Genomic DNA, 72,089 nt, shown 5'->3' with positions numbered 1-72,089 from the left:
AGCCAGCCAAAAAAGTTAGGCTGAGGAATGCATCAATAGATTCTTTAATATATAAACTGTAACCCCCCCACTATATGGGAAACAGTACAGTTTAGTGGATTTTTAATATCAACGGTGCATTGTGAAAGCATCATTCAGGCTGAGATACTAAGCTGGGAAGCTGGTCATATATATGTAATGCTTCCAATAGTTTGTACAAGTAAAAAGGTTTTTTTGTGAAAAAGTTACAGATCAAAGTTTTAAGTTTCAAGTTTATGCCCCCTTCCTTAAATAAACTCTAAAAGAATTGAATGGAAATGGGATGGGGATAATTAAGGGGGTACACCAAAACAATAAAATTCCCTTTTTGCAGGGAATAAAATTCATCTGATATGGTTCCTCAAGTGGCCGATTCAGTGCCCTCACTCCTGTAACAGGCTGGGAAGTCCTAAATATATCTTATAACCAGGAATTGTATTGGCACGGCAAGAACTCCCATAAGGCTTCAAATTAGGTCTCATAAGTCCACCACTCAGTACAACAGTCCGGTTGTTATAATTCCGAGCGGGAGCGTGTTATCCGAGGGCCCTTTCGGATCTCCTTCCTTTTCTCTTCCTTTCTTCTTCTTTTTTCCTCTTCTCTTAATGCTTTTTGGAAAGCATCTGTATTGGGCAAAAACTGAAACAAACATTACAGCTCCACACATTATTATAAGGTTCTTATACAGGGTGAAAATAGTGTGATGCCTTTTCATCCCCTTTTCATTTTGGCTACAAGTAAGGTTTCATCTTACAGCGATGACTAAAAACTGCCAATTACCATGAATGTGAAAAAGAAAATGGCAGCAGGTTTTTTGCTACAGAATAGCCTGTGCGAGAGTCTTTTTCACTCGGTTTCAAAACTTCTGATTTAAACCCCCTTATTGTGAGTATGAGCTGAACTATCAGATCCTTTTGCTCAGATGCAAGCCAAAGCATTCTGGTTTACAAGACTTAAAACCGTGATCCACCTTATGGGATCAAACTTTCCTATCAAGGTATATTACAGATTTTTTAACATAGATTCTGCAAACATTCCAAACCAAAATATGCTTTATCCATGAGGATACTACCAATTTTTTAGAGAAAATATGCTTATATTGAGCCTGAATAATGCGGCTGCATCCTCAAACAAAAACTCAGTTTAGTTTCCTATTAACAAAAGTTATAACCGACTAAAACCCTATTGCACCATCTGGTGTCCATTAGAGGAAATGTATGCATAAAAATGAAGAAGAAACGAGGTAGAAAAGTGAGCAATCAGAAATTAATGCTGAGAGAAGAGAGCAATAAAAGGGGCAAAAGGAATATAAAGAGGCAGCCAGAAGAAGAAAAAAAGTTTAACAGGTCATCAGTGATGGCTAACTATCCACCACTGCCCTAGGCAGTATATTTGGGACATACTCAAAACTATGTGTCTATGGCACATTTAGCAGGAATGTACAAAATGTAATATTACCTCATGTATGTGTCCTGAGAGTAAGAAAAAAAAAAAAAAAAAAAACCCCCACTATTTTTTGTCTTGATATTAAGCTTGGGGGCCAGACTAAATGTTAAGCATCAAAGGGGGCTTGAACCAAATTTATTAAAAAACTCTGACCTTAAATACACTGAAGCATAATACTTAGCTGTTCTTCTCTTTAATAGTGACAGTGTGCCATACATAAGCTTAAACTTAGTCAATAAAAGTAAGGGAGAACATTAGAGCTTTAGTACACATCTGAAGGAAAAAAAAATGTATATACCTGTACCATTATTATTTATATAGCACCACAGCATCCTTATTTATGAGGATACAATGACAAAACAATTACACCTTACTAAAGCAGATATACACTGTAGCATTTGCATCAGTAAGGTCATGGGGGCTGCATAGTGAGTGATGGAAATCTGTATTACAGCCAAATGCAACAAATCATATATTACTGAGGAATATATTTTATAATCACAAGAATAATAAGGCAAATAAAAAAAAAACAGAAAAAAAAACAAACAAAAAATGTGTATTTTTGTGGGCCTTTTTCTCCAACCTTCATAACTATCTTGCTATGGTATCTGACAGGAAAAAATGTATTTGTTAAGAGGTTTTGGAACTTAAAAGACTGAAATTTGCATATGTACTAACATAGCCAGGAACCCAACATGCAGCATAATAATATTTACATAAATGAAATGAGATGAACCAGTATAATCTTACCTCCATGTTATCCATCTTAAAAGGGTTCTTGTAATCTGGGGATTTCTCACTGATTCCTAGTTCCTGAGACATCTGTAGAAAGAAATATAAAAGAGAAATTCATTCAGTATAAAATACGTAATAAGACAATGTACATAAACCATCATTATGTGTGATGGTAAAGAATATTATACAAAGAATTAGGTTCTACAATAATTTGATAACATAGACCCTAAATTGTAAGCTCTCCCCAATAATTCCTGAACAATTAGCACCAACATGAAGGTCTGTGCAAGATGCCTATATGTTGTGCTATATATATATATATTTTTTTATAGAATCTTACCAAAGCTTGCACTATTATTTATCTTTCTATTCAGGCCCTCTCCTATTCATCTTTCAGTCCCTGGTTCACACCACTGCCTGACTAAAGGGCTTGGACCCTAGCAAGCAGATAAATGAGGAAGATCCACAATGGAGAGCTGCTAAACAAAATTTCTAGGAGGTGACTAATAAAGGCTGTGATAAGTTACTTGGTAGTCCAATGCGAACTGGCAGACTACAGGAGGCTTTGTATGGCAGACACATGGTCTTTATGCCTCCAAGTCAGAAATTCAAAAATGGGCACCTGCTTTGAGGCCACTGGGAGCAACATCCAAGGGGTTGGGGAGCAACATGCTGCTCGTGAACCACTGCTCTACATCATACTAAAAGTTAATTTAAAGGTAAAATATACATTTAGTGTAAATGCACAAGTACAAACTGGGGGTCTCTCTCCCAAAACATAATATGCTGCAAGTCTTTTGCTACAGAGCTTCTTAATTTATCCTGTCTTACACATAGGACTAAAAGAAATTTAACATCAAACAGCAAAAACGTGCTCAGAATAGCAAAATAAAACATAAATAATAATGAAAGAATGTTGTCCCCTTTAAGAAAGCATACAATAGACAAGACATTTATTAGTACCAGGCCAAGGAGCTGGGTGTGAGGTCCATCATCAAAGATTCCACTTAGGTTGCAAAATCCAATACCCCAACGAATCAGGTTGTTCCAGTTGGAGTTGCGGTCAAAATAATGATGAACAATCTTGGGAAAACGGAGAACTACATCTCCAAAGAATGCAGAGTTCTCCACTGTGTGTGAATAGGCTGGTAAGGGGAAAAGCGGATCACTTAAGGGCCACAAATAAAATAAAAATATCATGGAAGTCCTAATATGTAGCAGATTTTATAGTGATATAATAAGTTTTCACATTTTTTTTTCCAAATGTGGAGTTTATTGTACGATAAGCTATAAAGCTGTGATGTAATGGGAAATGCTTCCAGTATGACCACTGGGTTTGACCAATTGGCCCCAAACCTACAGATCAAGAAGGCAATACACAAATATAAAGAAAGTGGTAGGCAAACTAAAGCCGGTCATACATTTAAAGATCTGCTCAATTTTCCCACATGCAGGGAAATGTGTGTTTGCAATGTGTGCTAAAACAAAATCTCTGTCCCCCACCAGCTGGAACATGTCATTATGACCTTAATATCTGGATATGACCTGAGTGACTGGGCTGGAATGCAGTGTACTGCCTGCTTCCCCCCATGTATTCATCAGTTGGCCAAAAATTATTGGGTAAGCTTGATTCAGCCCTCTATTTTTATTTTGTCTGATTTAAATCAGGCAAAGATCTACTTATCTGGCCAAATGAGCAGATCTTACAGTGTGTGGCCAGGTTTTTAAGGTAGGAGAGGATGTTGCATGTTTTATACCAGCAGAAAAGCCTAAGTTAGTTGACTTAAAGAGGATGCCAAATGTCAGGTTAAATTTCACCGTTTGATAACGACTTTGACTTCCCTTAGCAACCAACATGCCCAAGCTAGTTATATGTAGATTGTGTCCTAAAAGACAGAATTCAGGAGGGGGTGATCTTTCAATATAAAAATTAGTATTCAATGGCAGGGTTGGGGAATCGGATATCATTTCATTAATATTTTTCTTACCTGAACTAGCTAATCACCTCATCACACTGGTTATACCCTGCAAAACTACTGTTTCCACAGCCAGCCTAACTACAGGCTGGTATTAACTTGACAGATATTTTCAGCTTATTTTGTTTTTACTCTGCTGGTTACAACTGGAAAACCAGTATATTCTTACCATCTTTTATCTTCTCATCTTCTGGGAAGGGACCATCTGGCTGAACTCCGGCTGCAATTAATATTGCTCGAGAGTCTTCTAGTACCTGTAGCACCAGAGGGGATAGAATTTTCAGCTGACCTCACAGAAACAATGTGGAGAGAACTACAGCAGGGCTAAGACAACCAGAGGTAAAGAATGACCTGCCTTGTGTGTAATTCTAAGTAAGATGTAGTGAAAGTGTTGGTTCTATAACAACCTACTGAACACAATATAACATCCCACAGTACCCATGCGGTAGGAGCTCCCACATCAAGGCCCTTACACAGATACTATTAAGCAGCGTGGTAACCTGCAGTTCAAACACAGAGCCACAAACCTGGTAACCTAAAATCAGAGCTAAAGCATTAGCAGGCTCACAAAGGGGCATATTTATATGGCTGTATAAAAATCTTAATGATAAAAAAAAAATGTGGACATAGATTTCTTACAGCGTTATAAGTACCCCACTTACTCACTGTGGCTAGGTTAGGTTTGTATTTTCACCTCTGACTAAGCTCTATATAATTATCAGGAAAACATCTATAGGCAAACATACATTTTATTTTTAAAGGGCAACTAAAAACCCAGGGAAAAGTACATTTCTATGGCTTTGCAGAAGGGAAGAGACCACAGTCAGTAGCCTTGAGTTGATTAAGTTACAACCTCTTATTCTAACAGAGTTTAAATTCTGATTTCCAATATCAAGACCCTCTTTGTCCATCCCTGGATGCATCCCAGTGAAGCACATTGTGTATAAACATCACCCCCAGGAGAAGGAGAGCTGCACTAATTGACCTGGATAAAACGAGGGGCTGTAAGTTACTAGCATAAAGGCACAGGTCTGACAGTGGCCCTATGCCCTACTATTCAACTTCTCCTGGCTTTAGTTGTGCAATTCAAATTGTTGTTTTCATGAAATGGTAAGACGGCAGATATATTAATACATCAACAAAAGAAAGTATATATAAACAAGAGAAAAAGAAGATGCATGTTATTACCTTAAACAGGCCTTTGAGCATTATATCGATTATCTTATACTGTTGGTTGACATCATTCAGCTCAATCAGGTTATTGAGGGCATTAATCTGATCCTTCCTCTTCACTTCAAACAGTTTTTTGTCTGTTGTTTGTCAAGGTCTTAATAAAAAGCAATGCATTGCATTAAAGTTGCCAGTCTTGAAGGCTTAGGCTGATGCCACACAGGGCTGAATCTCGGCCTGCAGAAAAATGCAGACTGAGAATCGGCCCCTCAGTTGGCACCAGCAGCCTCCTACCTTGCATGTACCCAGAATTACTGTGTCCGCCCGGTCGCAGGCACAATGCAGAAATATGAAATCTTGCAGGGTTTTTTTTTGCCGATATCCACTGTGTGTGCCTCCACCCAAGTGGACACAATGCTTTTGGGTGCAGGAAAGGTAGCAGCCTGATGCCAGCGTAAGGGCTGATTCTCAGCCTACATTTTTCAAAGGCCAAGAACCAGCCCCGTGTGGAATCAGTCTATGGCCATGGACACACAGAGCATTTGCACTGCTTCTCTCAGCCTGGGGTTTTTCTGCAGGCTGAGAGAAGCGGCTTTGCTCCCTGCTGCGGCTCAATCTATCTGAACTGAAAGTACAGCTTCCGCCTGAGTGCAGTTACATGAAGTGGAGTGAAAATCAGCTCAAAAAATGTGAAAGCAGGCATTTTCAGCCCAACCTCCACTATGCTACCTGTACCTGCACTCAGATGGCAGCTGCACTTTTCAGTGCAGATAAACGGAGCTCCAGAAAAAATGCAGCCTGAGAGCAGCAGAGCCAATGCAACCCTAAAGTAAATGAGAAGATCCTCGTCAGTCTTAGTGTGTCTTTAGGCTTTCAGCATAAGCAGGTGTCCTACTATGTGTCAGTGACAAAAATGAGCAAACAGGATGCAGAGCTGGAGGTGCCCAGATGGCATGCAAATGGATGTGCACTTACAGACAGGGCAAACCTTGTTTTTACATAACACAGCTTACTATGACACATCATACATTTCAATAGAAAAAAGTATCATCTGATCCACTGAGTGACATGGTGAGCCATTTGATCCACTGAGTGACATGGTGAGCCATTTGATCCACTGAGTGACATGGTGAGCCATTTGATCCACTGAGTGACATGGTGAGCCATTTGATCCACTGAGTGACATGGTGAGCCATTTGATCCACTGAGTGACATGGTGAGCCATGGTAAAGTTTGGTTCAGATGTATGCCAGGAATACTCTTTCATTTGTTTGGCTAAAATGTGTAGATTTTAATTAGTACTGTGTATGTGCAAAGTACTATATGTGTTCCAGGATACAACGAAGCTGAGTTAGGCAGGACATAGGGCTGCTGAACATGAAAGAAAAGCACAGTGGTGCTTTGCACTTTGCATGACAAGAAAGTTAAAATTTAGTTATTCAATGGTGCCTACAGCCTCTTTTAAAAATATTCTTACCTTTGAATATGATTTATTATTGTTTTTTTTCAGTTTAGCAATACATGTACAGTATAACTAAATTACGTTACACATATATATTACCACACACACATTTGTTGATGAGACTGCCTAAGCTCTGGCAAACCATTAGCCAGTGTTTACAAGGTATTATGGACTCAAGTCTCTCTAAATCACTCCAAAAAGGATACATATCTCAAAGGCAGTGTCCCGCTTCTGTTTGCTGGCGTCCAAGGCAGTCCCCAGGGGTAGCAGTAATGCCAGAAGAAAACTCAAGAGTTGAACAGGATCCATAACAGGGCCTTGAAATGGAAGGGCAAATAATATTATTATCTGAAATTCCCCTAACAGGCATGCTATTCAATAAAGCAATAGTATATATAGTTGTGATTGCATTTTGTCAGTGTATACACAGCACTGCTTTGCAATAAAAGGTAAGTTACAGACAAGCAAAAATGGTCTTTACATGCAGGGCTGCCTTCAGTAATCATGGAGCTCATATAGTACTAAGTGAGCAGGGCTCCACTGGTAACATGGACCCCTGGGGTGGTGTGCACTACCAACAAGTAGAATAGGTCCCCAATTTAAAAAAACTGCCCTGCCTGGAGTATTTCCATCATGGCAGCCCTGTGTATGTGGTTCTCACATAAGCAGGTCAAGGACAAAGCCTCATGTATCTGCAAGGAAAACAAACAGAACATACAGGCCTTTAGAAAAGCTTTTGTTGTCTTCCTTTAGCTTTATGCATCTATTCTATAGACATCCATATAGGGGCAAATACTCGCAAGTATCTGACTGATCAGCCCGGGGGTGGAATGGGTACTGTACAAAGGACCATACACGCTATGTCTGGAGAATAGATTTCTGCTAAATTCAGTCCAGAACTAACTGCTAAAACCATAAAAGCATACACAAACACTGCAATTACATGTCAAATAACATTAAAACCACTGACAATTTTAAATTAATATAGATTGGAAAGGTGCTTAGACCTACATTTTCTTTGATTACGTAAAATTGGGTGGTGTTCTCCTTTAACGTGGGTTTTGAGGAAATTTACAGGGTAGATGAACGGCCACACAAAACAAGTGGATTATACCAACACTGCAGTGACAAATCAGTATAGAGGACACCTAAGATGTCCCTATTGTTGTCCTAGAGGAGTCTCTCAGCTGAGCCATAGAGGTCTGCTGGCTACAGCTCAGTCTGTACAGATCCAACTATTTGGGGACAAGATTTCATGTTATGTGTGAATAGTAGGAGAGCTACATGTTTCTCTCAACAATTGGCATAAAAAATCCATTACACGTTGCCAGGTCCAAGCTACTGAGATCATATGAAACCCCACTGCACACTGCTATATACTTACCTCATCCCAGTTCAGTTTATTACTATGTGTATCTTCTGCTCTGTGTACACTGTGGGTAAAAATGGATTTACAGCCTGAGGCCCTGCCTCAGCTGCATAACTAGAACTCTCAGCTAAAGGCTGGCAGTGATGCTGGGAGGTGTCACTAAGCCACAGATGGAAGGTGCCGGGTTGGGGGTCCCTGCTTACCTCATTCAGATACACTGAACCACTTACCTGCATTCAGATATACTGATGGCTGGTAATAGAGACTATGCCTTTATTCCCACCGGTCTCTCATGCTACTGTTCTCGCTGTCTCTATGGTAGATGGAAGAAGGGCTTTGAGGAAGTAATGATGTCACAGCCATGTGACCGAGATGTGGGCGGGGGAGCTGGGTGATGAGAGGCTTCCTCCAATCCGCGCTAAGGGGCCGTCACGTCACATGAAGGTTGTAGTGTGTATGCGCTCAGTTACAGCTCGGAGAGGAGGGGGGAGGTTAGCGCTGGAGCCTGGTTTAAGTGGTGAATGGGCGCAGCAATACCAGGGATCGCATGAGAGGAGCGCAGTGATACATACAAGGCTTCCGTGGGGAGGCGCAGTGATACATACAAGGCTTCCGTGGGGAGGCGCAGTGATACATACAAGGCTTCCGTGGGGAGGAGCTTAGAGTAAGCTGCATGGATATGCTCACAGTGGTTGTGTGGGAAAAGTCGCATGATATCTACGTAAAAAGCAAAAAAGAATCTTATTTGTAATAAAGTTGTGCTACTCTCAGCAATGCCTGTAAGTCCCGACTTCTCTCTCTGAAGCTAAACTACTGATTGGGGACCGCCTCAGAATGTTACAGACAGTGGCCCTGGCCAGAAGCAGTTTTTACACTGCTAATATAATGAATTCAAAACTGCAGCGCCTTCTGCTGAGAAGAATTGGTTTTGTTTCTCTGCTCTGTTTAAAGCAGCAAAGCTTGAGAGACGGCTCTACCCAGTAACTTCATTTTCAGTGGGTTGTTCTGCCGCGCACTGAGCAGCAGGTGGCGCTGCTGTTTCAAATTCATTATATTGGCAGTGGTAAAACTAACTGAAAATGAAAACCGGTCTGACCAGTCCTACACCCAATTTTATCTGATTCATTAAAAAATCTACTTCATTATACATTTTACAAAGGGACTGCGTTTTACCTGCAACTTACTTGCTTTCAAGGTTAAAACTCCCGAATGGTTGCCCTTTTATCACCTGACTGTAGCTGGTAGCTTAATGCACAGAATGCCTTAATGCCCTATATATTCTGATAATGGGTGAGTGCAGAGGGGCTCTGTTTCTGCCCAGCTTTAAAGGCACATAGGTTGTCATAATAGAGGCAGCAGTAAACAGTTTTGTGCAAGGCATGTTAGGGCCCATGGTGCGAGTTAGCTGCCTGTGATCGATCTTCAGACTGCTCAGAAATGCCTTTCCACTGGCAGCAATAGGAGTTGCTGGTGGAAAGCCCTTTGCATTCCTTTGGTATTCCCAAGTCGCAAGTATTTTCCTCCTGCAGGCAACTTTGCCTGACTTTGGAAAGCCGAAGTGATGCTTAGGCCTTGTCACTGGTGACTCCTGTTGTGGCCAGTGGAAAGGCATTTTGGAGCAGTTAGTCGCCCACAGTGAAAACAATAAAGAGCTTGCCAGGTTTGGGTTCTATAACTGATTGCTCCAGTAACAGTAAATCTGGCCCTAACTATGTGAGGCAGTGTGAGTTTTTGGATTTGGATAGCACTGGCTTTTGCCATTTGTTAAGACAAACCCGTAATCAATACTTTGACTTTAAGGGACACACATAGGTAACCCAACATTGCACCATACAGCAGGAGGTGCATCTATTTTTGTAGATGGGCATAAACTTTAGTTTCAAAGAAATGGCATTTTGAACCTTTCCCAGAGTTGCCAATGTGGAGCAAGCTTTCTGGGAAAAAGGCATGGCCTAATTGGTGTGAGGGTGTGGCCTAGCATGACCTCAGAAACGAATCACAGCACATCGCACGTCAGCCTATTGGAATGTAGAAAATTGGTGCATTTGTGCGTCTGATACGTGGGAATGGCCCATTATGATAGGAGTGGGGGGGAGAGCTACAAAATCGGCTAACATTGGGATATCAGGAAGAGTGCACATGTATGATTTCAGTGAGCTCACAATTAACTTGTACTATGATGCTGACAGCAGTAATTAAAGGCATATTTTACTTACTCTTCATTCATAAATATTCATATTTTTATTCTGAAACTATCTGCTATCTGGTAAAGCATCATTTCCAGTGCAACCATAAAGTCAAAGATTAACGATTAGAAATAAGAACAGCGATAAAAATGAACACTGGGAGTTCAAATCTGGGAATCAGAGTTTTTTTCCAGTTCAAATAAACTCAAAATGTTACGAAACTCGACTGCTAATTTATTAAACAATTTAAATTTAAAAAACTGGAATCAAATAAAACTGAAAAACCCTTAGATTCATCTAATTCGGATTCTACTCATCATTTCTCATTTTCGTATTAAAATAAAGTTTTGGAAACCCTAATTCTGTGACTTTTAATACAAAATAAATAATGAAGACTGACAGTCTAACCTCTGTGCTCTTTGGGACCAGTTTTCAAACCCCAGTCAGGCTCACAATGTAATCCAGCTCCTCCCACATTGGAAAGCAATGGATTCTGGGACTTGAAGTCCCTCTGCTTTCCAGAGTTGCATTACACTGTGAGCCTAAAGGGGTTGGAGAACTGGTCTCTGTGAGTACAGAGATAAACAATAATGGATTCCTTTCAATCTGTGAATTCAGGTATATCTGTGTTAAAAGAAATACCTTTATATTAATTTCTGGAAGTTCAGATAGTATTTTTGCATCTTTTCTACATAAGCCCAGCTGAATGAGGTGAATCAGTAAACTGGTGGATTCCAGGGCATGATGTTGTGGATGCTCTGTCTGGACACTGGCTAGAATCTCAGCTATAAAGTATGAAAAACTGCTCTACTGAACCATCTCCATGTCAGCACAGAGCATTTCCCCCAAAGATACAAACTTTATTATTAGAGGACAGTGACAGTTGCTTATAAAATGTGTAACTTTTACTGTACCACATTCTTCTCTTCCGGGACATAATGACACAGGGTTGGCCCCTCCACAAAAATATCTTTGGAGTTGCCTGGCACCCACAACAACTTACCCGGCCCCTCCCACATAAAATAGATGAACATTTCCAGACAGTGGAGTTGCTATAAAGAAAGCAGACCCTGCAGCCCAGCCCTCTGTACAACTGCAGGGTCTGCTTCCCCTATAGTTGCACCCCTGCTTCTCCCGCTGCATGTATATTTCCCGAGCATGGCTTGTGCTATTGCAGAGACACAGAACCAAAGAATCCCACCTAAAGTTCAACAATCTTGTTTATTGAATTCTGGCTTTTAACAAAGGGCTTGGTACAAAAATATTCCGATCATTACCAAGATGTGCACAGAAAAGGTTTGCCGGCTATTGATAAAGTCAGACAGAAAAGAAAACATGAAGCAATACTGGATGTGTCCTGTATACACGTATACAATCAATACAGCAAGGGTCAGGCTTGCTGGCAAATGAAGCCTTTGTTGGAGCAGATCTTTCTCTTTTCTATAGAGTTTTTACGGCTGGTGCGGAGTCCTAAGAAACATCATTGATCTGTCCATACAAAGATGTGCTACAGCATAGCCCTTCACCTGTTTGTAAGGCATTTTAGATCCAATTCCTAGACTTTCACTGGTGCTTACACAGAGAATTAGATACACCAGAATAGTAAGTCTAGCCTTAGACCTTTGCCACTAAACCAACTTATACCTTGCTACTTTCATGAGACTAAATATAGATTGTATTACTTTATATGGGACATGCCACATTATGGAAGAAAAATGAATCTATATTTAGCCTGTTAAAGGTAGCCAGCTTAAGCTGCTCACGTGGCCCCGTCCTTTTATTAAACTCTGTATATTAGATGCAAACACATATTTAAGGGAGATTTTCTTCAGACAAAATGCAGTCTAAAGGGTTATTTCACAATTAGGGTTATTTTCTGTGTGGTTTAGGGTTGCCATCTGGCCATTATTTCACTGGCTTAGACACTAAATCAACAGCTTGGCCACAGATCATATTACAAATTTACCCTCAATGTACTTGCCAGTAAATTTGTAATTCCCTGTCCTAACTGTTCTGCCACTCAACTCGTCTCCATCCCACTTATTTAACAGCAGCTCCTAACCACCTCACGTTCCCCTCCAGCTCTTGGTCCGGCCATTCCCGGCCCAACAACTCACCTTCCTAGAGCAGGCCGGTAACTTTTATCAATAGATATCAATCCTACCCTGCTGGACATACACCTGTAACTACGTACTGCTAGGGTTGCCACCTTTTTTCCCCAAAACTTAGAGGGAGGCCAGAAGTAGTGACACAGAGGGAGGCCAATGACTTCACGGGGTGGGAAGTGGGTGCATCAGGGTCTGGGTGGAGAGATGCATGAGCTTTTTTAGGGATGGCAAGCACCAATACCTGCACTTCTATGTGTCTCCCACTAAAATTACTAGGAAAGGCAGTCAGGGGTATTTCTCCACTGGTGAAAACCCCCAGCACAGAATACACTGTGAGTGACATTAGCCAATGGAACATCAGGAATAGACAGTTTATTGGTACCTGACAGCAGTCAGATATAGAGCTTGGTCAGTTAAAAAAGGGAGCATAAAATATATATTAGGCTATCTGAAAAATATTATGCTCCATGTACGGATGCCTGGTTACGACTATTTTTTGTCTGAAGGTCAACTTCCCCTTTATGAACAAGCAGCAGTAAAAAGAAAGTGTACTATACTTTAACTAGAAATATACACTAATTTGCTAAAAATATATATATATATCTTCTAAAGATCACCTCATTTTTATTATGGTAAAAAAACAAACTGCAAACTCAATATACATTTGCCATATATATATATATGTATGTACACAATTTACACAGATATAGAACGTGAATATACATTATAAATCACAGAAGACAACTGCTTGCAGTTACACAGGTAGAGAGGTAAAATGAGTTATGGAGGAGTACATAGACGGGGGAAATATGTTCCTTATTCAATGAGTTACCTCTCGTTTCTATCCCATACAGAGATAGTACTATGTGGGTTATTGTGTGCACAGAATCCCCTGAAAGAAGAGTCATTTAGAGAAAGGGAGGCTGCTCTGAGACAGGAGCACTGTGTGTTTATGAGACCTGCATGATACTGTGGCACATAGCTGTAGAAAGGCAAATATGGGGAGCATGGATGTTGTGTGCACACAATAAGCTATGCCAAAATGACAGCCAGAATAGTTTATTTTTTCATGAAATGATGTTTTTTTTACCTATGACAGCTGCGTGGGAGAGTCATACTGGTTCTCTAACATACCATAGGTATGCCTATTCTGTTTCTAGCAGATCGGCTTCTTCTCTCTTACCCTACAGACTTTTACAATCATTAGAATTTAATTGGCAGCACACTAACGGCACTTCCCCTATATAACTGCTTGCAACATATCATTGCGAGTAGCTCACATTTAAGTTACATTCTTTTTTTATCACTTTTTTTACATTATACTAAATATTTTACCCCTATTTTAAAATGACGTCAGTTGAGCTTATGTAGAAAAGCATAAACATGATCTGAACCACCAAATATAAATGTATTTCTTTTCATACAGACCTGATTCAGCAGATTGAAAGGAAACCATGATATTCACACAACCCCCTCCTTAGGCTCATAGTGTAACTCATCCCCTCCCCTCACATTGTTTAGTTGGGAAGTGATGGATTCTAGGACCTGTGCTTTCCATAACGGGTGGTGCCCAGATTCTCTGGATCCAAAAATTGTATTATGTCAACACACTCACCATTTCTTGTTTTGCAATTTGTTAATTTAGTTACACAACAAGAACAACAATTGGGGCGTCTGCACCTTCTTTTGTCAGGCTAGGTGGTGCAGACTCCCCTGAAATGTTGTTCTTGCGGTAAAACTGGCTAAATAAAATTACAAATTGCAAAGCAAGAAATGCAGAGTGCTTCAACTTCATACAATATTGGTGTCTAATGGTGATGTAGCGGTGTGTCCAGGAGCAGCACCACCAAGAACCATTTGCACAGTTAAAGTGTGACTTGTGCTCCCCATTTATCTACATGTCCAGATTCTCTGGAAAGCAAGGGGGACTTCAAGTGCCAGAATCCATCATTTCACAACAAAACAAGGTGATAAACAGGTATAAACAGGTATGTCTGTGCAATCATACATTTATATTTATTTCTGGCAGTCCACATAGGGTTTATACACATTTTTATCATAAGCCCAACTGAATGAGCTTATGTCAAAAGGGGAGGTGTCATTTCCCTTTAAAAGTGAACTACTAATTTTGTCAATGAAAGCCCTTAGGAAAGAGGGGATTCTTATTTCTACAGTTTATAAACCGGTCCATAAATTCTTGTATATACTGGGCACGTCTCAAGATGAAACCCTTGAAAGTGAAAACCCCAACTCATGTATATGAATTGAATAACTGCCCGAGGCACTTCAGAACTTGGGGGATAATGGTGGGATACTCAGCAACATGATGTAAGCAAATGGGACACAAAACAGAGATTGAGCGTGCACCCACTGTTATACTGAATAAATACGGCATGATAATGTGAGGGGAAGCTGCACCAGTATCTTGATGTATATGTGAACGCACACACTTTACTTTGTGAACGCATGCCATGAGCAGCCCTTTGCCAGAATACAATCCCTTATCCCTTCATTCCCTGACTTGAGTTAAATGGGTCTTTCTCACAGTGGGGGGAGCGAATGGAGCAAGAGGCAGACAGCAATATTCCATCTGTGCATAACATAAATAGCCAGTGTACGTGGGAAAAAAAAAAATATTAGGTCACTGCTGTTGTTCGACAGTCAACATACTTCCATAGACAAGACCAGAAAGTCTATCAGGAGAAATAAAAGCTAAGCTCAGTGTATGTACTCACCCAGTATGACAGCAGCACTGATGTATATATGCTGATGGGCTACAGGCAACAACACATTTATGCATTCACACAACTCCCTCGCTTCAGACTAGTTAGGCAGGAGCTACAATATGGGGGCCCACCAGCTGCTCTGGACCTACAGTTCGTGTAGTCTCCAGAGAGCACAACATATTCTCATAGAAGTCAATGGGGATTTCTTCCATCCGACCAGTAGGAGCAACAAATATAAACTGGACACAACCAAAGCCTTCAGTGTGAATGTAAAAAGGATCAAGAAAAGAAAATTACAAGTTTTCACCTGAGAACACTGCACATTGTTTATGACAGGCGTTTAGTTAGAGCCAGTTTTCTGCTGTTACATTTGCTGGGATACACCGGGCATTTTCACACAGTTCTGCCACTCATTACTAGTGACTTATATTAAGACCACTGATCATGCCTAATATTCTGCTTTAGGGTAATGCCACACAGGGTGATCTGCAGTGTTTTGTAGCACTGCAGGTGGGGGACTACATGCTTTAAATTGCACCCATTCACTTTATGTAGATGCTGCCTGTTCCGATGGGCGATTGTCGCTCAAACATGGCTCCCGCATTTGCTCACGTCTGGCAGGTACTTTTGGAAACAGACTGAAACGTTATCCAAACATTAGCATTTTATGTTCTAATGAATAATTGTCTGCATGGAGCACAGTTACATAGAGAACTTGTACATACAATCACAGCAGCCTGCACTGTAGCTTCTACCCAGAAGCACCTCTGCCTCATGTCACAAAAGCAAAATGTGCATACAGCCATAATGATAACTAATTACCCACACTTAGGCACATATATGTAATGCATGTGGTTAAAATGCCAGAACAATGTCTGCAAAACCCCCAAAACATAAAAAAAAAAAAAAACATAAACTCACTAACATTTATTTTAGTAGAAAAAAATGTGGGAGATTCATATGATTTGCAGACTGTGGTATGTGCAATTAGAACAAACGACATCTCAAATCCCTCCACTACCGGTTGGAACATCTTTTCCTGAAACACAGCAGGAGGAAGAAACAGGAAGCAGTCCGTGATACGGAGATCATCAATATTAGTTCCTTTTTGGCCAAGTTAAACCCTCACTCCACTGGTGCTTTTAGGCCAAGGAATACATTGATTGGCTCCTCCGGTTGTGAAATAGTTATATCCAAATCGGAAGCAATAAAATCTCCTACCAAACCCATCGAGCTTCTTAGTAGAAGACAGTGTGCCGCAATAAAAGATGCGATAGAAACAATTGCAGAGAGACAATGTTCTAGGTTCGCAGCAAAACGATAGGAGTCCACAGCGGCATTTTGCTGTAGCATTTAGGGAGATACATTGCCAGAGCCCCACTCGGTGTGTTAAGATATTTACACATATTTTGAATTGAAGCTATGTTATATCCTCCTCTTCTGAGCAGTAATCTTGTCCCTTTAAAGAAAAATAATGAAAATAATAATTAAAAAATAACAGAAATAATAAATAATAATAAAATATTAAACATTTATCTTGGTCATGTATGACTTTGGCGCTTTCCACACTGCCCCTTAAAAAACTAGACACACAAAAGCTGCATGGCTAATTTGGCAGTTAAAGGGCCATTAAGCTCTTGAATTTTATAGCCAAGCTAAATTTAATATATATATTCTATCTCCCCGAAAAGGCTAAGAGAAAACTTAAAGGGGAACTCCAACCAAACACCACTACCACATAGTTTCCATAGTTTCTATGATGGTTATTAAAACACAATATGACAGCTAATACAGGATTTTTAATTGGCTATACCTGTATTAAGAAAGTTCCTTTCCATAAGATATTACATTTTCATGTTAGTTCCCCTTTAAGCTTATGGAAACACAGATGTCTGCATGAAGCAAAGTTGTTTCCCTGGAAAGCTGTGAAGGTAATTTTCTTTGGCACAATACCCTTGTGTCTCAGAAACAGATTCTTTAAGGTGCTCTATTATTTACCACTTTATTAACTGTGATGCATCAGATACAATCATAGTGACAAACAATAGTAGTAAAGCTTAAAAGGGGTTGTTTACCAAAATGTTTTTCACAAATTACATGATTTATATTGTATAATGTACTGTATTTTTTATATCTCAGTGTATTGTTCCTGAGTCTGAGCTACACATTAGAACTGCTTTCAGGTAACCTATTGTTTCTCCTACTCCCATGTAACTGGAGGAGTCCCAAGCCAGACTTGGATTTCTTACTATTGAGTGGGGGGTGGACTGAAATGAGAAAGATGTTATGCAAAAAAGAATAAGGGGCTGATTTTCTAAATACTACAGTCAATCGCTACTGTGATTTTGCAGGATATTATGCCTTTCTGCAATTATGTACAATTGATTTTTTTTTTTACAAATTGCGGAAAGATTCAGTAGGTGTCAATGGTACTGTAACAGTCAAGCAACTTGAGATTTACATTTTTTTGAAGCTTTGTGCATTTGCATTTGTCAACTTGAAAATGCATTGAAAAATGCAATTGTGAATTGTGAATAACCAATTCACAAGTTTTCATGAATGTGTGCTAAAATGTGGTAAAAGTCGCAACTAGTTCTGTTTTCTTTGTGTTAAGCTAATTATTCAAAAAACATACAAAATACATAACCAACTAAAGACCAACTGCAAAGTTGCTTAAAACAGGCCCATCTAAAAAATACTAAATGTGAATGTAAAACTGAATTTTCCCTTTAACCTACTTCCCCAAAATGGAATCACAACCCACAGACTGGTATCCACTGTCACTTTACATTAAGTCATATATAGATACCAGGCATTCACATCTTTGGTTTTTTTAGAGAAAACTCCATGACAAAATGTTGGATTTACATTGTAATTACTGTTAATCATCTCTAAGCATATCAGAGGCTCAAATATTGCCAAATTGTATTTTGGAACAATCTGGCCAGTAATTAAGCCTGGGTGCCTGATGTTATTGGAAAGAGACATGCAATCATTTTCTGCATTATTTAGCCTTTATTTTTTCCTTTCAAAGCCACGGAGACAGCATGTTTGATGTTCAGAAAGTCGGCAGATATATAAGGTTGGATCATCATTTTGTTCTTAACTTACCTTTTCAATTTTTTCATCCAGCATCCTGAAGAACTCCTGCTGGCTCTCAGAGATGTGGATACTGAAAATAAAACACGGGAAATTAGTTGCCAATATTCACTACTAAACCAAAGAATTAATGGAAGCAAGAGAGCAAACATCAGCATTGATACAAAGTTGGCCATAGAGTTTGCTACAGTGTTGGCCATAGCAGGCAGTGGTGCAAGCATTCTATTGTATTAGTATATCAAGATAAAGGCTTAAGCAATAACATTTTTTATGTTTATTCTGATAAAACACTACATTTTTAAGCTGGATTTCTTGAACCAGTTTTTTGTTGGTGCTGGGGGCACAGGCAGAAGAGTTGTACAAGGTTACAATAAGTTGACAAAAGTATCTAACCCAGACCTGCCTGAGTTTATGGTGCTCCCTTCACATAGTTGAGAATGATTTTAAAGGTAGCAAATTTAAGGATTCTAGAAATGGAAAATCACCTGGAGCCAATCTATAGCTGAAGGTGAGCAAATCTGTCCCATACACAACAGAGGAACTAACTAATGAAGGTTTCCTTGGTAATAGACCCAATTCTAATAATTAAAACAATTAATGGCTGGTTGACTCAGGGAGTAGCTCAAACAAGACATGCAGGAATACATTGCAAATTGCAATACTATAAGTTTGTATCAGCATGGTTTGCAGCACAACAGATCTTGCCAAATACATTTAACTTAATAAACCTAAACCCTGGGGTGACAATAGATGTTCTTGGACTTTGCTAAAGCATTTAATACAGTAACACACAAAAGGTTATGGATTACATAAAAGGAGAACTAAACCCTAAAAATGAATATGGCTAGAAATGACACATCTTACATACTGATCTTATTGATCCAGTCTAAAGTTACAGCATTTCTATAGTAGTAATAATCCAGACCTTCAAAGTTGTCACAGGAGCTCCCTATCTTGGATTTTATCAGAAGTGTCTGTGACACTCACGTGCCCAGTGCTCCCTGGGCAGCTGTTGAGAAGCTGAGCTTAGGGGTTGTCACAAATTATCAAGCAGAAAATTAGGTTTGTCAGATAAGCTGATGCTTATCATTAGAAAAGAAGATCTACTGGAGCATCTTATGGGACAAAGATCTTTCCTGCTAAAGGGCTGCGGTTGCCTTGGGCTAGTACAGGAGCACAAAACACAATGTACAACATTTCTACCCTACTTCTTTAATAAAGTTTTAGTTCTCCTTTACAAAATATTGGGTTGAAGTATAAATTACAAAGAATGGAACATTACCTAATTGGACCAGTGTTGTTAGTGGAGTACTGCAGAAGTCGGTCATTTGTCCTTTTTAAATTTGTTTATGAATGACCTTGAGATTGGTTTTGTAAGTACTGTCTCTATTTTTGTTAAACTATTTTGTGGATAACAAACTGTGTAAGTAAAGCAAACAAAGTACTGGCTTGCATGAAAAGGACATTATCTCAAGGAATGGAAACAATTTTGCCTCTTTAGACCCCTGGTAGGGCCTCACCTTGAGCATGCAGTGCTTTTTTTGGGTACCAATCCTTGACAGGGATATTAATGAGGAAAGACTGTCAAAATTGGGGTTGTAATCTCTGGAGAAAAGATGCTTGCAAAGGGACATGATTACTCTTTACAAGCACATTAGACAACAATATAGACAGATAGCGAGGGTCTTTTTTTACACATAAAAGAATAAAGAACTGAAATCCACACCTTTAGAATATAGAAACTGAATCTTTCATTTAAAACTGCAAAATAGTTCTTTATAGTGATGGCAGTGAGGTTGTGTAATGGCAGATTCTCTTAATGCCTATAAGAGGGGCCTGGATGAGTTCTTGAACAAGCATAATATCCAAAGCTATTGTGATACTAAAAATCCATTAATTTTGTATGGGTATGTGTATACACAGTTTTATATATGTGAGTGTACTGATTGTGTATACAGTATATGCACTGGGGGTCATTTAGAGGGGTTGAACTTGATGGACTTTTGTCTTTTTATCACTACTGCAACATGTATATATATTTACCCCAGTAATTTCTCCCTTGGGCATACTCATCTAAAAAAGATTGAATCCATCTATCCAAAAAATTGGTCTCAAAACAAACATGAAAAACAAACATGAAATTGGCAGGCCCTACTGAAGTTATTCTGTTATCTTCTGTATCACTCATGCTGAATCTCAGCCATCTCTAGCGTCATCTACACAACTTGTGTGACACATTAGATGGCACTTGTAAAACTTGATATTGTGACAGTTTTAGTGCTCGATTGTTTTCCGTTTTAACAAAGAAAAAAGTTATAAAAGATGCCTCATTAATTAATATGAAGGATGGTGATTCTCATCTAGACCTAATGTGGTTTTGTGTTGTTGCTACAGGTGGGATTTGTGTATGGAGCACTACACTATATTTTCTATGTTTATATCAGGCAAGTTGTTTAGCATTATATACACACACTTATTTAACTGGTTAGTCACTAATAAGCATGCTTCTTTAAATCCACTTACTTTATTCGATAGGGATGTCCTGCGCCTGCAGCTTCAACGTTACTTCTGGATCGGGCAGCATGGGTGACACTTTTCTCCTAAAATATCAAGAAAGACAGTTTAATCTAATGGTCTGCTTAAACATCTGAAATGTGAAGAGTACAAGGCAAAATAAACACGTGCTGTGTATTCTACAAAAAGCCAAGGAGCTCTGTAACCATGTCAATGCACAAGGACACATGTCTCTATATCTAGGTCATGTTTTGATTGCCGCTGAATAGTACTGGCAATATTAAAACAAGCTTGTTTCTGCTGATAGTAATGGGAACCAATACGAGAAGTTCCCACAGTGGCAAAACACCTTGAAAACCACAACCTAACAATTGTGGACTTTTCTTAATTAGAACTAATGTCTAACAATGAAGTAGTTGGAAATGCTATTTGTGCTTCTTTATTAGCCCAAGGAATAGTCCTTTAGCTGTGAAGATCTGTGCCTCCAGGGATGCCCCCGTAAGACCCCCATCTTCTTTTCTGCTGCCTAAACTCAAGGTAGCCAAACACTTTAAGATCCACTCATTTGGCAGATCTTTCTCCCAATATGCCCACCTAAGGTGCCCTAGGGCCAAATGACTGAATTATAATAGGTATAGAAGCTTCTGAGGACCACATAAATGAGCCTGATTTTCACCCAGATATCAGTCAATGAGGACCATCCGAGGGGCCCCATACATGGGCAGATAAGCTGGCGAATTGGTTTGTAGGACTTGAATTAGTAGCTTAAATCTGCCACTGTATGGCCACCTTTAGTTACTCACAACATACTGTGTATATATATGTATATTACATAAAAGCTTCATTAAGAGTATATTTTTATATCAAATCATCAAACATAACCTAATGCTCTGTATAAATGTAATAAGTGAAGAAGAGGGTGTTGAATTCATGTCACAGGCCACCCTATCCCATAATAAGGCTGCATGTTAACATCTTTTATAATCTTAAGAATATCCTAAGTTTTATTCAGGTGAGGTTCCCTGATCTACTACTTTGGACCCCTTTATAGAACATGAGCCCACAGTTCTGGGAATTATGAGTTAAGGACACCTGAAACACTGTTTTTTATTGTCAAAAGGCCTTTTGAAGATTAAATTAGTAGCAATGGACAGAATACATTGAAAGCAAATGCTTCGCAGATATTATCTGTGCAGGCACAGAAAGCAATATGTACTCTCACCCAAGGCTACTGTAATTGTCAGTGAAAGTGGCAAAGCTAAGTAACATAATTAAAACTGTTTCAAACACAAAGCAGCTGCAATATACTAGAAAAACAGATATTTGTTGTCTCTTAAAGCAATCACTATGCATATGCATTTCCAAGTGGGATTAATGTTAATTTAAGAACAACACAAAAGGATAAAAGTGACAATAATCACTGGCAGTCATACCATTGCCACCTTGGCTACTTGGTAGGCAACACACCAAGATAAATCACATTTCTTATTGATCCAAAGCAATAAACTGGCCATACAGCTTTCTCTAACACAGTATGTATGTATATGTATGAATATCTTTATTTATGAAGAGCTACTTATGTACGCAGCGCTGTACAGTAGAATAGATTAATACAAACAGGGAGTTATTAAAAACATTAAACACAAAATATAACAATAAATACAAGGTACAGTTGCAATAAGTTAATAATCAAAGAGACAAGAGAATGGAGGTCCCTGCCCCCTAGAGCTTACAATCTAGATGGAACAACTCATCATGCCACTAAGGGGTTAAGAATATTTCTTCTGAGCCCCTGTGAATCATACTACAGTGGGAGGCTATAACATGCCAATGACGTCAGCTAATGAAGTGCTAAGTACTAAGTAAAACAATAAATACAAAACAGGAACAGTCCTCAATACAAATCTGCACCTGAACAGCAATGGCTGCTGAATCATTCCTCTTCACAAATAGCTTTTATCACTTTTTCCTGAAAGTTGTAACTGGGGAACTACAGGTATGGATGGAATCCATTATTTGAATTTTTAAAAATGATTTCCTTTTTCTCTGAATTAATAAAACAGTACCTTGTACTTGATCCAAGCTTTTATTAGACTTAAGGTGCGAAGATCCAAATTACGGAAAGATTCCCTTATCCGGAAAGCCCCAGGTCCTAAACATCTGTATAATTTTATGAGGTTATTATGGCCATAAAACTATATTTACTTTTACCAGCCCCATCAGGACAAATCCCTGCTAAATCCTTACCACCTACTATATGAAGTTATACAAGTCTGTGCTTCTGTCTGCATGCTAAAACGAATATTTCTGAATGATAAAGTGAGTGAATGACTGCGGTGTTTGGAGCTGAAAAGAATGTTAATGGAAAGAATACCATTAAATCTATAAACAACTGTAAGAGTAAAAAAAATTCTCATTGTAAACAGATTTATTAAACATCCACTACCATTTCGTACACTATTTACAATAGGAATAGTTCGACACCAATCAATCTTTCATATTGCATTATAATTAAATTTTTGTGTCTGGGGCAGTGGCTGCTACTCACACTGAGATGTACTCTCTTTATCTCAGTTCTCATAAGAAACAATCAGTCTTGGAACACACAGATCAGATCAGTTGCCTAGTATGGGCCTATGTAATGTAGCTTGCTTTAGGTAGCAGAAAGCTGTAGCTTGCATCAATGTTGGGATTGCAACAATGACTAATGGCTACGCAACCACTCTGCAGAGCTTATTTATGGTCTAAACTGGTCTTGAGAGTTGGATGTAGCCTTTGACAAAAGTAAGCACCCAGGCCTGTACATTGTACTCACCTGGAACTGAAAACACTGCTAGATACAATATGGGCCACTGTGTGCACTGCCTGAATTGATTTCTATAGAAAGAAGCAGCCCAGGCAATTCCTGATACTTTGGGGCTGATTTACTTACCCACGAACGGGTCGAAATGAGTCCGATTGAGTTTTTTTCGTAATGATCGGTATTTTGCGATTTTTTCGTATGTTTTGCGCATTTTTCGTAGCGTTAAAACTTACGCGAAAAATGCGCAACTTTTCGCGTAAGTTTTAACGCTACGAAAAATGCGCAACTTTTTACGCAACTTTCGTAATGGATACGAAAAACTCGCGTTTTTACGCAAAAATCGTATTGGTAACGAAAAATTCGTAAAGAATCCGAAAAAATCGCAAAACATACGAAAAAGTCGCAAAATGTTCGTTTTCAAGTCGGAACTTTTCCAATTCGGGTCGGATTCGTGGGTTAGTAAATCAGCCCCTTTGTCTCCAAGACTTTTTTCTGAAAACATCTGCAATAAGATCAGGCCACAAATCACTGCTGCTCACTACCCAAACAGGCCGCATTTGAACAGATAAACTAGATTCTAGTTGCCCATTAGATTGAGTGCTCCTAAAAAACATTCCTGGAGCTAATCCACAGCTGCTTAAACTGGTGATGGCAAATGAGACATATTGTTTCCTGCACTAAATCTCCTACAGTGGGGGATACAAAATGTCTGAAAATACATTTGTGTTGAGGTCAACCTGAATCTCCACCAGTAAAACATCTGAATCACGTAATCACATGAAATGCCTTGTCTGGGTTAGGGCCACTTTCTACGCCACATTATTCTTTATTTTTTACTTTTTCACACAGACTTAAGGCCAATAAAACAACACAAATCACTGAAACCCTTGTTCCAAGACTGCAAAAACCTCATATAGCAGGGAGCACAAGCCTGGCCCAGTTGAGGATTTAGTTACCTTTAAATAACTTACCAAGTTCTCCTGGTTCCTTGAAACAACCTTCTGCTCCTCTTCTTCCCCATTTTTCATGTATTTGACTTCTTCAACTGGCTTAATCCTGTATTCATCTGTGGAGATATTTTTTTTAAATATATGTTCATATACACAAATCAGAATTTCTGTTAACTGTTGATTTTCCTGCTGTAAATGTGACCTAGCTAAACACTTATTCTAAAGATATCGTCCTCCACGGTACTGCTGTTATCTTATGTTATGACAAGTCCCGTGTTTGACAACATTCCTGGTATTATCAGAGAGGCCTGGCACTTGTACACATGCTCCTGCCCATCATAAACACTTAATCCAACAAAGTGAGGAGCTCAGCCAAGAATGGGAAGCACAGGCGAGATTAAGAGAAGGTTTTGGAGAGGACAAATTAAAACTCATGGAATACTGCATCCTATCTCAATGACTAATGGCTAATTAATAAGCTATGGATCACCAAGTTTCTTTTGGGATTGCCCTTTAATTGTTTCCTGTGGCACAGGCTATAAGGAATCAACATTCTGCTAATGACTGCCCCCATAAAAACTTAGTTTAAAAAAATCTTGAAAATAGTGTATACTTTTGTGGGTACTGTACATACTGAAAAATATGGCTTCTTCAAATATTTGTGTCTGTAGTGTTTGAGAAGAATTACAACCTGATCATTTCTCTTTAAACAAAATACAAATGTTATCTATCATTTAATGCGGTTTTCCTATATCTTTACTGGGAAGGGTAGTGGCTATTTTGCTTTTAACAATGACATAACTACTGCCAGTCATAATGTTGGAAACGCCCACAATAAAGGTCTACCCATCTGGGTATCTATACAGAATACTTATTATCTCAATTATCGTATATTGCATCAGGTTACGGTGTCCTTTTTATATATGACAGATTATCTTTTAAGAAAGAATGTTGAATTTGGATGACAGTAAAACATGTGACCAATCCCTACATCTTGAAATATGTGCATCAATAAGACTTTAAGATTTTAAAGAAATATAGAAATTAACTCACCACAAAAGGCATCTCCATTTTGGTAATTTTTGCCGTTCTGTGCATCGTCCTCATTTTGTACTGTAGATACATGCTTTGCCGAAGCACATCCCATATTTATCAGTCAGCTCCAGACTGACTGATTGGAAAAAACATTTCTAGTGAGACGCTGACAAGTGGTGCCAAAAACCCAAGAATGTGTCCATCATTGCTGAACCTGTAGGTGAGCGCGAAATATGTCAGAATAATATATAGAAGCCTCTTATTCTCTATAAATGACAGGAGATTTTTTTCTAACATTCTAAATATTCTTCTGATACAGCAGGTCTTCACATTCTGTGTGCAGCAAGATGTCAGAATGTCAGTGCCTGGAAAAACAGAATTCACTATCTAGAAAACTACTTATTAATAAGATCCGGCATGTAGCCCAGAGAGAAAGACTGCAGCCTGTGCTTCAGGCACAAAGATGAAAGCACAGGATCCCACACTGTATCTGCCATTTTTTTGTTTGCTTCTTTGTAAAATTTCTTCTTGCATCTGATCTGCCTCCTGACATAGCCTCTGTTTCCACACTGGGGGGAGCAGAAATGCTAAAATACAATTTCTGTGATGTCAGTTATGCAACATCCCACGAAACATCCCAGTGCACAAGTGGGTCTTTTTTTTCTTTACTTTTTTACTATAGCATGTGCTGACCAGCAGGCTAAATTACTCATCTTTTATAATCAGACATTGCTAAATTATTATTATTATGCCTTCTAAATGGGCATCTGGCCCATCATTTAAAATTAGAAGAAACCCCCCGCCTAGAGCTGCAATTAAAACACCTTTATACATAAATATTTTCAGATACCTCCCAACATTTGAGTTGACATTTATGCAATTCGAGCCACGCCAAGTTAACAAACACTTATCCCAATAGTACCTCCACCTACATTAGAACTATGTTAACAGTCACTGCTCATTACGGCTGTAATCACAGTCACATTTACCATTTATATAAGGATATATTGATCTTATTTTAGCTGAATTAGCAATTGGTAGCATGACGTAAAAAAGGAGAGGTTAGTGAATTACTGACAGAGAAGATTAGTAGAGAACAAATGAGTTGCAGATAGAAGAGAAAAATCAGTAGGGAAGGAGTAAATTGCTGAGGAAATAGAAGATTAATAGGGAAGAAGTTACTGGGAGAAGTAGAGATTAGTAGGGTAGAAGTGAGTTGCTGAGAGAAGATAACATAAAAATCATTATGTGGGTAAAACAAATAATAGAATTCAGGCTCAGACTGGGGTTTTTTCCATGTATGCAAATACTAGTGATGCTGGTATGTTCTTGTTACTTCTCCTGTTGTTACAGCAAAATGAATTGAGCTGCTACCAGAAAAAAATATTGCCCTACATAAAGTGTACAGCTTATAAATCATTAAAGGAAAAAGAAAGGTAAAGTCACTTGGGGGTGCCAAAATGTTAGGCACCCCCAAATGACTTTAACCGCCTACCTTTTACCCCGGGCTGGTGCCGCTGTCAGGAGAAAACAGCACCAGCCTGGGGTAGCTGTCGGCACTTCCTCCTTCCGGCTTCGCTGCGCGCGCATGCGCAGTAGAGTGAAAAGCCGAACTTAAACATTTAAGTCGGCTTTTTCGCTCTACTGTGCATGCCCGGCCACCGGCAGTTTAGGAAGCTGAAGGCGGAAGGAGGAAGTGCTGCGCTCCAGGTACCCCGAGCTGGTGCTATTTTCTCCGAACAGGGGCACCAGCCCGGGGTACAAGGTAAGCGGTTAAAGTCACTTGGGGGTGCTTAACATTTTGGCACCCCCAAGTGACTTTGCCTTTCCTTCTCCTTTAAATACACAGTTCCATAACATAGCAGCCATGTTAACATCAAGTGGTACCTCTAAACTACCCAAATTTGTCACCAAATACTCTTTATATACAATCTTTTGGTTAATTTAATTGGACTATTTTAGCCAAACAAATGAAATTAAAACCACCCAGTAAAAATGGGCTGTTCAGTTCAGAGCTGTTCTGAGTTGCAAAGGCCCAAGAGTTGCAATATGCTGTCGGGTTTAGAAGCTACAGGATCAGGCCATGCTTACAATAGCAGCACTCCTATGTGGGAGACTCATGGCTGTACTGGGTACTTCATGTTCAACTCAGCTGAACTATGTATGGATACCACCTATCTTATTCTGGTACCATATCCATGCAGCTCTGCACTAAGCATGCTCTCTATGTGGATTTCTTTATGAGTAGACATAGTAATCTTAGTAGTAATAATTAGGGTAGGTCCATACATAAGGAAGGGCAGCAAGGAGCATATCATTGGCTTCTGACAACATTGACCCTACTGTGTGTGAACATGCTAATGTCAGTGGGGGCCTTCGGCACCCACAGGGAGGGTGTAGTCAGGATCAAGGAGGAAGGCCTCTTCCAGCGAGTCCGAGCGAAGTACAGATTCAGGGCAATCCAATAGAGAGGTCAGGTTCAGGCAAAGGTCACTAAAGGCAGGCAGCAAGGTTCAAGGTCAGGAATAAGCAGAGATTTGGCAATAGATGAGCAGAAAAGGCAATAAGAGACCCAGGAACACAATATAAGTATTGAGCTATACTCGGGCATTGAACCTGGGTCTCTGGCGTCTTTTTATTTTTGAATTTGGCGCCATAGCGCGTGACGTCATCGCGCCGGCGTCCTTGCACCCACGTGGAGCCCTGGGCACCGCCATTTTGGATTCGCCGCTCCGGGAAGGAGGACGCCACCGCACATTTGGACCAGGTAGGGAGCGGGAGCGGCGACGGTTCATGACAGCTAGGTACCTTAGACTGTAAGCTCCACTGGAGCAGGGACTGATGTGAATTATGTATAATCACACATATCACATAATGTCACACACTGTATGAATGTGTTGGTGCTATATAAATACCAGATAAAAATAACACTATAAAATAAAAAACTATAGTACTAGACCATGCAACTAAGTCAACCATGTGGTCCAAGTCTAAAACAATTATTTACAAAACTGGGAGAACAGAGTAACTCGAGATGGCTATTACTAGCTAAAAATATCTTCTGCCAAAGCTTATCCAAATATGTAAATAGACTCAACAATAGAACATGAAAACAAAAAAAAACAAAAAAGGGCTCTATTAATAAAAAACCTTATAAATATAAGAAGTGAAGCCTTTAGTGATCAGCTACTACCCAACCACAAATGTACAGGATTAGTGTTTGAAGTCCTCCCAAGCTGAGGAAATATACACCATTTCACAACCAACAATTATTTTTAGTTGTAATATGTTAATGTGTTCTCTGAAAGACTCCCAGTTGTCTTTTCTTTTATAAAGTATTCTCCCGTGCTCATTCCAATAAACCCACACAGTGACGCAGTCCTAGGTAGCTAAAATCAGTATACATTCTGCCTTCAAGTTACTGCCAATAAATGTTGCTATGGTAACAACTAATTCATGACTATTTATTCTGCACTACCCTCTTATCAAGTCTACTGAAGTGTGCAACATATCCCCCAAAGTCAAAGAAGGTGTAGGATGGTTTATAAGTAGCCTCTTGCTTGAGGAACCTTCAATATGTTAGAGTAGAGTAAATGGGAATCCATAACCACCGAAGCCTACTAGGTGCAGAAAGAATGGAAAGTGATACATTTTTATTTGTTAAAACAAAATGGCAAACTTTGATGCAAGGAAGTTGTTACCTATGGTGGGCGTACCTCTACTCCATTGTGTTCGAGAACCTTGCTGCCTCATAGTTAGTGCATCTATGGTCAACTTTGAAGGAAATTAGGAAGAAAGTCCTAAAATAACATCTAGGAGCTTTACCATATCTCCATATTTCAGTTTATATGGGCATATATCAGTGATTCCCCACCAACTCTTTCATTATACACTCAGTGGCCTCAACAAAGTTGCCAATTTTTACATTTCCAGCTTGGAGGCTAGTTATGGAAGCATATAGACAGAAGAAGCGCCTACTGCAGGCTAGTAGTCCACATCTATGGTCATCAAATAGCCAATCACAGCACTTGGCATCCCCAAGGAACTTTTTTCATGCTTGTGTGGCTCACCAACACTTTGTATTCAGAGTGTGGCTCACAAATATAAAAAGGTTGGGGATTCCTGGCTTATATGGACAGCCCCATTGTCTGCTTATGTATGTGGAAGGAGGCAACATGGGAGATTTAAGCCTTGCTTCCCAGGACATTATTTGTTCTGTCTGGTAATTAGTAGGTGTGCTACAAACAAGTGTCACATGTGGGCTGTCTCTCAAAGATCCTAGTTCAACCAAATTAGTCTTAATCACACAACTTTATTGTAGATACTGGCGCACCTCAAGCCCTGGCTACTCCGAGCCCAATGTAGTCCAGAATACAAAAAGGAGAAGGCACATAGAATTATCTGTGGGCTACTGCCTTACATCATTTATTGTGAAGCATAAAATGAAGTCAGATGAACATTCTATTTGCTTTACTCTTTTCTTTAGTGCCCTGTTTTTTGTTTTAAAAAGCACATCCATCAGGAATAAAAAGTGGTCTCATTGGACACATAATTCCTTCACATTTACTCAGTTACTCCCAACCCAAATATTAAGTATTCTATAGCAGCAATTATAGCAATGTCTTGGGTTACAATAAATGTATTGTGTTGCTCTAGTGCATTACAAAATGGATCCCAATCAGAGTAGGTACTTTATGTAAAGTCAGGCAAATCTCAGGTTTGCTCATCCCATCACTTCGTGGCAGCCTGAGAACAGCATACAAATGAGCATATCCGTGGGAAGCCTGATCCTCATACAATGAACAAACAGGTAATTCACTCACATTCCACACATTATTCACTAATATACTGCCGCTGGGTCTCCTTAGATGTTGATCTTCTTTCTTGAAAGGGACATAATTCAAAAATGGGTTTATTACCTCAGGATTATTTTTATTTTTTATATTGAACAAAAAGCATCAAGATTTCCAAAAAAGGAATTTTTCTCACAGATCTGATACTTTGCTTTGGGAGATGGGCAACACATGACTCTCAAATGGGAGGGCACAGGGCAAAGTAATCACAAAGTAACCTCAGACCCCAGGCTGGCGCTCCGCTTTGCTGAAAACTGCACTGGCCTGGGGTACTATTGTAGGGAGCAACCCCATCTTGTTTCAGGTCTCTGTGATCATCACTGCTGTGTTGAGATGCACAGTACAGCACAACCAAAACACAACCCAGGAACTGATAGCCAAAGTTTGTGTTATACTTGCATGCACACAACCCAAAAGGATGGCACACTGGAAGCAAGGTGGTGGCATGGGACTCCTTTCTATAAAACCTGGGACCAGTGCTGTTCTCAGTAAAGAGTTACACCTGCAGGGGTTTGAGGTTAGCAATTATAATCAAGAAAATTGGAGACTGCTTCAGATAGGGTTTATATGGCTTCCTCAGGATCAGCTGCAAGTTAGGATTTCCTTGTGAAAAACACTGAATCTGATAATTATATATTCTTTTTTTTTTAAACTGAAATATACTTATTTAAGTAGGTGGAGTAAAAGAGCAGGTCTAAAGGTAAGGGAATTGGAACGTTGAAAGATGAAATTTCAAGTAATGGCAGTCAGACTGTAACCTAATGGGATTGTAGAACGACCTGTCAAACTGCACCCCCCCCTCATATTGCCCCGATATCGGACAGGAAGGTCAGTCACAGCCAAGCCAAATCCCTAAGGCACATCTACCCCAACTCTCTGGGTCCGACTGAACGGGAAGCAAACAAATCAGCATCTGCACGCTAATAACACATTATTCAACCTTGTTTCCCTGGTGAGAACAACAAAAATCTTGCCATAGTTATTTTCTGTTATTCTTTGTTTCCCCAGTGAGAAAAATGAGGTGTAACAGAATTTCAAGCCCCGGATCTTTTCTGTCAAAATATCTTTTTTTTTTTCCTAGCACTTCACAATAAAAACATGATTTGGTATTGCTCCGCTGGCTGCACCGGAAAAGGCTAAAAATAAACAAATTCTAATGATACTATTACCAAGCCAGTGCCTATGGAAGATCTCTCTCAAGGGCAATGGGCAGATACTGTGTTCTTTCTGCGTAATTGGAGGCATAGAACGAGCGCGAGATACAGAGAGCAGGGACAAGCAATGATACAAAGCAGCTCACAAAATAAATTGACAATTACTGTCTGGAGAGATTTCCACTATTGTGATTCTGAAAAATATGACGCTACCCCATGCTACCATTAAACCATGTTGTTTACACAGAGAACAAGTTATCCTTTGTACATAGCATTTAGATTACATGTATTTCCCTTTAATTAGAGTGAGTTATAAATTCATGGCTTGTGTGCCCAGAACATTCCATCTGCGCATATCTGCATTTATACAAAAATATTCTCTTTGAATTTTTAACAGATACATTATTATTCATAATCACCAGATGGCGCTGTTTTATTTGAGGAGACCAAGAATGCGAAGAGCACAACCAAGCCACATGGCAGCCCCTGTTCCAAGCTGTAAATGAAAATCAGCAGAAATAGAAAGTTCTGGTTGAAACGTTGGTAGTTGGTGGATACAGGGTATATTTACCCTTAAACCTAAAAAGCCAATGCATATTATGCAATTTATGTTTAAAGAAACCAGTAAAAACCCTTCCATAGTAGGGAGCCACAGGTGGGCATGCACACAAACATTAGGGTCCATTTCATCAGAATTCAGTGAGGCTGCCAGTGTAGTATAACTGGTAGGAAACTAGAACACTGAGCAAAAACTCATGCATTTATGCAACTGGTTAGAATGACAGCCAGGATCCCACCACTGTAAAGGTGGCCATATACACTACAGTTCCGATCTTTCCCACAACCATTGGTCGTAGGAAAGATTCTTCATGCACTCTACTAACGTTAAGAGCTGCAGATATGCAGGTAAAAACAAAGGAATTCTTTACCCCATCGGACGATTCAGCATTAACATTACAATGTTCGGGCACCACCAAACCGATCAACGAGATGACCAATATCCATATTGGTTGTCTTGTCTCTCTCTCTCCACACACACATTAACATAGGAAACAAAGGTGCATGTATGGCCACCTTACCGCATTTATGCTAAGCACTGAACCGCTGGCTGCCAATACACTGGAACTCTGCAGCCCCCCAGCTGTGGCTGAACTACGCAACCACTCCCAAATATCTACATAGTTCTAGCTGTGGCTGTATGGACATAGGGGAGTTGCAGTCCCTTTACCTTTACAGAACCATAGTTTTATAATAAAAGCTATTCTGAGCCTATACATATAACCCTATTCCATAACTAATCATTGGCTGCCAATGCGATTACAGATCAATGTTATAATGCAGAATTGGCGTCATACGATAATCACTTAGCTACACAAGCCTCTCCTTTAGATCTCAGCACTTCATCTATACTATACAAAGTACCTTTCTTGGTACTGGGAGGTTAAACATTATACAAACTCATTCTAAATGGCTAAATGGCTTCAATACATTGCACTGCAGTGACAGTCTCTTACACTGATTTGGCTTCAAGATTCTGTCTTGAAAGTAATTCTTCTAAATGTTACAGCAAAGTAATTCGATTCTGCCTCCTTCCCTGGGGTAGAAACCACGCCACCACACCAGACATTACTGTACATGACACCGGCGTCATATGTTGGATTGCCTTTCCATGCAAGGGTCACATTATATCTACAGATCCCATGAAGCTCTCTGCGCAAGACGAAAATGTTTACTGCTTCGCCTCAGCCTGGACGCCTGCCAAGGAGACACGGGCTCTACACAAATCTGTATTCATGCCTATAAATAGTGCTTTCCTCATCCACCATCCTGTTTAGCTCTGGAGTGGCCAAACACAGGATGAGATGAACAACGCTACCCAAAAGCCATTTTCATGGTAACCTAGACTACTGATTAAAAAGCAGTGGAGCAGAAGTTGCCTGGCCCCACAAAAAGAATATTTTTAGCCCCCCCCCCCCCCAACACATTTGGGTACATGAGCTTTTTGGACAATTATATTAAAAGGGGGACTCAGGCTTCCAAACCAAAATTTGTTAAAGAGCCCCACATAACACAGAAACCGCTGTAATCTGTTCCTTCAAAAATATAAATAAATACCATTTTCATATACTGAAAGCCAGGTGCAAAACAGTTCTTCTCTTTCTGCATCATTTGGAATCCTTCTCCACAATGCACTGCACTGGCATGTTCCTTTCCTTATTTACATCATGTTTGCAGGGAATTGTGGGATTGGGAGGATGCAGGCTGAAGGAAGGAACAGTCGACTACTGTTATATTTTATTTGAGTCTCAGAGTAGCCAGCCAGATCAGCAGGAGAACCGGGGGCCAGGCTTAGGGAACTGTTTCAAACTGTAGTATTACATTAAAAATCATAAAAAGGCTGCATATTTTTAAATCAATGTTTTTTTCTTAGAAAAAGCCAGATTGTACATTTCCGTCAGTATGTGCATGGACATGCTTCTTCTCTAAACCTGCCAATAGTACAAACCTAAAACTAAAGAGGACTGATAACAGAGCTACCAGCACCTCCCCATGTCGCAACTATGAGAGTTAATAATTATTAACACACCCCTCATACACCCAAATGGGGTGGCAAGGGAAATCTTTGTTTGGGGCAGCTACTAATAGATGCTTTTCTACCGGACAACGTATAATTATATATAAATATACAGAGCGTTTGGTCTGTTTTTGGTGAGGCTACGCCTTTCTAAATTGTAACAATGCACCCAAGCACCAGCAGAAAAAGAATTAGAAGTACAAACACAATCTCAGTTTCTTTTTCTTTTACAGCCAACGAAAGGACTTCCTGCCCAGGGCTTTATGGCCTATGTGGTTCTCTATAAATATGAGAAGTGGTAGTGATTTATGACAATGCACAGTTTACAAGTATGCTTCACTATCCATGATTTATTCTATAGTACACTGGTTTTCAAACATGCACTTGGGACTCATCAAAAACAAACGTTAGTTTCCAGCGATAAATACAGAACAATAAAAAACTGAAGTGGCTTTGCTACAGCCTGCCTTCTATTTAAAAAAGAGAACTAAGGCATCAGGGGAAATCTCTAAATGAAGCTACATATTTGTATCTTAAAATGCACCTCATCATGTGTAAGATGGTATTCACAACCCATGCGCTGCAACAAAAAAGTTCATTGACTTCAGGGTGTTTTGCTAATTTTCGCCATTGGCACATTTTTCAGTAAGTTGAAACGGGACAGATTTGCCTGTCACTACTCAAACATGCTATAGCCACTACAACTGAGCAAGCATGGCCAGAGCTCACCACTACTGGTACACATGCCTGGCTAATGGAGTCACACTTAGCATTGCTTTTAAGCTAAGGGCACACAATGCTGTAGATCCATATACAAAACACATTTGGAGAAAAGGTGAGCGATCCTGTCAGCTCCTTTGTGCTGCTTCACTGACAGGAATGGCATCAGCCTGTGTGCAGCTACACTGAGGATTCTGGCCTGAAAATGCATACTTTTTTGTTTTTGGGCTGAAATACGTTCAGTGTAGCTGCATACAGGCCAATGCTGTGTCTGACAGTGAACTGCACAAAGTAGTGGATGGAAGCTGATCCATTTTTGGAAAAGTGCATTAACTGCATAATATGACCTTAGCCTTAATGGTAGGAACAGAAGTGAGGAAGATGTTCAGGGCCGCTCCTGCCATGAGGCAAGGTGAAAACCTTGTCTCAGGCAGGAGGGAGCAGCTAGTTACCAGGGGTGACAAAAAGCTGCCTCTGGTAAGTTTATAAGACACATTTTCGTTTTTTAAAACAAAAATTTGTATCTGCTAGTGCAGAAAGCACAATATCGCTCTCTGCACTAACGATGCTGCCATCTCTGGACCCACTCCGACACTAAAAAGTCATGCCATGTTTGACCATACTGTCTCTTTACCTTTTTACTCAAGGGTCCTACATTATGTGAAGAAATAAGCTATGTGATGCAAAATGTTCTTTATAACCAAATATGCACTATTTAATAGCATATTTCTATTGTAGGAGGAAATTTTCCATTTTAAAAGAGAATCATGGAGACCCTCCCAAAACAACATGGGATCCATTTTAGGATCCGGACACTTTGGCGTTCAAGGATTCTTCACTATGTCATTTTTTAATGCGCTCCTTTTGCTGAAACCATAGGATTTTTTGGTTGCTACCTAAGACTCTTTTGATATAGTATCAATTTGAGTATTCACAATGCCACCAATGGGACACTTATTTTAATCAGAGGGAAAGCAATACCTATTTACCATAAGAGCAAATTATTTTGGCTGGCACAACAGATCACAGAGACAGACCGTCTGTACAAAATGGTATTTCTTATATATTTATAAATTGAATTTCAGCTGTTTTCCTACATAGCTGTCTATGTATTGATGACAAATGAAGAACTATATTAAAAGTAAGATAGAAAGGGTAAAATAAAGAGAGAATTGAAAAACAAGATAAAAGAAAGGGTTAAAGCACTGTTACTGATTAAGAATAAAAAGAGCTCCCTTGACAAAGGCGTCTGAGCCGAAACGTTGGGGTATTCTCTCACCCAGAGTATCTGCCTTCATATCTTGTTTTTCAGTTATAACACTGGGGTATGCATTTATTTGCTTTTTGATGGATATATAATGTTTAAAGTTTGATACTTTTTTCTGTATCATGTTTAAATGAATAAAATGTTTTTTTAATTATAAATACCTCCCTGGGGAAGTTTTTTCTGGTGTGCAGGGTTTTTGTGAGGTTTTTTTTTAAGAATAAAAATAACTAAGAAATATGAATTTCTTTTTTGTCCAATTAAAATTATAGGCTAGTTCTGCTTATTTAGCTGATGTTGAAAAAGGTGTACAATAGTGTGTGCTGTCCCTTTAAAGTAGAGAATGACAACATAGACTGTTATTTACACAGAATATTCCATTGCAATCTATTAGCAGTTATAAGATTGCACATGTTATGTGAGTCTAATGCCCTTGTATTAGTATGCATGCCTCAGCAAAGAAAATCAATCTGACAGGCCCCTTTCAAATATAATATTTATTGAAATAAATGGAATAAAATGCAGTGTGCACACGAGGCAGATATGTTAATATTTATGGTCAAACAGGAAATAAAGGGAAGGTTAGGCCAATAATGTATATATTTCTCTCTAGTGATCCTGTAATGGAGCAAAGTGGCAATGCGCGTTCTTAAATAAACAGTCTCTGTACAAAAGGTTTGCTACACAGATAGCTCTCAAGTGGATACTCTCAAGAAACAAAGTGCATATCTGGGGAGAGCAATATTTCCAACCTCAGTAGGATAAGCAATTAATTTTTAAGGTGTTTATAATTAGCACACAATAGTGAGGCTTCCTGTTAGAACGCCGGCCTATATGAAATGGATTATGTGCATTGTTTAACCCAACCGTTTCTTCCTCAGGAAAAGGCTCTGCTGATTTGCAGCAAGGATCTGCCTAAAAACATGAGCATTTTATAACCTCCATCCAAAGTCTGGATTGGGCTTGCATAGAAGGGAGTTCTGCCTATTCTTTTAGCATCAAAAGCTTTGTATAAACCAGCACCTCCCTCCTTTTAGCTGTTGCCTGTGTTTCAAGTTTACAAAGGAGAAGTTCATTATACAGGGGGTTCACTAGGAAGGGTTATTTGTATTTTCTCCCTCTTCCGCAATTGCTCTCAGGAACTTGTTCCAATGTTCAGAAGGAGACGTATTTCAAAAGCACTTTCAATTTCACTGTGCACGGTTTAATACAACATAACAACAAAAGGCAAAATGCAGGCCCAGTTAAACATCAGTTGGAAGCTTATCTGCATAAGCTTTAAAGGGGAACTCCACCTAAACACAACTTAAGCTTTTTGATAAGTAAACATAATTTCAAGCAACTTTTACCTATGCCTGCCCCCCATCACAGTGTAATGCATTCTGGGTTATGTAGTTCCTGCATGCTGTTTGTAAGCTGTGGAGTTGTTGTTACAATTTGTAACATCAGTGCTTTAGTCCCTCCTCCCCTGTCAGGATTTCAAATGATGCAGAAAGAGAAACTGATGGATTTCAGCATATAAAAATGGTATTTATTCATACTTTTTGAAGGAACAGATTACAGTGATGATAATAAAGTAGCAGTTTTTGTGTTGTGTGGGTATCTAACAAATTTAGGTTTGAAAGCCAGAGTTCCCCTTTAATAGTTCTGTGTTTCATACTTCATAGTTTATGCCCTGTTAAAGTACAGGGCTTTGTTTGCCTTGTCTCAGCCAAGCTTTCTCTATTTTTTCCCTTTCAAAGCTAAAGCTGCCACAGATCTCTCCAACTGGAAATCCATTTGCATAAAGGAACATTTACATGATTTTACATAATGTTAGATGTTGTTCACAGGTGCAAATAAATATAGTAAATTCTTTCAGAAAAAGAACAGACTACTCGATGCAATTCTGCTACAAATGCAACAAGTTGTAAAGGTAAGGTTTATAGCAAGCATATATGTGTGTGCACGCACATAGGACAGTAAAGGGACCTTTTCAACAGAACTTATAAAGTATAATCACATAGGCGTGCCATAATTTGGTTTCATGTATGTAAATCAGTGCATTCTCTTAACCTCAGGTATATCTGTGTTTCTTCTTTCCCAACTGTGTGTTCAGTATTGCCCTTATATCATATCAGTAATGATTGGGGTCCAGCAGTTCAAGGCAGTAAGCCAAGCAACCAGTAATCTAGTGATGAATTTGTAATGGAACAGTCCAAAAAAAGGTAATTTAAAAAAAAAATGTAGGGTTTGATTATGAATAAATAAAGAGTTAAATAGGAAGCCATGAGTGGAGATAATTGAGCGCAGGATGAGAAAGCTATGGGCCTGGTAGTAAACTGAAATACATGCATAACGATAAGTTACTGTTGGACTGAATACTTTCCAGGGACCAGAAGGTTTTAAGAAGATAAATAGTGAAGTGAGAAAAAGCAAGAAAGTGAGCATACTAGAGATGTAAAATATTGTTTTTATTGTGATATATACCTGACCTTTCAAATAGTGATGCAGCAGTTACTTCGGTTTCCTCCCACACTCCAAAAACATAAAGGCAAGTTATCTGCCTACTGAATGTGATGGGACCCTGGGGCAGGGGCTGATGTAAGTGGTGCAGTATATGCCGGTGCTATAAAGGTATGGGACCCGTTACCCAGAATGCTCCGGACCCAGGATTTCCGGAATAGGTATCTTTTAATTATTTGAATCTCTATAACTTAAGTCTGCTAAAAATCAATTAAACATTAAATAAACCCAATAGGATTGTTTCGCCTCCAATAAAGATTAATCATATCTTAGTTGGGATCAAGTTAACATTAAATAAACCCAATAGGATTGTTTTGCCTCCAATAAGGATTAATCATATCTTAGTTGGGATCAAGTATAAGGTACTGTGTTATTATAACATAGAAAAAGGAAATTATTTTTAAAAATCAGAATGATTTGCTTAAAATGCAGTTTATGGGGAATGGCCTTTCCATAATTCAGAGTTTTCTGGATAATGGTGTTCTGGATAACAGATCCTATACCTGTTATAAGGGCTCTGGCACATGAGGCAACTCTCGAGGCAACTTGCGCAATTTTACTGAAATTGCGCTGCCGCGTATGCCATCCCACCGGCGATTTACATTTTCGCCGGTGGGATGGCAATCTGTGGAGATTAGTCGCCCACGAACAGGGAGAAGCAAGAAGCAGACTCCTTTAACTTTGTTTATGTCATTTTTTGTAATAGTATTGAACATGATAACCTTGCAGCAAACAGAAAAAGGTCAGTTCCCTAGAAGTGGGTGCAGCTGCCTCTCAAATGAGTGATTACAGTTAGAAAGGGACTGGAATTCTGAGACTTAAAAATAATGAAGAATAATTCTGGAAAAGTATCTGCTACTTTTTAAACAGCAGGTCTCTTGATTAGTGGTAATCTTGGGAATCCCTCAGATCCTAGTGCAAGCTGCAACCTGTGCCGAACACTCTCCCAGGTGCAACTGCCCAGTGCGTGGCCACTAAAGGGCACGTTTCACAATGGTTAGCAAACCTTACTTATTGTAGGGCTCTGTCATAATCCCTAAAGTGGGTATGTTTACAGGGCCGGATTTGTGATTGGGGTGCCCCAAGTCCACCCACCCACCTTGATTGCGCATGCGCATCACAACTCATACGGAGCACTGGGGGAGAGGACGCGCTAAAGTTTATGCTCTTCCTCTCCCCATTGCTCCGTATGCGGCCAAAATTTTCTGGTGCAGAAGGGCGGCATGAAATTTTTGCCACCCTAGGTCCGGACCTTTGTGGGCCACAAATCCGGGCCTGTATGTTTAGCAAAGATTGAAAATAGGGTTTGCTACAGTTCACCAGCAGGAACTCCACATGTGTTAAATAGCACAAAAACATCGGCACAACAGGACTTATTTAAGCGGGATAAAAACTGCTGATTTTTAATAGTAGCAAGCCATGTAACGTTTCGGGGGCACGCGGTGTTAGCCACCACCCTGTGAATACAAATGCTCACCTTAGACCCCCACACTGGCACTCCTCTGAAAACTGCACAAGCCTGGGGTCCTGTTTCTGCCGTGCTTAGGGTTGCCATCTGCCCTGTTTAAAGCCGGACACCCTGGTTTTCGAAGAGCTGTCTGAGTCAAAACTGCCCAGTTTTTCAAATTAGAAAATTCCGACATCAAGGTCGAACCAATCCCCACCTGCTGCTCCCACTGCCCCCACACTCCCCCAATTGCCCCAGTGGCTCCTGCACAGCCCAGTACTACTCTGACAACTTCACCAATTTCACCCCCGTGACCTCACCACCCGAACCTTGCTGGGAGTACCACAAACAAAAAAAGTGGCAACCCTAGCTGTACCACCACATTTTGCAATGCTTCTGAGATTCTCTGCTCTGTCCTGATGGTGCAAATGTTCAGTTAAGTAAAATTTGCGACTTTTACGTCCCGATCTTTACTCCACTACGCCTTCACTAATGAAGGTTCATATTAACTTTCTAGAGTAGCTATCACTCCTACTAAAAAGGCTAAACAAATAAAAATAAATGTATGTATTGAATACAATGAAACAAACAAGTATGTGTGAAAAAGTGAGTGCAAACCTTACCTATTAAAAGTATGTTATGAGGGTATAGCAGGAAGATAGAAATCAAAGAATATTAGAGTTCTTGTCTTGCAAGTCCTAAAGCCCTGCGCAAAGATAAAACATTCCCCACTTTGTTATGACAAGTGCACACAATGAAGCAGAGGAATGATATACAAAACATACTAGAAGATGACTGAGATAATATTCATGGGAGATAGTTAAGGAACATTTGAAACCAGTAGTTTCGATGTGACAGCTTGCAGAGCCCTATCTGTCAGGGATATGTGCTGGCTCCCAGCTGCTGGTAGCAGGACCATTCTACATATGACCACTATTTATATTACTATAGCTCAGTGGGAGCACATTGCTCACTCTGTGTATTCTCTTCATTTGGCACTTGTGATTTCTCAGATGCAAGCATGTGTATATGAGGAAATTCAACTCAGTTGTCACTTTTAAAACATAATACTCTCCAGGTTTAAAAATTACAGCAATAAATATAACTTTAATGTTAACCGGCACAGGCGAGCTATGGTGGCAGTTAAAGGAGAAGTCAAACTTTTACACAATTGTTCCCATATATAGTTGGGACAACCCAGCCTCTTAAGGGGGGGGGGGGAGTCTATTTAGCTTTTGTCCCCAGTCCTATAAATCATTGCAATCAGTTAGATGAGGTCTACTTGCTCTAAAAGAACCATTTGTCTCAATGGTTTTCAAGACCTGGTGCAAACTTTGTGACTTTTCATTCTATTGGGACAGTCCTACATAAATAGGGAGACTGATGATAATTTATTAGAAAATCATTTTGCGCAACCGATCGCAGCAGTGAGCAGGAACAGAACGCTCTGATTGCAGGTTATAGGGAGAATAGCAGGGAATTATAATTTCAGAAACACAGTAGTCCTGATGCATGGGAGAGTGCACTAATATAGTATTTTCTAAACAAAAATCAATTTTAGGAGGCAGTGGTCTTTGACTATGCAGTTGGAACTGGCAGTCTGAGTAAAATAATTGCATTAATAGGTCAGGGACTGGGGTTTTTCCATTTACCGTATGGGGGTGATAGGTAACCTTCAGGTACAGGCATGTGTTTGGATTGCCGGGTTTAATTTATCTTCCTCAAAAAAATAAAAAACTAGAGCTCATTTTCTAATCAGAATCCAAAGCTGCTCTTGGTTGAGATGTGGCAGTATTGCTTCACCTGAACTATAAAATGATCTAATAATAAGTTTCCATTTCAGTGATTTTGTTTTTGCAACGGTCATTAGAACTGAACCTTAATGGTGTTAATTCAGCAGAACAAACAAAGTGCCACAGCCGCAGTCACATTTACACGTCAGCAGATTGAACACAAATCCACAAATCCAGCATGATTCTGTTTTTTTAGGGACAAATAGTAAACAACAATGCTGACCTTGGAAGATCACAGGAAAATAAATCCATACAATCTGTGGAACGGGGTTCTGCCCAAGGCCCCAAGCCATGTATACCTCAAACCCACCTATGCTTTGCCCTCAACTATGTAGCCTGGTTGACCGGTTTTAAGAATTTTGGTGTGTTTCATTTTGGTGGGTGACTGGGCTGTTACTGCAGGTGACAGTGCCACAAAGCAGGATAACTCTCTAAACTTAGGGTGGGTTAATATGTCTGCAATGCCAAACACAATGCCAAGTACAAAGGGGTTCAGCAGCAACTTTGTATACTGCTTGGAGAAATCTTATTTTGTTTTTTTAAAAATGTGGTTACATGGCCTCCCTGCTTCTGACCAAATTCTGCTACTTTCGTTTCAATAGTGGCCTTATAGCCTGCCCTTTAAATCGCACAGACTGCAGTTTGCTTATGAGCGCATGCGTAAAGAAGCAATTTAATCAGTAAGCGGGTTAACATGTTTATTACACGCTGGTACAGATTACATGTACTTAGCTATCAAGAGCTATTAGATCAGGTATTAAGAAAGGAGAGGATAACAGGATGAGCCACACACACACACATTACAAATAACAAAGAACAGCTTAAGGCACCATTAATATATTATATATATATATATATATATATATATAAAATATTCCAAGAATTGTGCGCACTCCAATTCCAAATGTTAAACTTTATTCGTGGATAATCACATATCTGTTACATGATGATAATGATATGTGATTATTCACAAATAAAGTTTAACATTTGGAATTGGAGTGCGCACAATTCTTGGAATATTTTATACACTGAACAATCGTTTTGCAGCACCCAAAGAGGCCACGTGAAATATGAGTGATATGGGAGTGCGGACCATTTGTAAATAATTATATATATATATATATATATATATATATATAGATCAAAAGAAAAAAGAAAAAAGAACAAGCAGGCACTCACGTTTCAACAGGGTCACAGATGCCTGGGTGCAGTATGCAAAATACAAAATAGAGCAAAAGGAAGAATGGATGCCGCACTCACAGGTCTTAGTAAAAATAAAGAAAATTTTATTGTGTCAGACTAACGTTTCGGCTGAGTCCACAGCCTTTCTCACTTTGAGACGTTCGAAACGTTAGTCTGACACAATAAAATTTTCTTTATTTTTACTAAGACCTGTGAGTGCGGCATCCATTCTTCCTTTTGCTCTATATATATATATATATATATAGCCATACACCAGCAGACACAAATGAAAGCAAACAATCAGCTTTACAATCAAATATAATTTTATAACTAATTAAGCCCTGTGATTTAATTAGAATTCTCTATTGTAGCAGAAAATTAGCATGAACACCCACCCTAAACCACTTGGGGACCCAATATTGGGTTCTGACCCATAGCATAAAATCTTTGGTATAACAGTATTTCTTATAGACATATTTAGAATTAAAATGCTGGCAGAGGGGGCACATGAGCTAAGCTAATTCTTATCAGATCTTTGTACACCAGAGTTTGTGCATATGTATTTTTAAGACATTACATATGTACTCACTATATGTGCATTTGTGTAATATTGTCAGGGCAACCGCTCAGTTGCAGCAGATGCCAGTGACAGTTGTTGCAAGAACAACCAGAAGGTGGAGATAGCCTACCATCTAGGATCTGTTTTGTTTAGCAATGGCTCTAAAGACAGATGATGATTTTAAAGATTGAAACTGACACACACAAAGATGCATGGAGACAACCAACCATAAAGGAAGCGTCTACATTTATGTCCATCCCTATAAACAACCTTATAAGTAGTTAATTGATAGCCACTTGAAGTACCCTACTGAGCCATTCTTTTCTTACAAACATGGGACAATGAATACCTCCATCCTTTCTTTTCACTGGAGTAATCTGAGATCATTTTCATTCATTTTTCAAAATACATCTCTTTGGAAGCTAAAATTAACAACAATCAATTCCCTAAAAGTGGCCACACCCCCAAAGTACCACATACCTTTTTACATAATTGGAATGAAAGAATTAGGAGTATAGGACACTAAGGAGCAGATTTATTATGCCGTGTAAAAAAATGGCGACAAAATTCGCCACACAACGCCAGCCTTCAATGTGTAAAAAACGTCATAAAATCGGCGTAATTTCTTTTACGCATTTCATCACATGTGAATAAATGGTGTGCAGCATAATCCTTTCTCACCTTCTTGCTACTGTTTATTCCACCCTATTCCTTTAAGTTCTTTTTTACCCAATTTCTAAGTAACCCTTTTAAACAGTCTCTAGCTTTCTCTTTGTGCTACCCTTCCATAGTTTCTGTTTTCCTCTTGTGACCCCACTCCTTTGCCTTTTTACTCTCCTTTTACTCTTTAACCCCCTCTTTTTCTGCTCTGTCTGCAACATTAACTTGTACCCAATACTTATCACTGTTGACCTCTATACAATATTGCTTATATTAGACCCCTTTCACTTTAAAACTTAGTTGTCTCCTTTTAGTCTCCCTTTCCAAATGTTTTTGCCCCATCCTCTAGAATTTGAACTCATTATTATTTATTTACTTATTTATTTTTTGATCAACTTTCCTCTTACTTCCTTAAAAGGGTAGTTCACTTTTTAAGCTTTAGTATGATGTAGATAATGATATTTAGACACAGTTTTATTTCCTGGTGGGTTCAGCATTATTTTGGTTTTTGTTCAGAAGATCGCCGGGTGGAATTTTAGCAGCTCATTGCTAGGTTCCAACTCACCCTAGCAACCAGATAGTGGTTTAAATGAGAGACTGGATTATGAATAGGAGAGGGCCTGAATAGAAGGAGAAAAGTCATAAAAAAAAAAAAAGAGGTCAGATAAAAAAAAAAAGAGGTCAGATAATAAAAAAAAAAAGAGGTCAGATAATAAAAAAATAAGCAAAATAAAAAATAAAGACCAATTAAAAAGTTGCTATACAGTATACTGGACATACTAAAAGTTAAGTTAAAGCTAATCTACCCCTGGACAAGCATCTGGAGAGTTGACAGTGATTTAATCTTCTGCTGTTTGTTCATTTCATGCTATTTGCTTACCTGTAATATGCAAATCTGTGTCTTAGTGAAGCAGAAAAAGAACAAGGTGGTTTATTTGTTCCCTTAAAAGGACACCAGGCCTGAGTCTAGGAAGTGATCTACATAGTGACATAGTAAGTTAGGTTGAAAAAAAAGACACATTTGCATCAAGTTTAAGTTCTTGGGGGTGTCTAACATTTTGGCACCCCCAAGTGACTTTGCCTTTCCTTGTCCTTTAAAGCCGGGGCTTAAACAAAAATGGGGACATTAAGCACCTTACCTGGTACCACGGGACAAGCCCATGGTACCTGCAGAAATCAGGGCAGTTAGGAGGTATGAATTATTAGAGAAAGACCCCACAGCGACCATACAACAATTAGCTGTAACTGATCACCTGCAGTTAGGGTTCACACCTTTTTTGGAAAGAAATACCATCCATCCTATATACATTTCTTTTTCTTCCCTATTAATAACATTGGGATAAGGTATCATTTTTACCAGCCAAGCCAAGAAAATACCGGCCAGGTGGCAACCCTATCTGCAGTAAGGCTAATAAAAACTTTAATCTCCTGCTATTTGTCATGTTTTATGAATCAGCTCAGGTTGGGGTGCCTGTCTGTGAGCTCTTGGCTAGGGCAGAAGGATTAGGCTACAACTGTTCTAGGAGCAGCAGGCTTGCTGCCATAGAAACCACTTATGTAAACACAAAAGTGTAACAAGTTTGTTTAAAAAAGTTCAGACATTTGGGATAATACCACTACTGACACATGTCTGGCTGTTTAACCCTTATGACTGTAACAGGTTTTATAAAGTATTATAACACTAAGCTGCTGCTATGATTCATTTCTGTGGAATGAGAAGAAAAAGTTTGGCGTGGCCTTTTTATTATTATTATTATTAACACTTATTTATAAAGCGCCAACATATTCCGCAGCGCTGTACAATAAGTGGGTTTTATACATTGGACAAATACAGAGTAACATATAAAGCAATCAATAACCGATACAAGAGGTGAAGAGGGCCCTGCCCAAAAGAGCTTACAATTTTTATGGTGGATATAATGTCAAAAAGTAAAGATAAATTTTTCATATTCTATAATAAAGACAGATAAAGCATACAGAAAAGGTGGAGTGTGATTGTCCCCACACAAACCCCTTCCTTGTGTGTCATTCATGAGGTTTATGTCATAAAATGGCATATACATTTTAGTAATTGTTTTCTTTGTGCATATTTTCCCTTGAGCCACCATGTGATGATCGGCGTGCTCCCTCAGAGATCACCTGACAGGAAATAATGCAGCTCTAAGTGTAACAGGAAGCCGTATGAGAGAAAATAAAACAGTTCTTTCAACTCATTGGTTGAGGCAACCTAGCCTGTATGGTGCATTTAAATTGTGAGTGAGCACAGTGCCTCACACTCACACAAAAATCATTAAAAAACATATTTTTCATGAAATGGCTATTTCTAAGAGTATTTTAGACATGTGCTGTTTTACATTTTATAGATGCCTGCAATGTATTATAGTATAGTTCCCCTTTAAAAATAAGGCACCTTTGCTACCCGTGAGCACTAAGCTTAGCTTGCATTAACTGTGGGAGAACTGGATGTCACACTTTTAATCTTACAGTAGGGCAGAGGGCCCCACCCTTTCTTACACAGTCAAATGTAAAAAGACTTGGGGATCAACACAAACATCATAAAAGTTCATGGAGGAGCCAAATAAGGGCTAAGATTGGCTATTAGGCAGCCTCTATGCACACTATCAGCTTACAGGGGGCTTTATTTGGTAGTAAATCTTGTTTTTATTCAACCAAAACTTGCCCCCAAGTAGGAATTCAACAATACCTGGTTTGGGGGCACTGAGAGCAACATCCCAGGGGTTGGTGAGCAACATGTTGCCCCCGAGCCACTGGTTGGGGATCACTGCAGTAGGGTATGTACTACTAGGGCATTGATCCCTAATAGAACAAGCACTGGCATTGACCGTGAAAACATCTGCCCAGTCCTGCCATACTTTGCCGTCAGGGCTGTCTATTGAGACACAAGGGGTCTTCATACCAGATCCCCAGTGTTTTTACATGCTTTGGAAATCACCTCTGTGTGTAACATTCGCTTCTTAATGCACAAGCTACGGTATTGTAAGAGCAGCGTACAGGCTCTAACTGCAAACAGCTGCAAAGCAAATATGCTCAATAATTCATTCTTTGACAGTTACTGCTTGCTTTTCCACTTTGTATTCTTTTCTCAGCAAATACACTCAAAATCACTTCATAGGGGAAAAAAAGGCAAACATAATAGATAAGAAAAAGTTAAAGTAGCAGAAGAACTTGTTGCGTGTTGACACTAGCTGCAGTCCTCAGGGCTTGAATTCCAGTCACCGTGTATCAGAATCCACTCTGATCTGCTATTGGCAGCAGCCTGCCATGGGGCAGATAGCTGCCTAGGGTGTGGGACTGTAAGATTGCAGAAGTAAAAGGTAAACCCTGTCACCTTTGATCTGTAACAGGCAAAATGCTGCCCAATCTTAGCATTACTCACCATGCAGGGAGGGTTCTATGCAGGATTTAAAGGGGAAGTTTGTGGAAATAAATGTAGTCCCAGCCCACACAGATGCACCCATCAAACCTCAAATACAATTACATGCAATAAAAAGAAAATTCACATATTCTATAGTAACAGTAATAGATTACAGTAAATCCCGAAGCCCGAGGGTGCACATACTAAACAGTATTTTGCCTGCTCAACACATATGGTAACTGAAGTGATACATTTTAAAAAAAAGTGATATGCTACATGCCTGTGTAGTATCAGTGCTCAGTAATGTGGAGGCTGACTCCATCCTATAACTTCACTCAATCTCAAGGGCAGTACTGATGTGTACTGGGGTGCATGTTGGGGCCGAGGCCCAGCATTAAAGTGCTAAAACCATAGTTTAACTGTCTCACAACCCACTGGTGTCACCAAAGCTGCTAGTGCACCATATCATCTGTTACCATAAAGCCCTAGACAAAATAAAAGTTGCTTAAAGGACAAGGAAAGGCATGCGCAGTAGTGTGAAAAGCCGACTTCTCTGTTAAAGTTCCACTATTCACTCTACTGCGCGCGCGAGCGAGCGATACAGGAAGGAGGAAGCGCTACAGGTACCCCGGGCTGGTGCTGTTCTCTCCTAACAGGGGCGATTTAAGTCACTTGGGGGTGTTCTTCCCAAGTACATTTGCCACTTAGTTGTAGCTATTTTGTAGATATGAAAGCTCCTTGTGAGAGTTCCTGAAGCTACCACAAAAGTAGACCTCGGATTAATTATGCAGGAGAATTATTCAAATAAATAAGTCTCCTAATGCAAGATGTATCCCGTGCCCTGTATGCAATTCCTGTGCTGGGAATATGGCTACAGACTAACAACTGACCAGTTTTATAATTCTAGGTTGGAGGATGCAAATAATATAAGATAAAGTGCTGATTTGTGAGGAGAGGGTCACCTGGGCCATATGGTGATGGATGTATAAATTCTGTATATGGGACAATGCTGGATGTTATACGATCAGTTATGTGGAGACCTATTATACAGAAACCTCAGATTTATGGGAAGGCTATCTCTCATAGACTCCTTTTTAATAAAATAAACATTTTTAAAAATGATTTCCTTTTTCTCTGTAATAATAAGACAGTACCCAACTAAGATATCAATAATTTAAGGCAAAACAATCTTTTTGAGTTTATTTCATGTTTAAAGGATTTTTTTTAGCAGACTAAACTATGGAGATCTGAATTATAGAAAGACCCCTTATCCGGAAAGCAGGTCCTGAGCATTCTGGATAATAGGTTCCATACCTGTACTATACTAATGATCATAAGTCCTTGTAGAAGAAGAAGAAGAAGGCCTTTAGGGGGTGGCACAGGGAAAGTGGGGAAAGAATTTTTAGATCAAACAGTGTGATGAAGCACAGTCCTACACTCACAAGCTTTCTGGATAAAAGTAGCAATATTTAATATTTTTCTGTTACTACTCTAAGGCTGGAAATCAAACCACCTGCCATTAGAAAGCATAAATCCTATTGTTTGCAGAAATGTTAGTGCCATTGTCAATAATATTCTACAAGTGCTACTGAAACCTTTATATAATATTTTAAGAGGCAATTAGGACAAGTGTCCTTCCCAATCTCCATAATTGGGCAGTTCCTGCTTACACAGATGTTCACTTCTATCACCCCCTTGCTGCATTGTGTTCAAGTAGCTGTGTCAGTAATTGTTAGTAAGCTGGGCAGGCTTGGACACATTGATTGGGAAGGTTTACGAAGGTGCTTCCTGTATTTAAGTAGCTGTTTCGAAGATGTATTTTATAGGTAAACAGAACACCTTATTAGTAAGGATGCATATATGATGGGAGATCACACCACTTTTCTAAATAATATTAGATTTACACAGGTATTGTAATTTGAATATATTTAAGTAAATATAAAGGGTTTTATTTTGGATTCAAGACTTCACTTTGTACTACAACATTTGGTAGGGTCACTCTTACCTTATAATAAGGTTACGGGTATGTTGATACCTTTTATTAGCTTATTCACCCCTATTTTGCCTCAACTGACCATCAGGTTGCACTTTTTAATTTAAATCTCATCATTTTTTGCCATTAAGCTTGGCTCACCCATCCACTGCTGAGGAGGCCATTTGGGAATCTATTGTGTTGGGGCTATGACACACAATGAATGCAATCTGTTTAAATGTAAGTACACTGAGATTCGGTTCCATTTCTTAAATGCATTCATTAGTGGACATGGATTACATATCTCCTATCTTCCACTCTTATATTAATTACTAGCATGCATGGCATATCTGTGCATAAGACCCATACTATCAAATATAGGTTAGTTCAGGTGTCCTTAGCTGGCATGGTGGAGTATTAAAAGAAGGGGAGAATCATCAGTGAAATAAACTGTATGACATCAGGTATTTGTCATGTTTATAAGTAAGGTATTGTGTATTGCATGGAAGATAAAATCTATTTGTAAACAGTAAATATTCCTAAACTGGCACACTGTGTTTTAAAGTGCAATTTATTAAATGGCAGAGCAAGCCAGTCTCATGAGGCATCCAGCTGTCGAAGGCAAATCAGATGCCGGACACCAATTGAATATTCCACGTACATCAGCGTCAGTCTAAATTTAGCTCCATCACTCTTTGTACAATCCAAGCAATTAGACTGTGTTCTGTGTAACCACCAAAGAGCTGTCAGACAGCATAGTGATTTACAGGAAAGGTGTGTGTCTCGCCGTGTATGTGTGTGTGTGTAAGAACACATGGGGGTCAACTAGTAGTGACAGAAAAATATCATTAGTCAAAAGCATGTATACGTACATCAGCTTGCTCTAAACTCAGATCAGTTTGCCTGAGAATATTAGACTGACTGTATACAGAGGAAACTGCTATGTCTCAAAAGTATTTGAATCCATTGCCACGTTATACATTAAACCACACATCTACAGGGCTTTCTTTAGGGAGTGCCTCACGCATAATAACAGCATAAAACTGCAATTAATTCTTAGTTTTAGCATTCAGAATCTCAATAAACAATTTACTGAACTTCTTAATGTGGCACGGCATGGAACAGCCAAGGGAATAAACTGTGGGAAGAGTTGATATAGACAGGAGAGATGAAGCCTGTAGCAGTAGGATAGACAGTATAGTACAGTCTTTAGCCATGAGGATAATAGCCTCTGCAATGGGAGCAGGTATACTAGGGCAAGATGTTTGTGGCAAAGGATACCAGCTTTAGGGCTGAACAGTAGGAAAGCATTAGAGAAGGATGAGAGTGTGGCTGGCGGATAGAAAATAATCCTAATAATGATGGTGACAAAAACACTTAACATCATCACTGCCCACCAACATCTCAAGGACATTAGGTTCTATGGTCCAAATTTATAAAACTGATGATCCTGTAAAGTTTGTATTGTTAGAGTCCCATCACTACTCTAGATGTCCCTACCAATCTAGATCATGTTATAAACATCTGTATTAACTAGTTATGATAGGCTGGTTCATGTAAGAAGCAGAATTGGTCTAACTTGTATTTCCACATATTTTTAACTAAAGAGACATGTGCCTCAGGGGATCCATATGATGGAACTACCATGCACATAATAACTTCTTAGTGAGTAAACATATTTCCTACACTTTGAAAAACAACAGTGTAAGAAATGGCAACACCCCCCACCCATCCTTTATATAAGGAAATCACAAAGGACCTAAAGGTAGCAAAATAAGGGCAATGAAAGAAACAAAGAACAAAGAAAGGCATAGCATGGTCTCACTATACATAGGTGGCTCGTGGGGAAGAAGAGAGGCATGGTAAGGAATGCACTAAGCATAAATGGCCTCTGAGTGGGGAAAAAAAGGTGCATGGTAAGGCATGCCCTGAGCACAGGCAGAGTAGGTTGGTGGAGAAGAGAGAGGCATGGCAAGGTACTTATTGCCCATGGGTGTGTATGCTTGTGGGAAAGAGATGCATGGCAAAGTACACACTGTACATGGGTGGTGTAGGTTTGTGGGAAAGAAAGAAGATTCACAAAACATGTGTTCTGGAAGGGTGGCAGAGAATAGTGGGGCAAAGAATGGAAGAGGAAGAAGGTGAACAAAGCCAGTCATACACTGACAGGCTTCATCTGCATCACCAGAATCAATATCCAAACCTGCCTTATAAATGAACCAACCGATATTGGTTGCGATCAAAGTGCATGGTAAGTGTGTGCCCCCATTATAGTTTGTGGTGAAGTAGAAGCACGGCAAAGAATGTTGTGTACAGAGCTAGCTACCATGAAAGGGCAGGTAAAGATGATTGGTGAGGCATGGGTGGGTAAGTGTTGAAAGGAACCAGTCTTGTATTTAAAGGGTGAGCAACACCAAAAATAATAATGAATCATTTGACCCAATATGTTGTTGTATTTCTTTGTACATGGAAAAGCTTTCCTTCAAAGAATAAATCTACCTTTGCTATAACAATTGCAGTGTGTCATTGGTTCTGCTGTATTCTGCCATCTTGCATCAGCTGTCTATACAAGGCCTTTTCCAGACTAATGTGGGTAATGGAATTTGGAATGATACATATACGGACCTGTGCCCCAAGTCCAACTGAAAACCTACAGGTATTTTCAAATCATCTAGATTGTAAGCTCTACAGGGCAGGGACCTCCATCCTCTTGTGTCTTTGACTCTTAACTTATTGCAACTGTATCTTGTGTTTATTTGTATTTATTAATTTTTATTTATTGTTATACTTTGTATTTATCTATTATTTTAATAACCCCGTTTGTATTAATGTATTGTACTGTACAGCGCTGCGTACATAAGTAGCGCTTTATAAATAAAGATATACATACATACATACAATTACAATCTCACAACACTGTAGAAACGGTGAGAATATTCTGAAGGAGACATTATGCATGACTACTTTAGGCCACTTTCATTTATCGGCAGCCCTCTATTTCCCAGCATAGGTAGAGAGTCCCGGCAACAGCACACATCTTGGAAATGATGCATTCCATCACTGGGTCGCAGCACCCCCGCAAATGAACTCACCAGTCTCTCACTGAGACACTGCCATACCCCACACAGTAACGAGCAATTAACATTTATCTTCCAGAATCATATTATAAATCCTATAAGTCAATTAAGGAAAAGGGATTTTGATGGAACAAAACAAAAGCCATTAGTATAAAAGTCACTTGCTGCTGAATGATCCATTAAAAGAGATTCCGCTGCATCGAAATATTAGTATTTCCTGACCTACATTAGACACAGCATCTGCGCCCAGCAGTTAACTCCACACACAACTCAATACTAATGAATAATTTAGCCCCTCATATAGACGTTTTACAAGCGTGCTTAAACAAGACCATTTTCCAAGGGTTTATTAAATGATGAAAAAGAAAACACATTCAATTGTTGAAAAGTTAAAACACCTCATAATTTATGTCCATGGACAACACAGACAGGCAGATGCTCATATATAATAACATTTATTGCATGCACGATGGGTTTGTTTTATGCTCTTTCTATATTTTTGGTATAGATCACCTAAAGAAATGCCATGTTAAGGGAGTTCTCTCCATGGTCGATTTTATAGCTGCAATTTCCAGAAATTGATTTTCTTATTCTCAATGCTAGTATGAACCAGCATTGGCATTCATACTTTGTGGCCCTCCAGCCAGGGCTGCCATCAGAGTGGGAGAGGAGGTACAGCTGTGCTGGGCCTGGTGAAATCCTCTTCTGTAAGGGGGCCCAGCCCCATCACAAACATCACATTTACGTAACTTACGCAAGTTTTGTCCATTTTTAGGCAGTTTTTGCTGATCAAGCTAAAGGCAATGCAGAGAAGCTTGACGGGGCATACAGGTCAAACTCCGCTGACCACCAATGAATTAAAAACTTAAGGTAAAATCCACTGCCCCCAATGACAATAATTATTCATTTTATTTTCATTTGAACTGCTTATTATAGTGTTAAACCAACTGTTTATATTGGAAGCTATTTTACTCAATTATATGAGTATCAGCTACATGAACTTTTCAGTAGGCCAGGGAATGACTGTTTTTTGGGCCCACAGCAACATTGTTAGGCCAATCCTATTTGGTTTATTTTATCTTTAAATGTTTTTTTAAAGACAAAGTATGGAGGTCTAAATTACAGAAAGACTCCTTATCAGTAATGAGAACTAAACTCTAAAAATGAATATGCCTAAAAATAAAAAAAAATTTATATATATATGTTTTATATACTCTACTTACTGCACCAGCCTAAACTTTAAGCATCTCAATAGTAGCAATGGCACAAGCCTTCACAGTTGTCACAAGAGCTCCCCATCTTGGAAAGTGTCTGTGCGACACATGCTCAGTGTGCTCTGGGCAGCTGAGCTTAGGGGTCATCACAAATAATCAAGAAGAAAATGAGGTTGGTCTGCCATATAAGCTGATGCTACAGGGCTGATTATTCAGTTCTGATGCTAGTTTCACAAACAGGTCTGCCATGTAATAATCTGTATTAATTACTAATCAACCTTAAACTGTGTCATTTATATTCTATATATACAGTATACAGTGAGTCGGCCCCTATGCTCAGGTAACTGACAGTTGCACAGAGCATGTGCAGTGAATCAGCAGAAAAGAAGATTGGGAGCTACGGGGGTATATTTGGAGGCACAGATCTTCCCTGCTAAAGGGTTGTGTAATGTACAATATTTCTAACTTACTTCTCAAGTTAGGATTTAGTTCTCCTTTAAACTACAATCAGGACCCACTTACTCCTGGGTCTGCTATGCATAGCGCTATATAGCTAGTTGTCATGAACCTTTACAATTGAGTATAATTCCTGAAAGATCATCTATAGTTGCAAACTGGGATAAAAACACCCTGAGTATTGCCATCTTTTCTATTTAGAAAATAGCAGCTGTGACAACAGCAAAGTAAAAGGGGTGGGCACTGGTGGCATACAAGGGGAGCTGACTGTGAAGAAGCAAAGATTATACTGGGGGAAACCCTCCTGCTGCATGGGTAATTGACCATACATTTATATATAAGCTACGAACTACACTACATTCTGTGCAAACAAGTAATATGCATACAAATAAAATAATGAGTGGCTTTTATATGAGTGTGACTTGAAAGCGAAGGGTGTTCTGAAGATGATCAAATGGGATGTGAGCTCTCACAATCTGTCCTTCCGTGTATATGGGTATATTGAACAAATATACAGTACTGCAAATGATGATGAAACAGAGGTGACAGGTCTGGTTTTCATAAAGCCGAATTACCCAGCAGGGAAAGCAATGAATACTGGCAGTGGAGAGGGAATTAAACAAAGACAGACGTTAGTGAACCCCTGACCATGGGTCTGCACTTCAAAAATGAGACTAGTGAGGTCCAAGCAGGACCCAGCACCCTATGAATTGTGGAGTGTCAAATCTGGACAATAGTGGAATAAACCTCAAAACCTGAAAGTACTTTATGTGGGGTTTCTGGGACAGGAGCATTTTTTTATTGAACATTTCATAGTTGCCATATCTCAGGGCAGGATTTATGACTGCTTTATGGAACTGAGAAGTATGACTATATGCACCACTGAACTGAGCATTTTATTGGGCCAAATGACTCAAAGCTAAGTTATGAGGCATGTAATAGTAACTGTCACCCTAAAGCACCGTGTAAGTAACAGTGACAAATCTCAATATCAGTATGCTGGGGAAAAGAGCAAGAACTTTTCTTGATCAGCACAAATGACCACAAGGACCAAGACAAGTCTGGACTTCTACAAGAAGTGCTTTATGTGCACATATGCATTATATCAGTCAGGCTTACTGAGCTATCATGGTTTAGGAAGAGTTTAGAAAGGGATACCTAAAAGGAGCAGTTTAGTATTAAAATGAGCAAACAGTTATGTCCCATGTGCCGCCCACTAAAGTCACTGACTAACTAAGAGATTAGAGAGCTGAAAGCAGGAAGTAGAGTTATGCCCATTATGTTAGACATCCGCTCACTCCAGCCTTTATAGATTACATTTCTGCCTAGTGAACTATATTAGAAATATTTTTTATTTTGCGCAGTCTATTTTCATACTGAACTGTTCCTTTAAGGTGGCCTTACATAGGCAGATTTTAGCTGCCAATTTGGCCCTCTTAGAGCCACCTCAAGGTGGGTATACTGGAATATGTCCGATCGTTTGGCGCCCTTGACAAACTAGTGGATCTTTCAGTGTATGGCCAGCTTAAGATAGGAGCACAGCTCGTCAACCACAAGAAGACAAAAGATGGTGCCTAATGTTACACACCTCTAGGGTTGTATCAAAAGAAGACACTTCTTAGCCCATCCACGGACAGCCATGTATTAAATGCTTCTTTGCTACTTGTAGTGTGCAGATATCTGACCAACCTTCCCCACTGCTGGCTGGTCACAGAAAACTGATTCCCAGTGATAGGTATAAAACAGGCTATGGTCACTAGGCTCAGCAGCAAACATCTGAGATGATAATAAAGGTTTTTTAACTGAATAAGGAGGAGGAAAACAATGGAGATCTGATTTTTGATACACAGTTTGTGTAGTATGGTAAACTGAGATAACAGACAGGAACTGATTCCAATTGCAATCTCATACACAAATAAATCTTAAATAGTCTGCTTTTTCATTAATGTTTATAGTAAAGCTGCTTAGAAGTAGGGTTTCTATCTTACTGCAATTAAAAAAAATATTAGTGGACATCCCATTGAAGAAAAATATTTTACAGTTTACAGTTATAAAGTCTGATGATATGTAACATAAAAAGAAGATGCCAAACCAACATGAATTAATATATTTTTCAGAAGTAAGATATTGTTAGAAATATATCACAAAGTGCCCAAGAATGGTTGTTTATCATGAATAAGATAAAAATAGTTGTACTTGCTTCATTTTGTTAGCTGCATGTAACCTACTAAACATGGCTATTGGCCAAGGTCACTTTAATTCTGGGCAGCAGTCAAACCAAGCCTCCAGCTAAGCCTCGGCAGCAACATGGCACACACTTTTTCCTGATTATAACTGCTGGTTTGGGAGGTACAGACAGTATTTTCATGAACACATTTTATAATGTTACCTTGTTTTTTCAGTATGGAGAAGTTGGTGCTTTCAGAGAATAATTCAAGATAGCAGTTCCAACTGCATTAGCAGCAGAGCTATTTGAATGGGAGCACTGCAGTCAAATTGCTTTCTGTAGAAGTCTTATTACCTCGGACACATGGGACAAACATTGACCAATTAGATCTTTTGGCTCATATTTGTTCCCTATGTGGCCATCTCAAAGGAAATGTAGTACTTTTCACATACAGCATTATTCTGCATGCTTCAATATAGCAGTCATAGCAGCCATCATAGCACTAAGCATGCCAGGATAGCAGGGGATTAAGTGACCTGTCCAATGTCACACTGTGTTGAATCATGGTGTCTATCCTGGGATCATGGTGTCTATCCTGGGATCGAATGTCAGAGTGAGAGCTACTCTAGGTTAGCTCCTATCAAGGGAGAGGTTGATATGTTTATGTTTGGGGAGGCTACCAATAGAAGTCTTTCCATTGGATAACATTCTATATGAATACACAGCAGTTAGTCTCCCTAAATCTTCATTATTCTCTACCTATGCCTATTGTCTCCCCCGGACCTCTTAACTTTGTGATATGTATGTTTCATTTAAATAATGCTCAGTAAGAAAAAAACGCTGATGGCTCTGCATTCCAATAAATTGCAGTTGGGTCTGCCAGCAGCAACACTAGACTGTAGATTGTTTTTAGGACCTCCCAAGAGACAGTGGATCTAGAGGAAACTCAGGGCACTAGGGATACGCTTTTTCAATTTAACTTGCATTGTATAACTGCTTTAGGCCCAGTGGGGATTATTCTGGTGCCAAAACCCTGGGACATAAACTCTCTCCCAGTTATACCTGAATGTATCTTGTTCCCTGAGGGATCTCACCATCTTACATTAAGGGGACCTTGTGGCAACTTGCTTGTGCAATGTGATTTATAGTGGGGCATTCACCGTTGTAGCATAAATATCTTGTGGTTCTATAGCCCATAAGGCATGCAACAAACAGTGACTCACAGGCAGGCTCAGGCTCAGGGTAACAACTCAGCTGTCTCTAACCATTTGTCGTAAAATAACAATTGAAGTTATTTTTAATTATTAGAGGAATAAAAAAATCATCCACATGATAGTATCAAAAGTTATACATACAGAATTACTTGGTTATATGCAACACAACTTACTTATCAAAGCCTATTCATATTTACATTTATTAAATCTGGGAACGCACAGACTCAGACAGACAGGAAGAAAGCAAGACAGACTTATCAGACTAAAGGTTAGAGGCTTTTACCCCAATCACGTACTTCTCATTGTCAGTGCATTAGTAATTTAAGAAGACATAGCCTAACCATTTCATTACAAATTCTACCAAAAGGCCACAGTATACAAGCAAACAGCTAAGTAACATTTCAGTATATATTATAAAGGCTACAAAAAATAGGTTGCTGCTATCTGCCCTTTAAATTGCAATCTGCTTAAAGACTTTGTGCTATGTGACTGAGGCGCAAATTTTACAAACAGAACAAGGTGGCCATACACTGAAAGATCTGTTTGTCTGGCAATGGCACCAAACAAGCAGATCATTCCCTGATATGCCCATCTTGACATTGGTTTGATACGATTTTTTGGCCTTCTGGAGCTATAGACCCTGCTAGCTTATATATTATATATATATATATATATATATATATACATACACATACATACATACAGATGTAACCAGCAAGTTTTCACAATTTGAAAAAACGCAACAAACATGGTAAAGGAACTTGGCTGCATCTGTATATACATCCAAGGAAGGTATGAGATTTTTAGTCTGGACTGATAGATTGCAATCCAATGAGATTGCAGAATGGTCTTTTAAAACGTCCCCTTTTCATATGTATAGATGGTTAGTAAATACAAGAACAGACAAACTGCCCCATGTAATCCATGCATGTATAAATGTTTGAATGAGCAGCTATATATATTTGCTGTAATCACTCAGGCATTGCCACTGGGCAATTGATGGCGCTACTACTCCTAGCATGCTGAAAAAGCCTCCCGATGCCTTTCATTAATATACACGGTGGTTTGATTATAATACATAACCATAATTCCATCTGTATCCCAAGCTTTAAAAAGGATTATGGGAATTGCAGTCCAACATTTTGAGGACTGTTAATTGGACACCACTATTATGGTTTAACTGTGACATCGTGCGTGATAAGGATTATCCCTAGCTACAATTTATATTATAGACAATATTGTTAAACAGTGGAACTAATGGGATGAATATTGACGGATGATATATCTATCAGTAGTTCTTGTGCACAACATTGAATTGCTGCAGATTAAGATAGCGTGGTGTTGACTTGTTAGTGGTTTGATTGCCTTTATTGATTTTGAGTGCCGGGTCATTGGTATGGTAAGGGCTAATGTAAATATCATGTGTGTGCAAAATAAATACAAATATCACTGTATGAAGGATCCATTGTGTAATAGAGGAAGCCGATGCCATAGCTAACAAGCTGGTAATGAGAGGGGTTGCTTACATAAATAAGCTCCTATGAGCAATGCACTGCCTAATAAACCCAAATATATACTGGTATATCTTAGCTTATAGCTTCCTTCCAGGGCGGACAGCTATACACAGCCAAATGCATCAGTTTTTTGTACATATTTTTAGCTGTTTCATAACATCCTTTGCCTGCACCACCCTCACAATTGAATCTGTATGCTGCGCATGAGGCAAGCTGTGCAAATTAGTGGATCTGTGCCACAGATGGATGACATGTCGCCTGGCAGGGATAATTACTGAGATATGAGTAAATCTATTTGCCCAAACAGAGAAGGAGCTAGCAAATCTGCACAGACATAAGGGAGGCCGGCAGGAGGGCATAAGCGGAGTTAAAACATACTGGGGCCAAGCAATTCTGTGTACTGTTGGTACTGTGATGGTGCACGGAGGCCCCAATAATCGTAAAGGCCAAGTGGGATGTAAAAAGTAGTTGTTCACCTTTGAGCTAACCTTTAGCATGATGTAGACTTGTAGAGAGTAACATTTTAAGATAATTTGCAATTGGTCTTTATTTTTTATTATTTGTGTGCGTGTTTAATTATTCCACTTTTTTCTTCAGCAACCCTCCAGGTGGGAATTTTTTGCAGTTATATGGTTGCTAGGGTTCAAATTACCTTAGCAACCAGTAAGGGATTTAAATGAGAGACTGATATATTTATTGGAGAGGACCTAAATAGAAAAATAATTAATTCAGTAACAATAAATATAAAATTGTAGCCTTACAGAGCAGTCGTTTTTTTGGCTACTGAGGTCAGTGACCCCCCATTTGAAAGCTGGAATAGGAGAAGGCAGCACATAATTCAAAAACTATAAAAATAAATAAATAATGACGGCCAATTGAAAAGTTACTGCAAATTCTATTAAGAATTCTACTAAGGAACAGATTTATCAAAAAGTAAAATTAGAGCTCACCACAGAAATAGCACCCACTCTCTATTCAATCCTATGGGAATTTTAAAAGCATATTTATCAAATGGTGAACTCTAACTTTCATCCACTGATAAATACGCTTCTAAAAATCCCATCAGAATAAACAGAGTGGGTGAATTTTTCTGTGGTGAGCTCTAATTTTGCACTTTGAGTAACATGCCCCTAAAAGTTAACTTAAGGGTAAACCCCCTATTTAACAGCAGTTCTACATAAGTATGATTTAAAACAATGACATGGCATGGTGCCATTTTACCAGCAGAAAGGTCATAAGGCCAATTGCTTGGAATATAGAACAATTAATCATTAAATGAAAGACTGTTATCTTGCACATATTATTGTTCGTCAATGAAGACTTGTCATCAGGTGGGTGACTTCCTTCTGACTTCCCTACAGATAACTGTACAACAAAGGTACACAACCTAAATTCTCCAACCTGTCCAACCACAGAAATAAACAACATCAATGGTCATATAGGTGTAACCAGCACACTTTTACATGAAAAAGTTTGAAACAAAATACCCCTGGCATTGTAAGTACACAGGGGCCCAAACAGCCCCCCACAGGCCCAATAAATACCATCTATGGCATCTTATAGCATCCCCTTTGGCATTTGCCAGAATCCAGAGATTGCCAGTCTGGGCCTGCCAGGAACTAAAGCCATTTGGTTTATATGAAGCCTAGTAAAAATTAAAGCAAATGTTTCACAGTTTCTGCCCTATTTCTATTTATGCATTTTCATTGTACAGTAATATCTGTCCAGATCATTGGCCAAACAAGCAAGGAAAGATTATTGTAGGAAACCTTGTATCTGCCAACAATATCCGTGTGCATTGGCAGTTTTGTTATAAAGTGACAATTTAGTGTCATGGGTGGATACACCTAATAGTTTCAAAAAGCATTTACACAAGGCATTTTAACCTGTAGCTGACAATAATGCCTTCCATTAGCATTCACCACCTGCCAAGTGGCCATTGAACACTTATGATAGTGACTGGAATGCTGCCAAAGTCATTACAGGCATCATGATGTGTATATGGGCATCCGGTACAACTTACTGCTGCATAATAACTCTCATCATCCAGTGGGCGAAAGGTGAACTCTACCAGAACAAACTGCAGGTATGAATGCCTGTGCTGTGGGCCCACGCCCAAAAATCAGCATGAACTGCAATGATTTTTAGCTTGAAACAATATCTGCAGAAGAGCACATGGGTAATTCAGTCACTGGCACTGTATCTGACACAGTCTGCATGGATTTGGTTGTAAAACAGTTCATGCTTCAAATACCTCAAAGTCAATTACTCCTGTGTAAAGGATTTAGGGCTCCTTCAGCTCCATGTCAGATAGGAACCCTTAGATCCCATCAAGGAAAAGAACATGGAGGGCCAAAAATCTCACCACAATTAGATGCAAAGAGTGCAACATATAGCAGGCATCACATAGACCTACAGTGGAAATAATAAAGGACTGATCCAAAATGTCTTAGGCTGGGGACCATTAAGACAGGTTCTCTTATAGGCCAGTCCAACTCTGTCCTCCAGAGCCATTATATTATGTATACTATAGTATTTCTTAAAACACTAGCTTTTGGGCTAAGTTTTAACTGATCTCCCCCAACCCTGATCCTCTGGGGACAGTGTGCGTCCAAACCAAAATCCTCTGAACAGTAATGCATGCTACTGAAGAAAATTTTGTTGTGATCTGTGAAAAGATGCCTGCGTAAGAGATGGGACTTGTGGTACGGTCTTTCCTGTGGGAGGACTGAATCGAGCAAGAGAATATATTTACAGGGGTAGGGAAGTTTTGCCCTAGGCTTGTGTGGCAACCAATTGATTAATTAGGATTCCAAATGAACAACTGATGGTGATGAGATCTGGTGTATCCTTATCCAATCACAAGTGGGACTGAATCACTAGAGAACTATACTTGATATACACAGCTGAGTATGGCTTAATGTTGTGAGGGTTGACCTGCTCTTCCTCTGCTCCCAAAGTTTCCCTATCTTAGAATCTAGACATGCACAGAAGTAGCAGAGAAGAAAGACTCCAAATTTCAAGCTGATTTTTTCTTAATACAAATCTCATCCTACAGTTGCACTGTAACTGCATCATGGAATTTGTAGCTCCACCCAAATTCATATTTTCATGCTGACGGATTGACCCTTGGGCCAGACATCTGGATACTGTGCAACATGACCATGTAGTTGGATAGCCTGATATTGTTGTTCATTGGCCATCAGCCTGAATGAGCAGATCTGAGAGGAAGTGAAGAGGCCCAGCGGATGCTCTCACTTTGGCATCTGCCAATGCACAGTCCATGTGTTGAAAATGAGCACTGGCAGATGAAATTTTCAATTTGGACAGACCTACTGTGATCTGATTGCAGAATGCCTATCAAACTGGCCTCCCTGAGGCGTCAAACATATCCAGGCTGTCAGAGAGGAAGCTCAAAGTCAGCTAAACTGCCCTGCCAAATCTGCATATATATGATATATATGACAATATTGAGACTAAGGAATGAATGCTGGAGGATGCAGTACAATCAGCCTGGGGTTATTAAGCATTTAATATTTTAACACTTTATTTATATAGGTTCGACATGTTATATAGCACTTTACAGAGATCAGCCTTGACTCACAGCGGTCCTTGCCACAGTGGAGCTTAGAATCTGTTCATGCTATTCCATAGACTACATCTAGCCATGAAGGGAAAACTATATCTCCAGAATGAGTACTAAACCAACAGATAGGCCATTTAATATACATATAATGGTCCTTTTGGTGTCTGCACTCCAATTCAAAAATCGCACAAGGCGGGTGCATAGTCCAATCAAATGTATAAAAAAATATTTTCAGACCGGCACATGCTTACTTTATGCCTTTATTATAAACACATTGCACACAAAAATCTAATGTTTTGGTCCTTATTAGGACTTTTCTCAAGGATGGATATATACATATCAGTAAATATTACCCTTTTACATCTTTTCCCTTGAGCCACCATTTAGTGATGGGCTTTGTGCTCCCTCAGAGATCAGCTGACAGGAAATAATGCAGCTCTAACTGGAACAGTGTGGGAGTAAAAGGCAGAACTTTGTCCATTAATTGACTGATGTGCCCTAACATGTAAGTGTGCCCTTAGTTTGTTTGTGTGCACTTGGAATCGTACAATCCCAAAGGGTGGCCCCTAAGTACTTTAAGGAGAAGGAAAGGTAAAAATCACTGGGGGTTGCCAAATGTTAGGCACCCCCCAGAGATTGTAATTGCTTACCTTTTACCCCAGGCTAGTGCTCCTGTTAGGAGAAAACTGCACCATCCCGGTGTCTTCACACTGCTCGCACATGCGCAATAGAGTAAAAAGCCAGACTTTAACAAGAGTTGGCATTTTCACCCTACTGCGCATGCTCTGGCCCCCGGGATTCCGAAAAATGAAGAGAGAAGGAAGAGGATCGCTCCCTCGCAGCTACCCCAGTGGTGTGGTTTATTCCTAACAGGAGCACCAGCTCGGGGTATCAGGTAAGCGATTACAATCACTGGGGGGTACCTAACATTTGGCAACCCCCAGTGATTTTTACCTTTCCTTCTCCTTTAAAATGCCAATTTTCTATTTAAGAATACCCAATGGCACATACTATAAAAAAGGTATATTTTTATAATTTTTTTTTTTTTTTTTTTACATATGAGCTGTTTTATGCAATATATTTTTATCAAGCCTTGCATTGTTTGGGGGTTGTCCTATAAAGAGTGAATTTAAACAGCTTCTTAAACTTGTTAAAAGGAAAAGCCCTTTACGGGAGAGCTATGCTACTAAATTACTATGTTACTTATAATTAGTTCTCTGTTTAAGAGGTGTTAGGATAAATACCTTTGATGGTGCTTTCTTTCCTCTGACATCCCTACTCTTTTTTTTATAGCAATTTAAAGGCCAACGATTGCCCAAGCACTTTCCCCTGATGACTACACCCAGTTACATTTATTGCTTCCCCGATAATACAGGCTGAGCCAACACAAGGGCCCACATTTATACAACTCCCAATATGCCGGAAAGAATGCGCTTGCGTTGAGGCAGCGTTGCCCTCCTAACAAACACAGACATGCATGTTGCTGTGCTACACAGCTACTGTTTGCTTACTTTTGTTTACTCTCCCTCGTAACAAAAGACTTAATCTAATGGAGATGATTGACATTAATACCCATAGTTTAATTAGCAAAGGGCAGATATCTCCAGAGAAGCTACAGCAGCACTTAGGATACATTTTCCTACTTAGAAAAAACAGCATGGCGCAAGTTATTGCCGCTAAATATTTCACGGCGTATTGGACAGCTTAAGAATTGTTCCCCCGGCGCTCTTATAAATGAGCACAATGTTCAGCTGTACATAAGGCTTTTTTCCTGGCTCAACGTTTATCTTCTTTTCAGGGTAAAGAAAAATATTGACTGTCAATCAATAATTTCTCCATGGTCAGAAGAGGAAAGGCTGTTTGTAATTAGTTTCCATTTAACTAAAGCAGAAAAATATTTGTTATTTGCACACTTGAAATTATTTTATTCAAGACATTCGGGGCCAGGTCCCTGCCATGAACACATAGTTATTAAGAGAGGGGGTGGGGTGCAAGTAAATAATTTTATGTTATAGTCTTAGGAAAGTATATGACCATATAGAAATAATTCTAGTATGATAGCAACCTATCAGACTTTTGCTTTTTATGCATCACTAATACAGTAAAATTCATCCCGATATCTATTATAACAAAATATATATACAGGTATGTTAATCTATTATCCTGATCACTTGAGACCTGAGTTTTTTTCCCTGTAATTTGGATCACCAAAAAACAGTCACTGAAATATTAAGTGAAACACGTGGTGATTTTCAGAGTCATGCCTAAGGTCTCATTTACAAATTCATACTGAAAATAGTGTATGAATGCAACACAGACTACTGGAATGTTACCTGCAAGTGAGCGCCCAAACAACACCATGTATTCTCCTCTGCATTCCAGCTTATGGTTATTCAACTGGGATCATTATACAGTGAAACCTCAATTTTACAGTTTGTGGTCCCACCAATATAATGTAAAATAAGGGTTTCAGTATATGCAGTATATACTAAGTAATCTCCTTTTTAATTTCCCTCTTTTACCCCGATTATATTCATATTAGCACATCCAGCGGTGCTCTTTCCTTGGACCAAACTTGCCTTGATCGGCTGACAGCAGTTCCAGTCCAGGGCATATCTGGGCCCTGCAACTTCTGAGCACAAAACCAAAACTGTTGCCAGACAAACAATGAAAATTAATAGCGGCATTATTGGTAATCCTTTGTAATAAATAATTATAAGAGAAATCCTTGGAAATTGATATAGCCAGCATATTTATAGCTGTTTTGGTGACATTTAACTATTAATGATAGTGCCACACAGATAAAAGGCCTGGCTACTCCAATCATGGTAATCATAGTCTGAAAAACTGCTGCTATGGCATCCCACATGTGCTATAACCAGTGGGTTCACTCACTCTGCATATGACTTCTGCCCTTGCCTTGGGAGGCAACCTTTTTTGGCCAGGCTTTGATGAGGCTTATGGGAACAAAGGGTTAGGTACCTCTGATTTATTATTTACAGAAACATTACTTATTTATATTAATAAGTGCATGTCGTCATGTTGGTAGGCTCAGCTGAAACCATTAACATAGTGGGTAATAAAAAGCAACTTTGTGCCTTTTGCCTGCCTGTTCCTTAACCTTTGGACCCCCTCAGATGCTACAGGACTATAAATCCCAGCATTCATCCACAAATTATAAAGAGTCAGCATATGCTTGAAGCTGTAGTCCAGCAGCATCTGGGGGGTTGGACAGTCCGATGTTCTAATTGGGGAGACAGTGAAAGCTTATACAGAGAGGGTCAGAGGAATCTACACTTTAGTTATATAAATCATTTGCTGGTGAACATAGAGTCAAGTATCAGGGAAACCCCGCTTAAAATTGTAAACAAATGTATGCAGTTTCCATACATTAATAAAAAATAATGCATACTTAGAGCATGTGCACCTATAAATGAGCAATGTATAGTAATTGTATTAGCCTGAAATGTAATAAAATTCTGTACAATGGACGGCTGGCAAGAGGGACACTTGGGAGAGTGGGGGCATAAAAAAACAACCTATTTATAGCAGTTTCGCTAGCTTCTTAAGCTGGATCTGACTAATACAAGTCTTGCCCACTAGTCTTATTAAAAACTCTATTAGTTGTGCTAATAATATGACGTGCGGCATGCTTCTGTGGCTTTGCACTGCCGTCAGCACCTTCTGACAAATGAGAATACTGTATATATAAACAGGCATGTGCGGGGGGACAGTAATGAGGTCAGGGATATTTTGTTGTGGCAGGATGGCATCTTGCTTGCCTTCACCCCATGCTGCCAGTCTGTAGACAACACACTCCCCAGGGATCAGGCAGAAATAGCAAAACCATGACCAAAGCAATGGCCAGTAACCAACAGTCTTTGATGGTCAGTGAGATGTCAGGAGTTAATGGTTAAACAACATTGACAGGGCAGCTGGTTGTCAATCACAAAAGACCAATAACCAATAGCAATTCTGGGTAAAAAGGCCCAAAGCAGCAGGATCAGGGATTCCATTTGCTGGCAGGGAGAGCGCCCTCAGCCTCATTGGGCTGAATGACTTTCTGACATATTTGTGCCCTCTCATTTGGATCAAGAACACTGTATTTGTATCTGCACTTACTGCATGTTTGTGTCACAGAATGATTGTGCTCCGACCAGACAGGAGAAGCTGTGAGACTGCTAGCCAGGTTACTTAATTCACCCCAATAAAATAATAAAGTTGCAGCCTTTGCACCTTGTTTATATTTATTGCGATATTATTATGATATAATGAAACCTGCTGATGTGAGATTCTTATCCCAGCATGCTCAGCTAGTGACCAACTATCTACCATATCTACTATCTCAAGATACTGAGTTAAAACTCTCACAGAGGGGGTAAACATTTGTATTATGCCAATATGGTTCTTTGGCACACAGCACAAGAAACTATTCTTTATTGAATTCATCTCATACACCAGTGAAATTGTTTATTTTTCCAGTTCTCCCTCCCATTCACTTATAAAAGATAATCCTCTGTTGAATATCATGCTCTAACTTCTGGCAGCCGATGTCACCGTACCCAATACAGATTGCACCTTTCTGCATGATCGGTTGCAGATGAGCATTAGGATTAAATGTAATTAGTTACATGGAAACGAGCCCACAGCCAGCCAACTGCTAAACTGACAAACAGCAATTGTCAATGTATGTCCCCTTACACCCTGGCTAAGGCATCTGTGCTATATGGTGCTTAATTCCTATTGCCCCCTGGCTGAAGCATCTGTGCTATATGGTGCCTAACTCCCATTGCCCCTTGATTGAAGCATCTGTGCTATATGGTGCCTAACTCCCATTGCCCCCTGGCTGAAACATCTGTGCTATATGGTGCCTAATTCCCATTGCCCCCTGGCTAAAGCATCTGTGCTATATGGTACCTAATTCCCATTGCCCCCTGGCTAAAGAATCTGTGCTATATGGTGCCTAATTCCCATTGCCCCCTGGCTGAAGCATCTGTGCTATATGGTGCCTAATTCCCATTGCCCCCTGGCTGAAGCATCTGTGCTATATGGTGCCTAATTCCCATTGCCCCCTGGCTGAAGCATCTGTGCTATATGGTGCATAATTCCCATTGCCCCCTGGCTGAAGCGTCTGTGCTATATGGTGCCCAATTCCCATTGCCCCCCGGCTGAAGCATCTGTGCTATATGGTGCCTAATTCCCATTGCCCCCTGGCTGAAGCATCTGTGCTGAATGGTGCCTAATTCCCATTGCCCCCCGGCTGAAGCATCTGTGCTATATGGTGCCTAATTCCCATTGCCCCCTGGCTGAAGCATCTGTGCTAAATGGTGCCTAATTCCCATTGCCCCCTGGCTGAAGCATCTGTGCTATATGGTGCCCAATTCCCATTGCCCCCCGGCTAAAGCATCTGTGCTATATGGTGCCCAATTCCCATTGCCCCCGGCTGAAGCATGATTCTAACAATGCAAGTGGTACTTCTTCTTGCCCACTGTATCAATGGCAGGGATGAACTGGACTAGAACCAGGGACATTTTTTCTGTAAAGTGAGATGAATCCCCCACCTAAGGCAGTAGCCTAAGGTGTAACTTAGCTATTGCAGCACACCAGCATGTCTGTGCAGGTCTATAGCAGAAGGGCTTCCTTCTCTCACCAGGCAGTGTGGTGAATTAAAAACCAGAGAAGAGCTGAGAAAGGAACTGGGGCACCAAATTGGACAATCAGTATGAATTATTATGGAGTAAATGGACTTTGCCACTCTGGGAGAAAATATACTATGGTAATTTTGCCTGAAGATTACATTCCTCTTTAAAGAATGGAAGAAGACATTCACCCTTCTGACCTATGTCAGCTCAATGTGCCTCAAAGAGAGATTCCCTGAGGATACCAAATCCAACACTTGTAGGCCTCATACAAAAGAAAATGAGCCACAGCACCTCCAGACCAGCCAATAACCACACACACATAAACATATCTGATGGTTTCTGTCAACCATGTTTTAATGACCCAGAAAGCAAAATGATTAAACTGGATGGTAATCTTAATATACCTGATAAATAAAATAAAGCTTTACTCTCTAGCCCTCCCAGAATCCTCCGTTGCCCTAAAACTGCCCTAATTTGCCCATAGTATTTCCCTTTCACGTTATTAACCCTTCATACTTTTTGCCCGCTGGAACGTTGATGCACAAAAGCAAATTGCACAACATACTCCAATGGAAATGCCCTCTTGAACAGAAAAAAACTGTGGTATTGCCAAAGCCACACAATATATAGGAGCACAGTTATGGGCTTTTAAACACAGTCATTAAACAGGCAACACCAACTCCAGTATCCAAACATTCAACAGGTTATTGTAAGGAAGGGAATTAAAAATCTGATATTGCTGTGACTTTAGTTCAGAAAATTCCCTGGGGAGGGTTTCTAAGCACCCCCTGATCCAAACACTTGCCCAAGCACTAAATGGTTAATACAGAGGTCTGTGGCTTCCCATGGGGCACTTTAGAGCAGTACCCTGAGATTAATGCAGAAGCTGCATGGGCTCAGTGGAATAAAACCACATACTATGGGACTAGGGACGTGAGCTTCTGCTGAAATGGGAAATTAGAGATTATTCCTATGGGTGCAACACAGAACGGCCTTAGTGCAAGTCTGCCTGGGGATGCTGGGAGTTGTAGCTCAGACAGCAGGCAGGCAGTAAATAGACAGCAGCCCTGCAGAGCTTTATGGGCAAGCCCTAAATATGGGAATCATATTGCCTTGTGAGTATTAGCAAGAACATAAGGAGACAGGAGACTGCTATTAGAGGGGGCTGCACATGATGCATGGCTGATGAGAGATTACTTGCCTGCTGCCACATGGCTGCATAGGAATGAAAGGGTAAATAGTAATGCAGGGGGTCGGTGCGAGTGTGCCCACATGGAGGGCTCATCTGTCAGGAGCCCCAGCAAAGTGTGACAGCACATAGGAGGAGGGGGGCTAGGGCCTGCTCATTATGGCAAGTACATCTGTGGGCTCCGGTAGCCAAATAAACAGCCTGCTGATATAAATAGAGCAGCAATGAAACGCCAACAACCCAGTGCCCATTGGGGAGAGCGGACTGCAGGCCCGCCAGCTCCTTAGCCCTCACCCTGAGCTCCAATCACAACCCGGCGCTGTGGCTTTGCCTCCCTACCTTGCTGAGGTGCTGCTCCGGGGCTTGGGACGGGGGTTCCAGTGGGGCAGGCACTGGGCAGAGCGGGGACACGGAGCGCAGAGCTGAGCACAAGTCGGAAACGCTCCTATCGCAGCCGCTCAGCAGCAGCAGCAGGGAAGGGAGAGAGCAGAGGGGGAATAGGGAGGGGATGGGAGGGGTGAGAGACTGCTACTCATTAGACAGCCGGTCTGGCCAGGCCTTCATTATACAGAGAGGCAGCACAGAGAGCTCCTTAGGCTTCTCCCACAGAGCTGCCTTCCCCTAACTAACCCATACCCTACCTGTATTACTCACTCACCCACTCACTCACCGCCTCCTTCCTCAGGGATCTCAGTGCTTGGCACCAGTGGCACCTTGTATAGTGACTTAGAGCAGGGATACCCAGCCTATAACTCCAGCACCCTGACCTTATGTGCTGCTAGCTGGACATCCCTGGCTCATGTGTCCTTACTGGTATAAATAGGCTTGGCACAAACCAGTCCAGCATTGGTGCCACACTGCAAAGAGAACACACTGCTGGCAGGATGTGACCAACTAGGTCCTGACATCTGTACAACTACAATTCCCTGTTCCCCTGGCATTTAAGCAGTTATAAATCAACAAGAGTTTCCCAATCTCACCCCCCCAAAAGTCATGAGTCTGCACATTTGGCTGATAGCGCCCCATTAAGCCTGTTGCTGATGCTGGGGTTCCATGCATAGTCCTGAGGTGCAGTAAGAGGCTACATTATAGGGATGAGTAAAGGAACGGCTTTGTTACACTATCATATGTGTTACTTACTAAACTGCAAGGAATCCCATTTCCTGTTGTGTAGGAATGATAACATTTAATTATGACAGAGGTCCTGAAAGGGACCCAAGGGAGCTACAGATATTTATTCTAAAGCAGAAGGAAAGGTAGAATCGCTGGAGGTGCAAAGTTGTTAGGCACCCCCTTCCCCCCTGATTTCTGTCCCTTACTTTAGACTCTGGGACATCAATCCTACTCCACAAAAACATGCATGGGCCCCAGGTACTTCTTCCCCTCAGTGCCACCATATTTTTCCTAGACATTCCCTGCCCTTGCAGGCCTGGGGTCAATTAAGCAGTAAAATTAACCCGCTCCTCCTATAATTACCCTGAAGGATCAAGGAGATGAGATTTAGTGTCAGATGAACGTGGTTCCATTTTTGTCATTCTGCATTGTTTTGTGTAATAAATAATGGAATAATAGATTTTTTGATGAAATCAATAAGCAGAATGCAATTTACCTTTATATGGGGCTTATGTTTATTGCCCCTTTAACCTGCACATTTTCTGTCCTTGGTATGGTATATAAATCTTTAGAATCTGTAAATGTTACCTCTGTGCTACATTTTTATGACACACATACAACGCACTTGTTTCATAATTTTGGGCACAGTTGCTAAGGGTACTGGCTGTGATGGGGGGGATCCCTGCAGGAAGCTGGAAGAATGGGACCCCATCACTGTCACATGACATGGGTTACCTGGGTGGGACTCACTGTAAATTGAACAATATTGAGTTAAGTAATAAAAGACAGCAAGTTTGACGAGGTGCGGTAACAAGCATATTTTTTAAAGGGATATGGTGACATGAAGTCGCATGGTGGAGGTGGCTGGCAGAGGGAATGGGTCGTATAAGTTTTATAGTATAAGTTTTTTTTAACTTGAAAATTACCGGGCCCCACATTAAATTCATTTTAGGGCCTCCTAAAATTTAAAAACAAGGCATTTTCAAAAACAAATACTGAAGCTGCTTAATAGTCATCACTCTGTGGGCCTCCCAGCAACCCCAGGGTCTGCTTTCTCTAATGCTACACCCCTGTTCAGAGCCCATTGTTCCAGCTCAATTGAATCCATAGCATCCACTCATGGGCCACTGACGCTCAGTAACATTTCTCTTTTAAAAGTTGAACTCTGATGTCACTGCACCAAGTAATGGTTGAGCAGTTTTGTAGAAAATGTTCAAACTCCCCATCCCATGCACAAAATAGACTTTCATGCAGTTGTAG

At 39.8% G+C, this 72,089-nt stretch overlaps 2 protein-coding genes across 3 annotated transcripts in view; both read right to left on the bottom strand.

The window, feature by feature from the left end:
• The window catches only part of ccdc134 (coiled-coil domain containing 134), a 10,753-nt gene extending 2,269 nt beyond the window's left edge, over nucleotides 1-8,484 (bottom strand). The window contains 7 exon segments of one of the 2 annotated variants that reach the window (NM_001016089.3): nucleotides 1-657; nucleotides 2,215-2,286; nucleotides 3,163-3,344; nucleotides 4,345-4,429; nucleotides 5,364-5,485; nucleotides 7,014-7,124; nucleotides 8,407-8,484. The exon segment at nucleotides 1-657 is cut by the window's left edge and continues 2,269 nt beyond it. In NM_001016089.3, the coding sequence (NP_001016089.1) occupies nucleotides 532-657; nucleotides 2,215-2,286; nucleotides 3,163-3,344; nucleotides 4,345-4,429; nucleotides 5,364-5,485; nucleotides 7,014-7,116 (690 nt within the window). In that variant the 5' untranslated portion in view covers nucleotides 7,117-7,124; nucleotides 8,407-8,484 and the 3' untranslated portion in view covers nucleotides 1-531. 2 annotated transcript variants of the gene reach the window in all.
• Nucleotides 8,485-13,777: 5,293 nt separating this feature from the next.
• c1orf21 (chromosome 1 open reading frame 21) lies at nucleotides 13,778-70,143 on the bottom strand. Its single transcript, NM_001079184.1, has 6 exons — nucleotides 70,056-70,143; nucleotides 25,616-25,811; nucleotides 24,584-24,678; nucleotides 20,819-20,895; nucleotides 18,308-18,368; nucleotides 13,778-16,655 (listed from the first exon to the last, which is right to left on the bottom strand). The coding sequence occupies exons 2-6, from the start codon at nucleotides 25,707-25,709 to the stop codon at nucleotides 16,617-16,619; spliced, it is 366 nt and encodes a 121-aa protein (NP_001072652.1). The 5' UTR covers nucleotides 25,710-25,811; nucleotides 70,056-70,143; the 3' UTR covers nucleotides 13,778-16,616.
• Between the last annotated feature and the right edge of the window lie 1,946 nt (nucleotides 70,144-72,089).

This window comes from Xenopus tropicalis, chromosome 4 (genome assembly GCF_000004195.4).
Source record: "Xenopus tropicalis strain Nigerian chromosome 4, UCB_Xtro_10.0, whole genome shotgun sequence".
NCBI lineage: Eukaryota > Metazoa > Chordata > Amphibia > Anura > Pipidae > Xenopus > Xenopus tropicalis.
Note: the sequence above shows the minus strand (reverse complement) of the source record. Positions and strands in the feature narration are given on the sequence as shown.

Excerpts from the sequence above, each read along its gene's own strand:
- c1orf21 (NM_001079184.1), bottom strand. The coding sequence starts at position 25,709 with ATGGGATGTGCTTCGGCAAAGCATGTATCTACAGTACAAAATGAGGAC. Across the intron at positions 24,679-25,615 it reads AAATGGAGATGCCTTTTGTG|ATGAATACAGGATTAAGCCA; the intron begins GTGAGTTAATTT and ends ATATCTCCACAG. Across the intron at positions 18,369-20,818 it reads GGACATCCCTATCGAATAAA|TATCCACATCTCTGAGAGCC; the intron begins GTAAGTGGATTT and ends TTTTATTTTCAG.